The 72,089-nt window shown below is 38.6% G+C and overlaps 2 pseudogenes; both read right to left on the bottom strand.

Moving 5' to 3' along the window:
- Window positions 1-23,565: 23,565 nt before the first annotated feature.
- Window positions 23,566-23,751, bottom strand: LOC129246662 (U2 spliceosomal RNA; annotated as a pseudogene).
- Window positions 23,752-23,990: 239 nt separating this feature from the next.
- On the bottom strand, window positions 23,991-24,174 carry LOC129246588 (U2 spliceosomal RNA; annotated as a pseudogene).
- Between the last annotated feature and the right edge of the window lie 47,915 nt (window positions 24,175-72,089).

The following is a 72,089-nucleotide window of genomic DNA, read 5'->3' as shown; positions in this document are numbered from 1 at the left end:
GAAAATTGTCCGCCGTCTCATCTTCTTCTCCACATACTGGAAAGATTGCCCTGTCTGAGATGCCTACCTTTTGCATGTGCTTCGCCCACAGAAAGTGACCCGTCATAAGTTCAACCAGCTGCTTGCAGTCCCTTCTGCTTAATGAAGGAGGATTTGCGACAGTTCGTCGGACATGACAGGTAACAGCAGTTCAGCCCATCTGCAGCCACGCTCAGCCTGCCAAGCTCGCTTGTGGGTTGTAGTACCCATTTGCTAACCATGGCTTTGATGGCTGTAGAAGGGGTTGGCAGAACGGGCTCCGGGCCAAAGAAGTTGGCCACAGAGCTCATTCTAGCCAAGAAGTCAGAGGTCTCGTTACCCACTATACCCACGTGTTCCGGCACCCATGTTAGTATCAGGATATTATGTCTACCAACATAGTTCAGTCTCAGATTTGTCTCTCCATCTGTTTTCCACAACAAAGTTCATCGCTTCTTCACATATGCACGCATTCCAAGAGCAAAGTGCAGTTTTGGCTTACTGGATTCCACGTAGACCTCAGAGCCGGAGCCGTACTTGGTCCTGGAGCCATCCGTGAAAATGCGAAAACAGTGTTTGTCGGGCTCATTTGCCAGGTGTAACCTAAATAGGGTGCTTATTGAAAATACACATTCTTATGAAGTGCCTTTTCGCCTCGGCGACTATTTGAAGAAGCCAAACTGCTGCATTTAGGAATCAAAAAATTGGCACGTAATCGTCGAGCAGCCAACACATCTTCAGAGAGTGACAGTTTGGTACAGAGTGAAAACTTGTGCTCTACAGGGGCATAATACATGACTTTTTGTGCCCGCAAATTGAAGACATGGAATTCGACGTCCATGCTACAATCGATAGTTTGCGCGCTAAGTTTGGTAACGGTGTTATCAGCCGTCTCGGTGATGTTAACTGGGCACCTCGGATGCATGGATGTCGCAAGACTTTTTTATAAGGTGCCATGAAGGATCGATGTTATGCCAACAATCCGTTAACGATTCAAGCCTTTAAGGCGAATATCGAACAAATCATTCGTGGGAGGGAGCCACACACGGACATCAAAGTCTTGGAAATTAAGTTAACAGGTTTCGCTACTGCGAAGTTAGCCAAATCGTGTTTCATAAACAATCGGAATGTTTTTGCTCTTTCGAATAAACTAATAATATAATTTGAATTTTTAAAATATAATTTTTTTTAAAGAAACCACTGTTTGGACCACCCTGTATACACATTTTCTAACAGAAAATACTTTCATAAAAACACGCATGTACATATTTTTCCTCAAATTGTTTTCTAATTCCAATCAAACGGAATAGTTATTCCTATTTCAAATACCCTCCTTTATTTAAGCTCTGTGCGACTCCACAAAGGAGTTAGTCCAAGTGAACAACCAAATTCTTTCGAAATGCGAAAAGTGTCACTTACGAAATGATGTTTTCCAGCAATCTTTGACACTTTCCCTCGCATACCCTGCTTCTCACAATATCTTCTTCGAACGCTGTCTTGATGCAAAGTTCAATCGCCACTACCGAATGAAGTTGACCAATTGCCAAAAAACAAAAAACATACCTATATGTATCAAGGGGAACGTGAAAGCATCCCTTGATCCGGGCAATTTTCAATTCACCACTCATACACAGACTCACAAACGGTCTGATTGACTTTTTGACTGTTGAGTATGCTTTTCACTGACTTTTTCTGCCTGATGTATGTGGATGAATAGAGGAGTAACTATGACCAGGGCTACTTTGAATTCAAACGCAAATTGATTTTGGTGCTTTGCGCGCCTCAGCACAGGCGTCTCATACTCATTCACTTCTTAATGGCAGTGGCACAGTACGTGCCACTTCCGGCTGGACTTCGATGCGACTAATGGTCCCTATCTGGCCAGTTTTGTGAGTTTCTTTTAAATGTATTTATTGGTTTATGTGTATAATGAACGCCCGATCCCACTGCTTGCTACACCCCGTTTGTCTGCGCTGTTTGTGTATTTTGGTATTGGGGCTCACTGTGTCCATCTGCCGTTTCACTTAGTTTACTTTAGATTTGGGCACTTTGTGTGTTTATATTTTGCGTATTTTGCATCCAGAATGACACGAAGTGATGATGCTAAGTTAGAGAAATGTATAGTTCGGTCCAGAGGCGTTTGATAAAAGTTGCATTACAGGGAACATTCGCAAGGGGACTATGAATTATGAGTTGAGTTTACCGAGCTTCTTCTACAATTTGTAGTGCGTCTCATCATGATTTCTACCAATGGAGGGACCCACAGTTTTGAGGGAACTCCGAACGGTAGATGATTTTTTATGAGAAGCTTTTTCATGACGGAAATACACTCGGAGGTTTGTCATTAACTGTTGAGGAGCGTCCGCTATTAAAACAAACTCTTTGTATCATTTAGTGTTTCATGCCCGGAGTTTCTAATCTGTGCACTGCCGAGCTCGATAATTAGAAATATGAGTAGAATAAAAGTCTTTTGTCCAACCCCAGTTATCTCAGTAAACCTAGTACGGAGCTGAGTTAGGCTGAAAGTATGCGAAATGTCTGCTTTTTCTATATCTATAATATTGTATTCGAGAACCAAGTATAATGGTGTTTCCGGGTATAAGTCGCAGAAATTACGGAAGTCGTTGGTGCATATACCGAGACTATGCAGATCGCTTTGCAAGTTGCAGTAAACTGTGAGAATGCCAGTGAGCATTCCTTGTTTGTCCTTAGGAGGTTTATATCTATTGTTAGCCTGGTTACCCAAATGCTGGGTTGTAGCAATACCTGGTCTCGAACAACAACTTAAAGGTATTCGCATTTCGCCAGGTTCAAGGAAACTCGGTTTCATGTTCAAAATGATATATTTCATACATATCGTTCAGTATTTTCCAATGATGTTTAGCTCATTAGAAAGAAGAAACATTCAGGTTGTTTGTGGAGTGTAACTGCAAATGAATATCTACCACGACTGACTCTCTGTACCTCATCTTGTGAACTCAAGTTTCCAAAACAATTTGGGATGGTTTCGGACCCCAACTCAAAAAATAATTTTGCCGATACTCCTCCTTAAGGTCTAGATCATCTCTGGAGTATGCACACAATATCGATCTTTAAGGGTATCCATAAGGAAAGTTAGATTTTTTCTAAGTGAGAAGTCGGTACCTGGGTATGGGTTAATTTTCTTAGTGATTGCTTCTGAGAGAATTTCACACTGCACTGTTTTTGACTTTTGAGTTAAATAAAAGGAGTATCACACGAATTTTTAGTAATCTGCTGTACTCCCATCTTCGCTTCAGAAAAGACTTCGATAGTTGCTCTACCATATATGTTGACATGTTGAAAGAATTAATTTATCGACTCCAGGTTTGAAAACATTGTGATCTCAGATCGAATGAAGATTATTATTAGGATCATACTCATATCCTCTTTTTGACTGGCACCATAACTGCTTATGCATTCTTATATGCTTGCTATAAATTTCGCCCATCTCTAGGATATCCTTCGTGGGCTACGTGCTTTTAGAAGGTTTGTGATAACATTTTTCTTTTGACTCCAGTTAAGAAAAGTGCTCCTAAATTTTCAGAACGTCTTCTAGAGATCTCTCCTAGCCAGTTTCAACTGCATGCTCGTATATTCTGATATGACAGGGATACGCTTCGTGCAGACGCCGCTTCTCTCTAGCAAAGTTATGATGGTTATATTTTACGTTATAATAACTCTGACTCGGTGCTGAACTCGGGCCTTACGGATCCGTGGATATAGTTAAGCTTCGTCTGCTTCCGATCAGGTCGCTCTACTTTTTTTAAACTACTTCATGAGTCTTAGACTTGGTTTTTAGTCAGATGCTTTTAAGAGCAAATTACACCTGCAGTGCGCGTTTTATTCCATGAAACTCTATAAGCCATTAGAACTTACATCCAAAGCTGCTGCGATTCTTCCATTTTGAGTTTACCGAAAAGTTGTCGAAAGTATGCACCCCCCACTTAACAGGTTTCTCTAACCTCCACTGCTCGGTGATGTTGGCACTGTTCGTGCAAGTTGAGTTATTGTGGCAATACACATTTTTTCCATTGCTATTTTCGCACTTTTGCTGCAAAGTGACGTCCAGGACGTCGCCAACCAGCCAGTAGACGCCAAAGTGATTGTCAAAAAAAAAGCAAAAAACAAAAACAAACATGCTAAAACCAAGTTAAAAATTGCTCCCAAAGAGGGTTCATGCAAATCAAACGGCACTGACAGCCGTAGCAGCTAGTCAGAACGCTGGAAGCTTGCAGCTTGCATTCAAAACAATATTCCGAATTCGAAGTGCAATAAAGATTGGGCTGCCAACACGCTTAGCCAAGTCCCGAGGCCAAAGTGATACGAGGCAGCAGGGGAACGAACGAACGCAGAGAAGTGGATATAAGTGGAGGAAGGAGTGAAAGTGGAGCACTGCTTGCAAACGTACTTTGTGTTGAAAGCACAAACAGTAGCGCTTTTTGTACCGAAAATAAACATGCCATCATACAGCTGGTATAGCAGAGCAAAGCAAAACACTAAAGGGTAGTGAAAGAAGTCCGTAGAAAATGATCAAAAAAAAAAAGGAGTTGGTGAAAAAATAGCAAAAGGTATCTACTCCCATTTGGCAGCGCGCATTGCCGAGGGTCACTTTGCGCGTACGCAAATAGATTTCTGTAACTTTGTGCTGGACGGAAGGAGAGTGGACAATAGACCTTAGATAGTGACACACCACGCCAATGACCAGTAGAAATGGATTTTATGTAGCAACATGCCAAGTGCAATGAGATTCGGAAAATTGATTGCCTGCACTTTGGAGGGATACTGTGTGTGCGTGCGGCAACGGAAATGGAGTTGGCAATTTACTCGAGCGGCCATTGAATTGGATCGGTTAGTAGGAGGGGGTGAGGAAGGATTTGACTGCTAAAAGATTCGTCATCATCAAACATGGGCATGTTGCTGCGAAAGCCTGATTATAAACTGAAGTACTAAAGCCTTTAAAGTTAAAGGAAAAATCTTAAAGCAGTTTGAGATTTGTGGAAATGAATGTAAGCTCAGATGAGTCGTGCTTACATGACTCTAAAACCACATATACCTTTAGTAGAGTAGATTATTTAAGCTTAGCAGGCAAATGTGGATGAGTGGCTCAAATTGACAGCATGACTTGTGCGATGCTGTGCATGTCTATGCGCATTTTATTTCTGTATTATATGTGTGCGTTCCATGCGTCTAATATAACATAGACCCAGGCTTCCACTTATAAAGGGTTTTTCAATAAGGGCGGGTAGATGTTGAAATCGTCAATCGTGGCGTTTGCTGTGTGGCACGTAGCGCCGTCCTGCTGGAACCACATGTCGTCTAGGTCCATATGGTTCAATATGGGCCAGAAGAAATTGGTTATCATTGTTGTGTAGCGCTCGCTGTTGACGGTGACCGCCTCACCAATGTCGTTTTTAAAAAAGTACGAACCAATGACGCCGCCGGCCCAAAATCCACACCAAACGGTAACTTTTTGAGGATGCATTATCACCTGGTGAACCTCGTGTGGATTGGTGTCGTCCCATATACGGCAATTTTGTTTGTTAACACAGCCATTCATCCAAAAATGCGAATCGTCACTAAAGATGATTTTTCGCCCAAAACTGGGGTTCTCTTCCAAACGATTCGAAGCCCAGTCAGCGAACAAACGGCGTTGTCTATGGTCATCAACTTTGAGCTCCTGGGTCAGTTGGATCTTGTGCGGCTGTAGGCCCAAGTCCCGACACAAAATTCGCCAAGTTGAAGTCTGCGAAAGGCCAAGTTCTTGCGCACGGCTAGGAATAGACTGCCTCGGGTTCTGCTGTACACTTTCACGGACCCCGGCAATGTTCTCGGATGATCTTGCGTTCCTTAAACGTACGGGTGTTGCCTGATTATTTACTGACCCGGTCGTCGCAAATTTGGCCACCACACGTTGAAGAGTCGACTTTGAAGGGACACCACGTCTACCGAAAAATGGGCGCAATGCGCGCAACGTTTGCGTTAATGAACACTCATTTTGATAATAAAGTTTTATCATTTGAACGTGCTGTTCAATCGTGTAACTTGCCATGATGATTTGGCATAAACAACTGAATAATAAACCAAAGATTTGACAGATGTCACCAAAACAAAATGGCTGCCACAGGGCGCCAATATCGACCCGCGCCAATTGAAAAACTCTTTAGAATAATATAACTCATTGCTTCACTGGGTCCGGCGCATGGTTAGGTTAGGTTAGGTTGAAGCGGTTGTCCATTTTGGACACACTCAGGCTCGTAGCCCATTGTGATGCCGCAAGGGGAAACTGGCCCTTATCCCTCCTGAAACCACAGTGTACTATTCAAAAATTTTGCTAGATCCTTAATTTCGACAGAGCCGAGATCTTCTAATTCATTAAAGAAATGTTTGCCCAAATTGGCGAGTCTACGTCTGGATAGAGCAGGACAATGGCACAGAAGGTGCGGAATCGTCTCTTCCTCTTCCTCGTCTAGACAACTTCTGCAGAAGTCATGTGTTTGCACACCCATTCTCTGGGCGTGCCTACCAATTAGGCAGTGCCCCGTTATGACTGAAGTCAGTATGTTGAGACTATGTTTGTCTCTCCTTAGTAGAAGTTCTGTGCGTTTAGCATTGAGAGTCGGCCACATCTGTCGGGCTATTTTGCAAGTGGCTTCGTTTCGCCATCTTTCATTCGCTATTCTTACAATTTCCTCGTGGATATGTAGTCTACATGTTTGCAAGGGTATACCTATATCAGTGTCTATGTGCTCATCAGTCAGTTTGGTGCCGATTTTCGCAAGTTCATCAGCTCTGCAGTTTCCCTCTATGTCGCAATGGCCAGGAACCCATGCTATCGTTAGGTGAAATGACTCAGCCATCTCGTTAAGAGATGTGCGGCATTTCATGGCTACCTTAGAGGTTGTCGACTGTTTAGTGAGGGATTTTATCGCCGCCTGGCTATCAGTGAAAATGTAGATATCATCACCAGATATCGCATCACACCGGACCAGTGTCACGGCTTTCATTATTGCCATCAGTTCAGCCTGAAAGACACTACAGTAGTTGGGGAGCCGAAAACTGAAGGAAATCCCCAGATGCTCGGAATACACACCCCCGCCCACCCTGCCATCGAGCTTTGAGCCATTTGTGTATACATGGATGGACTCGCCCTGTCTTACCACGTCACGCTCCCACTCTTCCCTCGTGGGTAGGAGGGTCACGAACGCTGTAGTGGCAAGTGTAGGCGGAATTGTGTAGTCCACCTGTCTGGGAAGTCCCAACGTGCCATCCAGGATTTTGCCGTGGCCATAAATTGTGTTTGACCACTTACTTAAAGTGCTCAGCCTTATTGCTGCACTGCGCGCCATGTACTTTGCCTGCAGGTCTACCGGAAGGAAGTTTAGTATCACATTTAGTGCTTTCGATGGTGTGGTTGACATTGCACCGGTGATAAGAACAGATGCAAGTCTTTGGACCCTGTCAACCCTTTTGATGTTCACGCCCTTCTCCAGGGCATTCCACCATATTGCAATACCGTAGTAGAGAATTGGCCTAATTACTGCTGTGTACAGCCAGTGTATCATACTGGGCTTCAAACCCCATTTTTGCCCAACGAGCCTTCCACAGGAGTATAGCGCCGTCGTAGCTTTGCGTACTCTGTCTGCGACTGTGAGTCCCCAATTTAGCTTCCTATCTAGTACAAGTCCTAGGTATTTAGCGTTTTCTGTTACTTTAAGGGGTTTTCCCCCCAAAAGAATTTGTTGAAGAGCAGGTGTTTTGTGTTTCCTGCTAAACAGTATCAGTTCCGTTTTTCCCGGATTTACTTCTAGTCCTCGACTCTTGCACCATAGTGATAGTCTGTTGAGAGCTCTTTGTTGAAGATCACACATAGTTGGAAGGTGTTTGCCAGAGATTGCTATTACAATATCATCTGCGTATGAGATTACCTTACCTCCCATTTTTTCTAGCTCCTGAAGGAGATTATTGACGGTCAGGTTCCATAGAAGTGGAGAGATTACCCCACCCTGCGGTGTGCCCCTGATCGGAAATTTCTTGATGGATGTTTCACCCAAATCTGCGCGAATCGTCCGCCCGACTAGCATTCGCTCTATGAGCGAGACGAGCGCTTTGTTAACTCCCATTTCTGTTAGCGATTTGGTAATTGCTTCCGGGAGTATGTTATTGAAAGCACCCTCGATGTCTAGAAAGACAGCAAGGGTGTATTCCTTGTAGTGAAGTGATTTCTCAATCGTGTCGACCAGCGAGTGAAGCGCCGTCTCTACTGATTTGCCTTTGCTGTATGCATGTTGGGAAGGTGATAGCTTGTTGCCAATCTTCCCCTTGATGTGCCCATCTAGCAATCGCTCTAAAGTTTTTAACAGGAAGGATGATAGGCTGATCGGCCTGTAGTCCTTCGGTCTCGTATGTGTGGTTTTTCCTGCTTTGGGAATGAAGACCACTTTTACTTCCGCCCATTTCTTGGGGATATAACTGAGTCGTACTACTGCCTCAAAAATTGAGACGAGTCTAGGTGCAATCATACTAATTGTGTGTTGCAGGTCGGCGGGGATGATTCCATCTGGTCCCGGCGATTTATGAGGTTTGAAACTGCCAATGGCAGATTTTATATTGTCCTCCGTAATAAAATCTATTGGAGGACCCCCATTGAGAACTGTAGGATGAGTTCTACCATCTTCATTGCATAGACAACCTGGGAAGTGTGTCTGCAATAGTAATTCTAGTGTTTCTTCACTATTAGTTGTCCAATTGCCGTCCTCTTTGATGAGGTAACTAGGGTTGCTGTGGCTCATTGATATAACTTTCCTGAGTCTACTTGTCTCAGAGGTACTATCTATCTTTTGACAGAAATCTCTCCAAGACGCCGTTTTAGCTGCCCTAATGGCATACTTAAATCTGCGTTGACAGTCTTTGTATCCATCCCACGAGTTAGTTCTTCTCGCTTCGTTATACTTGGTTCTGCATTCTCTTCTTAGGTCTGCTATGTCTGTGGACCACCATAGAGGTTTCGGTTTGCCTCTTTTCGTCCTCGGAGGGCAGGCTGCTTTCGCAGCCTGTTGAAATGCTGATGTTAGTTCATCAACAGTAGAGTCGAGTTGTAGCTCGGAGTTAATTTGGTGTGCCATGCCCGTAAGGTTGTTGGCTACAATGTTTTCGAACATACCCCAGTTTGTGCGTTTGCGGTTCACGACCGGTTTACACAGTTTAATTGGTAATTCAATGCTATACGTTAAGTACCTGTGGTCTGAGAAGGAGTTGTCTTTAGACACTCTCCAGTCTCTTATAATTTGTGACCCCCGTTCATTGACACACGTAATGTCCAGAACTTCCCTTCTAGTAGCTGTTACGAAGGTAGGGGAGTCGCCTATATTGCTAATATGAAGATAGTTACACATGATGAATTCAAAAATGTACTCACCGCGTTCGTTAGTGTCTGTACTACCCCAGACATGATGGTGAGCATTTGCATCTGCGCCCAGGATTAGTGGTATGCCACGTCTCGCGGCTTCCTCTGTTGCACCTCTTAGGAGTGGAGATGGTGGTGGTTGTACCGCGTCATGTGCCATATAGGACGAGGCAAGCCATATTGTCCTTCCGCAGGACTCCACTGATATTACTGCGTTGTCCGCATCGCTAAATTGCATCAATAAGAATACATTAATATGTTTTTTCACTAGTATACACGACCTGGGTTTACCTTTGTCGGTGACATAGACCAGTTTAAAATCTTTGTTACTCAACCCGCAAACCCGATCTTTTATGACCCATGGTTCTTGGATGAGAGCGATTTCCTCTTCTCTTTCAGCGAGACGGAGGATTAGTGCGGCTGAGGCCGCCTTACTGTGGTGGAGGTTGATCTGTACAACCCCCACCATCGTTGGTGTGCGTTGTTAGATGACAGCCAACCACGGTTTGGTCAGCGATCTCCTCGTCAGAGGAAGTGGGAATATATTCCTCGTCCTCCAGAGCGTCTGAGAGATCGGAATATTCCCCCATATCCTCTAGGGTAACCCTTCGGAAGAGTTCGCCTACCATACCGGAATTGGATGCCACCTCGTCGTCCGTTAGGTTGTCTAACGCAACCGTCGTCTCCTCCGCGGATGACGTCAAGTTATCTGCGGAGCTGCCTTTACTGGCTACATCCTGTCTGTAGACATGGAGTGTCAGTGATTGGAAGCCGTAGTTCACCTTCCATTTCAGGTTAGCGAGTGGATCCAGTGATTCCTCATTTAGGATGATCACCGCTAGTCTCCTCTTGCCATCCACTTCGCCAATCTTTGCTACTTTCCAATCGCTGGTAGGTAGCTCGGGGTTGCCTAGTTTGAGCAGTTCCAACACTTCCTCTGGGTCGGTGTGGAACTCTGGTATCCAGGCTCTTGATCTTGGCCGATTGGGGATGTCTTCACGGAGGACCACGTCGAGGCGGGCCCCTGGCCAAGGCTCCCCTATGCGTTTGATTGCCAGAGTGTACAGATCGACCGATCGTTGATCAGCGCACCTGGTTAATTTGACGCGTGATTGGAACCAACCCGCGTCTGAGCAGCTGGGTGGGGGTCCTGGATTTTCTTGCAGGATGTCCCTGTAGACTTTCCACAGACTCCTGCTTATCAGATCCCAGTTTGCTTGCGTGATCGCACCGTCATGGGAACTGCGATCAATCACCGCCCTTATATGACTTCCTTTCGCTACTTCCGCGAAAGATTTTTTGTGAACATTGGTTGTTTGAGTGGCGGACACCTTGGATCTTTTGGCTTCTGCCGATGTCCCCTCACTCGACCTTTTGCGCTTACCTTGCGCAGAGTCCATTTTAGCCTTCTCCCGGTGTTCGGCTATGAAGGCTTCAGCCCACGCTTTGGAGTCTGACTGCTCCTCCGTCAGATCCTCTAGTTTAGTGTCCTTCAGTCTCTCCAGGATCCTGAAGGCTGAACGCTTGGTACGGTAGTACCTTTCTGAACCACTAATTTGCTTCCGGGGGTGGGTACTACCCGGGGCAGTGATTGTGTCAGAAGGGCGAGCTCCAGAAACCATTGGCTGAGCCATGTGGTCTGGTGCCACCGACGTTGATTTGGGTGTTGCTCCTTCTGGAGTTCCCGTGTCGCCTGGAGTGACGGAGACAGCAAGCTCGGCTTGTCTTGGGACAGGGCCGTCCTTGCTTCCCGAAGGTTTTGTTGCGAGGGGGGGTCTACTCCTGGCCCCAGATGTAGATGGGATGTCATCACCAACTTGTCTTGAGACAGGGTTGGGATGGCTGCCAGTAATAGGCCTCGCTGCCGTGGAGGCGATCCCTGAAGGGACGGAGTGAGAGCCAAGCCCTGGCTTGGCCACAGGCTTGGCACCGCTCGTATGCGTGGTCTTTCCTGACGAAAGACCTGACCTTCCTGTAGGGTTGGGTCTAGTTTTGTGTGTGCCTTTATCCGAGGCTACGGTTTTTTTGTGCATGTTCCATATTCATAATCGTCCGCGCTGCTCGACGTGGCAAGCGTGGCGGACTAAGCTTTTTAGGGGGGAAAGGGGAAACGTCGACCATGGCAGTCCCCGCTGCCATGGCAAGGTCATTCTACCTCCTGAGGTGACCCGGTATCAGGAGGGCGCCGTTAGAATACAGCCGGATACCCCTGGCTGCAAACCATCCAGTGGGCACGGTAACGCATAACACCCTGGATTAGGGGGGAGTAGGGAAAGGATAAGATGGGATACCAGGGTTAGGGACGATGGGAACGTCGGTGCGGTGATCTCCTCATAGGGATTGGCTAGCCATTCAGTGCCGAACTGGCAATCCAATCCCCATATGGAGCTTCCCTCTTAGTTCGTGGTGAGTTAGCCTTCATGATATGAGGGTTAAATCACCACTTAAGCCTCATCCCCGCGGCAAGGAGACCAACATGATGAGGGGGTCCGGCGCATACAGTAAAAAAAATTCTTTTGAGGTATGTGGAGTTTTGTGGTCACTAAGATACCTTCTCTCGAAACAGGAATAGCGGGAAACTGCGACTCGTACAATTATAAGCCCCCTTGCTATGAATTTAAATATGTACATACATTGAAAATTTAAATTTCTGGAAAGTAAAAGGGTAAATAGTCAAGGAGCAAAGGCAAGAAGTAACAGAAAGAATGAGATAGGATAGAAAAGAGATATAGAGGTAGCCAGACCTGTGAGAATTTTCTAGATTCTTTGGCAAATGTGAAAATATCCCCCAGTTTGAGACAACGAATATTACACATTCTCATGTAATAGGAACCCAGAACTCGTAGCCTTACTCTAGCAAAAACAGGACACTCACAGATAAAATACTCAGTGCTATCCGCCTCCTCCAAGCAGGACAGGCAAGGGTTCCAATGGGAGTTATATGATGATCCCATGGATTGTGTACTTTAATAACACCAACCACCAACCGACTGTCATTTCTTCCAAGTTTTAGAAGAAAGTTCGACAGTTTTCTATTCGGGCTTGTCACAAAACATCTTTGCAGTTCTGCAGCGTTCTAGATTGGATCATCGCTCTTTACGTAAATTGCATATATTATATAATCGCTGATCCACTTCATAATTCCTGCAGAACTGTTTTCGATTATTGGCTATGGTCCCTGTGGGGTAACCGTTGATCCACAGTAGGCAATTTCATTCTTTTGAACAGAACTTTCAGAATAGAAAAAAATTTCCTTTGGAAAAATGTTGTCATTTCTCCAATAGCGTAATGATACTTATTACTATCGTTTACGTACCATCCGACCTCAGAACCAATTTCATTCTTAGACCCATAGGTAAAGAAAATATCCGTCAAACTTCTTTGAATGCACTCTGGATTACTTCATTCCTCACGCAAAAGAAATTTCACATCAAATTTCCTTCCAAATGAAACTGTGGCTATAAGGTCGTCCATAGGTGCTAAAAACACTGGATACTGCGCAGATAGCATCGTAAAGATTTCTCTGTGCCCCGAAGTTCCGACTTCGTGCACTTATGGAGTCTACGCATTTATGGCTTCCTGTTGTATCTTACGATCCAAAGGGGGAAAATCAAGCATAGCATTTAGGGCATCGCCGGAGGTTGTGCTCATGACACCAGTAATGCATGAAAATACACTTCTTTGCAGCCTGTATAACTCCGAAACTGTGGACTTAACCATAGTCCGTCGCCACCAAACCACAGAGGCATAAGTAATGATTGGTCTGAGAAGTGCTGTGTATCTCCACAGTATCACAGCAGGCTTAGGCAAAAATATTAGCTTTCTCGACTTGATTTAATTCGAAAGCCGCTGGGGATTAATTGTGACAAAGATTATTCACAGCGGCAGTTCTTCTATTCACATATAATTTTTTTGGTTCATAATTAGTTTTCCACAGTTGGACAATTTGTTGTCCGTAATATATCATTAAAATTATGATCTGGCAAAAATGTTTCGCTCACTGCTCTCAGTTTGAGTAGATCGGGTCGATTTAAGAAGGTGGTAAAATACTCCCAATGAATGTCTTCTAATATCTGTCTGTAAAATGTATTATCCAGTTAGATACTGTACTTCGGGGTTTTAGTCGTGTTTGTTGCTGGATCGCGTCAGTAGGAAGCTCAGCCTCTAGCAAGTGGTTGCGGAGGTGAACCCGGGGACAGCAGCACAACACTAATTACTTGCAGAGCATCTTACTGTGGTACTTAGCATGGAAGTATCGTTTTGCCCGTGGCTGTCCTGATGGCAGCAGTTTGATAGGACTGAAGCTTTATCCAGACTTCCATGCAACGAGACTGAAGCTTTGTCCAGTCCTATCACACTGCTGCCATCAGGACAGCGAATCAAGACGGCTCAATTGCTTTGTCATAAGCAACATTTCTTTGTCTTTGCTCCAAGTACTATCGGCTAGCGATCTGAAGACTTTGTTGCGGTTTTGGACCTTAGTAGCAATTGCGCTTGGGTGGCGCACACACTATTTTCCCTAGTGCAAAGTGGGAAAAATATTAAGTTAAGTCACTGACTAATTCCGAACACATTTCCGTTTCTAAATTTCTATAATTTACAGAATGGTTTTCATACAACATTTTTTCTTTATTGGTGCGAAGTGGGAAGCTGTGATTTGTACTAAAACGTACCAAAAATAAAGTATTTTGAACTATCTCGTTCCGAGCGCCATCTAGAAAACCAATTTTTAGAAGTATATCGGTGCTAGCACCACCTGGAGTAACATTATTAGGATAAAGATTGGTACTGAGCAGAATCGATACTTAAAGTAGTCAGTGCTCGGAAATAAGCAAAATTGTCATATTTGGACAGAAAAGCAACCCGAACCCATTCAAATACAGCCATTGCATCCATCGAAAACAGGCCGTTTGATGGGGCCTATGGGCTGAAGGGATCATCGGCCAATATTGCTCTAAAGACGAGGCTGTCACAATATAACAGTAAATGGCAAACGCTATCGCTTCGATTTTTGGATGGCGGAAATGCAAGCCCGTAATCTCGTATGGGAAGTCTAAATGCTTTATGGATAAACTAGCCTCGATTGAGTTATTGGAAGCCAACATTACTAAAGTTATATTCGAGATACCGACCGAAGTCTTCCAACGAGTTACTCAGTGTTTACGGATGACCGGATAGAGGAATAGCCGCAACCCGACAACATTTGAAAGGGATTATCTTTCAAAAATAAATGCCATGAATGGTTCTACACAAAAATAATAAAGATTGCACAATCAATTTGAATTTTCATTGTTTTATTTCAATTTAAAATCCGATACATCTAAATTGTTCACCCTTTATATATTTAAATATTTATACATAGCACTCAGTGTCAAGTCCCGAATACGCATTAGTCCTCAAGCCTTCAGTGCTGATTTACTGTACTCAAAGAAAGTTAGTACTCACAGTGCATGAGTGTTAAAGTGGGATGAGTATATTTAGACGGAAATGCGCGGTAAAGTTCAATTTATTACTTTCCGATTTTTTTCTATTATTAGCTTAGGATTAGCTCTTTTCAAAAAATGAAGTACTACCAGATAGACAGTTAAGTACTAGTACTTTTAAGAATACCCGTTACTTATGAATACCGGGTTTTCTAAAGAATCGACACCGAAGCACACGATTTTCAAAAGTACCCGATACTTCTCATCCCTAATAAAAACTAGGCTATAATCTGCTCAAAAAAATAAATTATTTTACCGTTCAGTTAAAATTCTGACATATTTGGATACCTCATTCCGGAGACAAGGATTTTTCTTAATCTTTGCATCCTCTCAAATCATTATTTGAAAGTTTTGTTATAAAATTAATGTGGCTTAATTCGCAATCCATTTTCTTTTCCTGCCGTTCTGGATACATAACCTTTGTGTTTACCATTCAAAAGTTTATTTATTGAACTTGAAAATTAACTTTAATGCATTTCGTTATGTATTGAAAGATTGCAAGACTTTGATAATTTAATTCCCTCAAGTTATGCGGACTAGACTTTGTTGAAGTTTTCAACTCAAATTAAGTCGACAAGCCGGCGATGAAGCACAGACTAGAAAATCAAACTAAGAAAATAGGCGTAAACAAAATGTGCAGTTGAGTTATTTAAAATTTCGATTCATAGCCGGTGTCTGATGGAGTGGAGAGAAACGCGAAAGCTACGCATTAATTCAATATCAAGTTGAAGCATCGAAAGTGGCAGCGGCGGGAAGGCAAGAAAAGTAGCTGCATAGTTGCATCAAACTGTCAGCCAAAGCACTTAACATAAAAAACACAAATGCAAAGACAAAATGAAAAAAAGAAAAATAAACAAAAAAACACTATCGAACTATCAACAAAATGGCAAATAGCAACTATCCATACGACGACTAGAATGCAACAGATTTTAAGTAGGAAGCGAGCGAGGGAGCGAGTAGGTGGTGGTAAACCGTACTTGCAGCGTTGTTGTAAAGTGTTTTCCAGCAGATGATGTGGAAATATCAAACAAGTTGTTTTCGTATGCAAAAAGGATTTCGATGTTTTGCTAACCAGCACAAGGGAACAGAAGGGCAACGGCAGAAAACAGATGAGCAATGCGTTGAAATGTTGAAATGTTAGCACTGTACGCTAGTTAGGGATGGAGGGATGGAGAGATGGAGGGATGGAGGGATAGATATTGGTGTAGTAAAATCGCTGGTGAAATGTAGCGATTGTTGTTGGCTAGTGACTCTGTTTTGAAGAAAGAAATTGCAGCAATGCAAAGGCGACGAAAGCGTCGACATCAACGCGAGGCAACTCAATGGCTGGCTGGCTGGAGGCTGGCAAGATAAGGCCACAGATAAGCAGACACAGAGTAGGCGAGAGGTAAGAGACAGCAGACCGGATGTATAGCATGCAGATACTGGTAACTGGAAGTATAAAGGAGTAGCAGGGTTAGACAGCAAGCGGATGCATTTGCGTAAAACTGCATCAAAATGGCGGGAACTCAATTTTGCTTGACGTTCATAGTTATTTAGATCCTGCTGCTGAGATAGAAAATCAATTTAAAAAACGCGGATAAGCAAAAGGCATCAGCAGTAGGGTGCAATGTGCAGTGGGGGTCAACGAAAATCGTACAGTAAAAAATACATGTTTGTAATAACTACTTTTTTGTTAAATTGTTATAAAAAAACAAGTTTCTAATTAAAAATTTTATGTGTATTAAAGTAGTCTCAAACATATTTAATTAAATTATTCCTTTTTCTATCTATCCATCTATTTAGATGGCAAGCCTCTACTAAAATGATAAAAAACATTTTAATAAATTAGTTAATTACTATATTCAATATTATTTCTTATACCTGGGAACCCTATTTGAAAATTTTCCTCGAGTAAAGTGTTTTGACGTAACTTTTGCTTGATGCGCACATTTTGAAATTTTGATTAACTTACAAATTTTGCAAATTTTCAAATAGGTGGTGGCATTACTCGATTTAAAAATTCAAGCTTTCGCTTTACATTAATTGTACCTACAAAATTATTTAATTGCTCAAATTATTTACTAAGATTGTTTTATATAAATAGGTGGCAACTCTATGTAAAAACATTTTTTGTGTAAAGCATTCCTCAATACCTTTCGTTTCATATCCACTTTATAGTAAATATTTAATTCATTTTAATTTTTTAAATAGATGGCAACCCTATTCAAAAAAATGTCTATGTTAAAGTCTTCCCAAACTCTCTTCATATGATGCGAATTTTTAATATCTTTTTTTACTTTGTCCAGGCGAATCTATTAAAAGTGGTATCGGCAAATCAGCTGATTTGTTTTTTTTTCTTTCGCCATATACATGAGGCTGTCAGCACGTAATGAAACAGGGCGAATTCATGCTTTGTTTTCTACTTTGCCAAGACAATCAAATGTACAAAACATTGTTGTTGATCTAGTGCTACAATCTTTAATGAATGCTCCTTGATTTTACTGAATAAACGAAAACTCATGAACTCTTTGTCAAAATTTTAAGCCATTGTTAAAATACAAATTATATTTTATTAAAACAAAACCCAAAAAACCCGAGCATTGCAAAACGCTTTTGTATGTTTTTTGTGACACTAACTGTATGTGATTTGAATGCAAAAGGAGAAATCCGAGGCGAAATAATGTGATGCAGTTGAGCAGTGATAACGATGGCTGCACAGCTATCAGTAGTGAGGCAAAGAAAAAAGAGAAGAATGCAAAAAAGGCAATGAAGGTGGCGAGGGACAATAGTAAGGCTACAGGAATAATAAAGAAAACAAGTATATACCTATAAGTTCCAGTTAAAGCGGAAGTAAACCCTGGGCCAAAAAAGTACTGACGAGGCCTTATAAGTAATTGAGTACAGAGCTTGGTTCATTACATTCCCTGCGGTGTTTTTCCAGAATATGTTCTTCCATGCTCGATCTGCGTGATGCGTCAAACAGCCATGTAAAACCTACGGATGTAGGATGTTTTTTGATGGCAGTTAGATGGATGTCCTAACATTTAAATATCTTATTTATTATTCTTATCTTTATTACTTCTGTCAGTCCCAAAAGTAGGTTGGAGTGCAAAACACCTTGCTACACGAAAATTTAATGCATTGGAGGAAGAAACTGAACATTTCGTTATCCTTTCGATCTAACACAAATCCTGGCATGCCAGTTATCTGTATGGGAAGGCAGTCCACGTTCAGTGGGTGTTCACTCAACTCAAGAGGCATACAACCATCATCAATCCCATGCAATTCAAGTTTGCTTCTCATGATATTCCATCGTCCCGAAGAGTATCTGCGATGTCATACGAGGTGGATTGTTCCTTTATGACAACGGCTAACAGCTTCAATAGTTTGGTCAACAGCTACTACGGTGGCCAAAAAAATGTCTTCCCAAATCTGATCCACATAAATCAATATCAGCTTCCAGATACTCATTATGATGCCTTCAGAACACTATGAGTGATTGGCCAGAAGGTTTTCAGCAGCGAAGTATAGGTCTGTGCAGGCATTTTTTGTTGGAATGACACATAAAATACAATTTCGTTGCAGTGCTGAGATTGTTAAGTCCTTCAACAGGGAGATTAAATCAGCACTCGTTTAAAAGCACTAAACCCATTAATGAAACTGAAAAGTTCTATCTGAACCCAAATTGAAAACCCATTGGATCGTGAGATCGTGAACGGATATGTCTCGTTGATGTTGAAATGAGCGAACTGCCGTTTTATCCGAGTCCAATATGAAAATCTAATTAACCACGAGATCGGTTATCTAAAACCCATTGAGTCGTGAGACCTGACGTTGATGTTGAAAGTACCGATCGCTCATTTTGACGCGTCCATCATGAAAATCTAATTAACCGTCTTCCCATTGCTGTTGGAAGAAAAAATCTGCTGCGAGCCGGAAATTTTACTAAACTCCAACTTTGATTCTGAGCTAAGAAAGAGCAAGACTAATTTCTGACAAATTTTCAAGTAAGTATCTTCCCAAGAGGCGAAACTTATTTAGCTAACTTTGTGCACCTTCGCTTGTCCAACTTTTCTTATCCTTCTGGCAACTAAATCGCATTGGACGTACCGAGAAGGCCCAAGAGCTTTGTTGGACTTGGAGGGATGCTCTAGTAGCTTACTTTAAAGAAAACTGCTGCTACAGCAACAATAACAAGAACTATTTAATAGTAAATTGTGTTTCTCTGCGCTTCATATATTTCTACTTTTTATGCGATTGGCTTTTAGTCACCTGGGATTTGGTCTAAAGTAGCTGATAAAATCTTCAGCTTGAATGCCACGCAAAAATTCAAAATACAAAGACAGGTTTCGTATGTAGCGAAAACAACAACTTTAAATTGGGATAGGCAAATTTCCCTCAAGCTCCATCCAAAGTCGTCTAAACATAGTGCAGAGGGCACGAAAGGTGAAGTTTCGAACAGAAAAATAGTTGCGCCAACAGGTGTTCCTATCTTCAACTATACATTCTCAATCTATTTATATAAGTAAATAGTAAAATTTCTATGAAGTCGCATACCGTCAGCCAAATCTAGCAGATTTGAGTGACTCAACATAGTAAATGCAGCAGTGTTGCCACATTTCACACATTATATTGCTATAACTTTGTATGCATGTATGTATGTATGTAAGACAAATATGTAGGCTATACGCTCCATGTGCGCCCTATGTCACATGCATTCTATGTAATCAAATTTAGACCAATTTTATGCTGGTGAGATTGAATGAAAAGCGCAAAGTTACAACAAAAGCAACAATAATTTTCAAATGGCAAACTTTGTGCTTTCACCTTTTTTTACTGTAAATTAACAAAGCAAATTAAAGAATAAAAGTTTTCCCATGTATTGTACATGAACAGACACACTCATACATATATGTACACCTTGCCACGATTCATTCGTTCACACAATTTGCACATGGCAAATTGATTCAATAAAGCATTTCAACTTGATGGCAGAAAGTGCATAGTGTAGTTAGTATAGACAGCACAGCGTTAGGGGAGATGCGTTGAAGCGGTTGGTAGAGCAGCAACGGAAATAGGCAGTAGGAAGTCAGCCGACAGATAGTAGTCAGAGGTGAAGTGAGCAATCGGTTGCTTTCAGGCGTAGCGCTCATAGCTGTGAATACAAAAAGGTTTATGCTGCAACTAAGCTACTACTACTCACGGCGCATAGATTGTGTTGTTGCGTCCAGATTGTACGTGCTTAGTACTGCTGCTGCTCAATCTGGCCCTTTTTTAACACACTGCTGCTAGTAAAACTATCTGCTGCTCAATGGATTTCGCCTAGCTTTGTGCCCTTCTTTGTGTTCCCTGTATCTCTGGCCTCCACCTCCTTATGTGTGTATGCATGTATTGCGGCCTCTGAGGTGTCAACGGAAATTCCGCTAACGTATTCCAGTTGGCAGCACGTTGTCTTTGTCGTCGTCGTCGTCGTTTGTGCTGCTCAGTGGCCCTCTTTGTCACGCTATTTTAACTTTTATTTGCATGTAATAGTAGTGTGTTTGAATACCCATCATGTGGAAGTGTGGAGGGAAGTGTCTATTCGTATGTATTTATGGGTGAGAGAACTAAAGTAGCTAACTACGGCTTTAACTTAAATCTTCAGCTAAATATTTGTAGAAACTATTTAAATTATAAAATCGTTCACCTCGACTACAAGCGGGATACTTTTTGAACCTGCATTTCAACATTGAAACTGAAGTAAATGTCTTACAGCTGCGAAAAAATTTCTAGAGCAGGCTTAGGATGGGAAGCACGGACTGTGCTTTTCTTAGAATATGCGATGGGGGACCTAACCAACGGAGGTAAAAAGCACAAACAAAGTAGACTCAGAAAGACAGATAAAGACATCCAAAACGAAACAATCTTGAATCCTTCCGCACTTGAAGTATTCGCTACAGTCCTTCAGATATGAAATGATCGAGACCAAACTGCTGGTATTAACGAAGAAATTAAATTTTCTGTGAGTTTAGATGCCTAAAAATATTCTTAGGTAAGTTTGTTTTTCATAATGCTTCAATGTATTTTGATTACGAATGAATTATTGGGTTGACAACTAAGTAATTGCGGATTTTTTTTAGAAAATCAAAGACAATTTTTTCATGGAACTAAACAACTTGATTCTGTAATGTATTGCCGATTTTGATCAATGACCTTTTGCTATCTTTCAGGCAGCATCATAATCCCACGTTCATAAAACTTCTGATTTTTAATATATTAGCAAAAAACTGAGTCAGGTACGATTTGACATCGTCATCATTATTGAAATTTTTACCATTCAAGGAGTTTTGTAAAGATCGAAACAAATAGTAATAAGATGGTGCAAGATCAGTACTATATGGTGGATGTGGCAAAACACCCCAATAAAGTTCCGATAATTTTTTCCGAGTGGCCAAAGATGTGTGCGGCCTTGCATTGTCATGATGGAATACAATACCTTTTCGATTTGTAAATTCGGGCCGCTTTTCTTCAACTGCATTGTTTCATTTCGTTTTTTGTTCAATGGAGACATCAGAATAGATCGTTCGGTTTAGTGGTAAGAGTTCAAAGTAGACAATTCCTTTGTAATCCCACCAAACTGATAAAAAACCTTCTTTTGATGAATATCAGATTTTGATATGGTTTGAGTTGGTTCACCTGGCCTGCTCCAAGATCTTTTCCGCTTGATATTGTTGTAAACAACCCATTTTTCATCGCCAGTTATCATTTGTTTTGAAAATGGATCATTTTCATTACGTTTCTTTAGCAAATCGCAGCTGTTAATGCGTTACGTTAAATGCCTTTCTTTCAGTTCGTGAGGAGCCCATGTATCGAGTTTTTGAACATAGCCAAGTTGTTTCATGTGATTTTCAGTGCATGTATGTGATACATGAAGCTTCTCTGCAATTTCACGTGTTGTACTGTGACGATCCGAATCGATTATTGCTTTGATTAAGGCGTCATCAACTTTAACTGGACGACCAAAGCGTGTTTCATCTTTGAGTGAAGAATCACCAGAACGAAATTTGGCAAACCCATTTTGACACTGTCGTTCTTTTATGGCTTCGTCACCATAAACAGCACATAACTTTTTATGAGCTTGCGATGCAGTTTTCCTTTTGCGGAAATTAAAAAACAAAATATGACGAAAATGATCCTTTTGATTTTCCATTTTTCAACGAACGCCAAACGAAAACTACGCAACCGATCAAAAAACTTGTTTTTACTGATTGACAGCTAATTGCCAACTATCAAATAACAAAATGTGTTTTACTTTTGTACTACGTCTGCAAACCTAAAAACTAAACTGAAGCCATCTATGAGTGAAATTCGCAATTACTTAGTTGCCAACCCAACATATTATATTATATTTGGCGAAGATGTGGAATAATTTCTAACTGTTCTCAGATAAAAAAGTTAATTGTGTTGTATTGAAGCAATGGAAAAAATATTAAGTTTTCTAATTAAAAATTATTCGTTAAAATTTGTGGATATTTACCTTTTTCCATTTAATAACTGTTCCGATTTAATAACTAATCCCATTTAATAACTGTTCCCATTTGTTTTTTTTTTATTTCATCACCTAACCCAGTTATACATTATTTATATTATTATTTATATTTTATTCTTACTTTGCCCCTGTTTTCATATAGAAAATTGAAAAACTATTCCCATTCAATAGCTGCTCCATTTGCTTTTTTATTTCTTAATATAACCCAGTTATACACAACTTATATTTTATTCTTATTTTGCTACTGTTCCCAGATAAAAAAATACCAGTCTAACGGTTAGACTTGATAGAAGTGAAACCTTCCGTAAAACAAACTGAGAGAGAATAAGACGAAAGCAGCATTAGGAGCGGGATAATTATAGGTTCATTATAATATTGATATAAAGTTCATATTTTATTTTCTTCATTTTATTATTATTCATCCTCAATGTTTTCAATTTCAACAAATGATACGAGTGGCTTATGATATAATAGATAAAATATGATACAAATGCTTTGGTTTCGATGTTGTCAAAAAAAATACCCAAACGGACCGAAGAAACAGACTTACAAATTTCTTCCATTTTCGTCTACTTGTATTCATATAAAAATTTATGTCTCTTCCCACCAAAGCTAAATGTATTAGTATATTTTTTCTTGTATTTATTCAAGGCTGAAATCCAAAAAACTGTTTTCAATATATAATCAGAAATGTCCTACAATGCAAATTTCAAAAAAAAAAAAATTTTATTTCTTGTGATTCGAACCAAGAATTTTGGATCGGAAGCTCACATTGCTAGCCGCTCTGCAATCGCGCCAGACTGTCGGTGTTGGCCTAAAAGTTATTTAGTTCGTCGCTACGTTTATATGTAATTCGTTTCACTTTTTCCCAAATCACTCCCAACGATTCTAAAGAAGTTTTCACTTCAAAAATTAATGTACGAAATATTTATACCGATTCACTTAAACTGACTTTCAGTATCTAAGCCAAAAATAGAAAAGCCAAAAAACTGTTTTCAATAAATAATCAGAAATGTCCTACAATGCAAATTTCAAAAAAAAAAAATTCCATTTTCGTCTACATGTATTCATATAAAAATTTATGGCTCTTCCCACCAAAGCTAAATGTATTAGTATATTTTTTCTTGTATTTATTCAAGGCTGAAATCCCGGCGGTACTGCAATACCGGGTCAACCCGTGGCAGAGGCGGAGCAAGCCCATAAAACACTCCGCGCATTTCCAAAAATTAGTTTAACATTTGTTGTCCTCCGATGGAGGATCTATCAGATGTTAAGCTGATAGGAACAGATACCACACTACCTACTTCAATAGATTTTCTAATAAACCTTTTGAGAATTTACACGCTCACAAAAATTAATGTACGAAATATTTATACCGATTCACTTAAACTGACTTTCAGTATCTAAACCAAAAAACTGTTCAATAAATAATCAGAAATGTCCTACAATGCAAATTTCAAAAAAAAAAAATTCCATTTTCGTCTACATGTATTCATATAAAAATTTATGGCTCTTCCCACCAAAGCTAAATGTATTAGTATATTTTTTCTTGTATTTATTCAAAGCCGAAATCCCGGCGGTACTGCAATACCGGGTCAACCCGTGGCAGAGAAGGAGCAAGCCTATAAAAGACTTCGCCCATTTCCAAAAATCAGTTTAACATTTATTGTCCTCCGATGGAGGATCTATCAGATGTTAAGCTGATAACCACACTACCTAGTCAATACATTTTAAATAATAAACCTAATAAAAACTTTTGAGAATTACACGCTCACAAAAATTATTTATATCAACATATAATATAACGCTTCGTAACTAAATAACTTTTAGGCCAGCGACGACAGTATGGCGCGGTAGCCGAGCGACTAGCAATGTGAGCTTCCGATCCAAAATCCTGGGTTCAAATCACAAGAAAAAATAAAAGTTATTTTTATTTAGTTCGTCGCTACTTTTATATCAACATATAATATAACGCTTCGTAGCCAAGTTGGTCGCTTTTTTCGTTTCACTTTTCCTCAAATCACTCCCAACGATTCTAAAGAAGTTTTCACTTCAAAAATTTAATTTAACTATTCCCATTTAATGACTGTTCCCATATTTTTATTTCTTAATTTAACCCAGTTATTCACTATTTATTTTTGATTTTTTTTGCTACCGTTCTCAGATAAAAAATTTAATAACTATTTCCATTTGGTGTTTTAATTCTTAAAATAACTCAGTTATTTATTAGCTATGATATTGTATTATTTCTGTTTGAGTATTATTTTTCCACGGCTCCTAGATAAAAAAATTTATATATGGGTACGTTTGAATTTTTAAGTAATTATAATCTGCTCGACATCATAACAGATCCAGAAAAAAAACTGTTCCAAGACAACAAAAAAATGCAGCTATGCAAAGCGTACATGTTAAAGTAGAAAATGTATTAATTTGTTAGTTAAAAAATTACATTCCAACTGTCTTCCCTTATTTACTTCTTCTGTTTATTGACTTAGTATTAGGTTGATTTAATTTATTTTATTTAACTTGTATTGTAGAATACTACGAAACGTAAAGATTCAGTGAAAAGAAATATTCATATTTTGTAACTGTTCTCAGAAAAAAAGTTATTGCAAGTTTGACGTTGTGGCTCATAAACTTTTTCTAATTTTCGAAAAATAACAAGATTTTTAATATATTATAGTTCTGCAAAGCACAGGGTAGAATTGAAATTTCAAACTGTTTCCAGGTTAACCCTAGAACACACACCTAGAACACACACCCAGAAAATACCACGTAAACACACACCCGGGATACGTTTGTACCCGGGACCTTATTTTGCGGTTTTTTTAATGCTTATTCAACCGATTTCTATGATTTTTTTTTGAAATGTATATTTTAATATATAACAAGTATTTTGTCTTTTGTTTCATTCGAATATTCCTACTGGTTCCAGCGATATGGGCAAATAAAGTCAGGACATGCAACAGTGGATTTTTGTTTTTGTTGTTGTCCTGATAAATGCAAAACAAAATAATATAATTTGTAATAATATACTTGTAGAGTAACAACGAATACACATTTTGGTTTTTATTTCATTGAAATATTCTACCTGGTTCAAAAGATATGTGCAAAAAGGTCGCGCAAGGTATGGGTATATAGGTAGCAAATACACTGGTATAACTGGTTTTTGTATTTTATATGCAGCTGCAAGGGTTGTTTTCACACGAAGTGTTGTTATAAATGCTGCCTTTTGATATTTTCATTATTGTTTTGGTGCTCAAAAGTGTAAGAAGTGAAAATATAAGTGAAAATAAATATAACTGAAACTATAAATAACTGGATACGAAATGACTTCAAGAAGAAACGAATATTTATCAAGTGCAGCATATAGAAGATAAAAATGTAAAATAAGCAACAATGTAAATATATACTAATTTTTTTTATTATGCAGGCTAACTGAGGAACAGCGAGAATCATATATACAATCTTTATTTGATGAAATTTGTGACGATGACGCTCCCTATGACTTTGACTCAGAAGATGAAGAAGAAATTCAATTCAATGACATTGAAATTGCTGATGACGATGCTGAAGTTTCGCAAAGTGCCGCAGAAGTAATAGGACTATGAATAAGTTCGTGCGGTTTTACAACAGATGGCGTAACTTGATTATTATTCCATCGATCCACATTTCCAAACATTCATTGGAGAGCTACTGTCGTAAGGCACAAACGTCAGTATAAGTTTTTTATTTGAAGCGTAAACAACAATATTTTTACCACACTTGAAAATGTCGAATTTCGTGCCAAATAATGTGTTTTTGCGGGGAATTTTTTAATATGAAGAAAAAAGCAGCCGAAAGTCATCGTATCTTGGTGGAAGTTTATGGTGAGCATGCTCTAGCTGAGCGAACGTGCCAGAAGTGGTTTGCACGCTTTAAAAGTGGTGATTTTGGCTTGGAAGATGAAGAACGCGAGGGTGCGCCGCCAAAGTTCATGGATACCGAATTGGAGGAATTGCTCGGTTGCAAAAACTTTGGGAGTTGATCAATCAACCATTTCCAAACGTTTAAAAGCCATGGGAATGATCCGAAAGGTAGGCCATTGGGTGCCGTATGAATTGAAGCCAAGAGACGTTGAACGCCGTTTTATGGCATGCGAACAACTGCTTCAACGGCACAAAAGAAAGGGTTTTTTGCATCGAATTGTGACTGGCGATGAAAAGTGGGTCCATTACGACAATCCAAAACGTCGGGCAACGTATGGATACCCTGGCCATGCTTCAACATCGACGTCGGCGCAGAATATTCATGGCCTGAAGGTTATGCTGTGTATCTGGTGGGACCAGCTGGGTGTTGTGTATTATGAGCTACTGAAACCGAATGAAACGATTACGGGGGATGTCTACCGACGACAATTGATGCGTTTGAGCCGAGCACTGCGAGAAAAACGGCCGCAATACGCCGATAGACACGACAAAGTTATTTTGCAACATGACAATGCTCGGCCACATGTTGCACAAGTGGTCAAAACATACTTAGAAACGCTCAAATGGGATGTCCTACCCCACCCGCCGTATAGTCCAGACCTTGCGCCATCCGATTACTATCTCTTCCGATCGATGCAACATGGCCTGGCTGACCAGCACTTCCGTAATTACGATGAAGTCAAAAAATGGATCGATTCGTGGATTGCGGCAAAACCGACCGAATTTTTCACAAAGGGAGTCCGTGAATTGCCAGAAAGATGGGAAAAAGTAATAGTAAGCGATGGACAATACTTTGAATATTAAATTTGTAACCATTTTACGTCAATAAAGTTTCAAATTTCGAAAAAAACCGCACGAACTTATTCATAGTCCTATTATTACCTGATTATGCGGACTATGAGGATGATGAAGAAGACGATGAAGAAGAAGAAGTAGAAGAAAATAATGAATTACCTGCTAGTGGCGAAAAATTTGTTGCACGAGATGGTACTGAGTGGATGAAAGAACGAAATGTAAGTCGTCAGGCACTCAGACAAAATATTATAAGAGAACGTTCTGGACCAGCTAGATGCACTGAAATGTTGTCAATAGAGCAAACATTCAAATGTTTCATGAACATTTAAATGGCTGATATAATTATGCGCCACACAAATAAGTTAGCAAAAGAAACTTATAATGCTTACAACAATGCGCATCCAAACACAACTCCTGGTCATGGACGCCTGTGTCAATAACAGAGCTGTATGCATTTTGTGGAATATTTATTATGACTGGTGCGAACCATAGCAATGGAGAACATGTTCGAGATTTATGGAGCGTCAAAAACTATCCTTTATATCGCGCCACAATGGGAGTCAACCGTTTCTGTTCGATATTGCGGTTCGTAAGATTTGACGATAAAAGCACTCGTGCAACACGCTTACTAACTGATAAAGCAGCACCGATCAGTGAGTTGTGGACGATGATGAACAATAATCTTGCTGCACATTACAAGCCCAGGTCATGCTTGACGATTGATGAACAATTATTTCCTTACCGTGGACGCACACGGTTTACGCAGTACATACCGTCAAAACCTGCTAAATATGGTGTCAAGGTTTGGTGGATTTGCGATGCCACAAATGCATATCCACTGCATGGACAAATATATACTGGCCAAGCAGAAACTGGTAGGTAAACGAACCAAGGCGAACGAGTGGTGAAGGATTTGTCTGCCAAATACCAAGGAAGTGGCCGAAACATTACAATGGACAATTTTTTTACGACCTTGCCAGTTGCAGAACTGCTTCTCACCTGGAAACTCACGATCGTTGGAACTTTGCGGAAAAACAAATCATATATTCCTCAAGCAATGAAGCAGAACAAAACCAGGACAATTGGTTCAACGACATTTGGCTTCAAAAATAATGTGACAATGTGCTCTTATCTTCCCAAAAAAAATAAAGCAGTAATTTTGCTTTCGACCATGCATAATGATGCTGAAATAGCTGACAGTGGGAAACCTGAAATAATTGAATATTATAATCGTACCAAAGGTGGTGTTGATTGAATGGACGAAATGTTTGCGGAATATCCAACACAAAGACAAACAAAACGATGACCACTAGCGATGTTCTTCAATATGTTGGACATTACAGCTCTTGCAGCCTACATTGTCTACGATTTGAATAACCCTATGTTGCCTTGGAGAACAAACAACAAGCGTAAGCAGATCCTGCGCAGCTTGGCTGAAGCATTGTGTATGCCCATTATTGAAGCCAGAACCATAAATCGTCAAGTGACGCGAAATTTTTCGACTAAAATTGCTATTGAAGCATATTTGAACCGACCGCTGGAATCATTGGTGTCAAAAGCAGCATCAACATCTGCCGCAGCGCGCACGCCAAAACCTGTGTCCGGATCTTGCTATTTATGTTACGCACGAGAGGAAAAACGCCGTAGAAAAACCAGAAAGCTGTGCGCCAAATGTAAGAAGCCAATGTGTCTTGAACATTCGGTCACATCAACAAATTGCTCTATTTGCCATGATTTTCCTTAGATATAAGATGCATTTTTATAATTTTTATAATAAAATGTGTGAAATGAATATTTTTAATTTTTGAAATAAAAAAATAATATTATATAAAAAATGTTTTTTTTGATTATTATGAGGATTTTTACTATTGGGGTACAAACGTATCCCGGGTGTGTGTTTACGTATATAATGTGTTTGGAAGGCTATAGCTCCTGAACCAATGGTCCGATCTGGTTCAAATTTTGAATTTGAACTCAAAACTAAATAATCTTCCTAGATCCGAAGTTAGCGGTATAGAGGTATAGCGATTCAAAAGTTACAACACTTCAAAGTTGAAGTGGATACATTTGTACCCGGGTGTGTGTTCTAGGGTTAAAAAAGCTTATTTTCTTTTCCTGGCGTATTATTTCAAGCCAGAGATATGGTTCCTGTTGTAGTTCATAAAGTTGCGCTCATTTCAAAACTGTTTCCAGTTGAAAATAATTCGTTTTCAACATTTTATGCAAAATTTAATTACGCAATTTGGAAGCAAGTAATATTTTAAGATATTTATTTCTGCAATTAGTCCAGTCAAAAGAGGATTTAACTCCGTAATTTTAGGAGTATGCGAGTTTATGGTTTTATTATGTAAAGCCTATCACTGTGAACTTAAGTTTGAGTTTTCGGGGTCGGGGGTTGTGTCCCGCGGCCGCCATCTTGGAAATAAGGGTGCAACTGGTTTTTTGCGATTATCTCGTGAATTTCGAAAGTTACGAAAATTTTGTAGAATACTTTTTTTGTAGATAATAATATTATCTATAACTTTCATTCAAAACGTTTTATTGTAAAATTAATAATAAAAAAGTTATAAACAAAATTACGCGAAAAATTAAGGGATGCATTGTTTTAAAGCGTAATAACTTTTTTTTTATTGATTTTATGGAAAATATACATCAGAGCTTTTTTATAGAGCATTCTTTTGTGAACATTTTTGTCTAAAAGTTTTTTCCGCTATCTTTATTTAGTCGTATGATTTTGAGCTGCTAAGCGGAGCAACCAATACATTAGCGAAGCGCGTACATGATTACACAGGCCGACAAAATTTAACCAACATTCAGACCCAGAAATCAGACTATATATTTCCAAAGGTTTATGATGCGCTAAATCCAAATCTGGCCTCAGAATTGCTCTATCAGCTCTGGTTTTCGAGATATCCTAACCTAAAAGTGCAAAAAACACCATTTTTGCCCATATTTGAGGTTATGTAGCCTTGCAGATGTTTTCTTTCACCAAAATTAAAGGATCTTTAAATACAATCCTTCTTTTTTCAAATGGCATTTTGTTTGCTCAAATATCATTTTTTTCGCAGAGATATCGCATTTTGAAATTTTCATGTTTCCTACACCTGAAAATCGATTAAGATAACATAGACATGCTATATGCGATTACTAATTTTCTTGGGTTTGAGGGTCAAAATCATACGACTAAATAAAGATAGCGGAAAAAACTTTTAGACAAAAATGTTCACAAAAGAATGCTCTATAAAAAAGCTCTGATGTATATTTTCCATAAAATCAATAAAAAAAAAGTTATTACGCTTTAAAACAATGCATCCCTTAATTTTTCGCGTAATTTTGTTTATAACTTTTTTATTATTAATTTTAATATGTCTACGGATAAGTTCGTGCGGTTTTACAACAGATGGCGTAACTTGATTATTATTCCATCGATCCACATTTCCAAACATTCATTGGAGAGCTACTGTCGTAAGGCACAAACGTCAGTATAAGTTTTTTATTTGAAGCGTAAACAACAATATTTTTACCACACTTGAAAATGTCGAATTTCGTGCCAAATAATGTGTTTTTGCGGGGAATTCTTTAATATGAAGAAAAAAGCAGCCGAAAGTCATCGTATCTTGGTGGAAGTTTATGGTGAGCATGCTCTAGCTGAGCGAACGTGCCAGAAGTGGTTTGCACGCTTTAAAAGTGGTGATTTTGGCCGCGCCGCCAAAGTTCATGGATACCGAATTGGAGGAATTGCTCGATCAAGATCCGGCTCAAACGCAAGAAGAGGTTGCAAAAACTTTGGGAGTTGATCAATCAACCATTTCCAAACGTTTAAAAGCCATGGGAATGATCCGAAATTCAAATTTCGAAAAAAAACCGCACGAACTTATTCATAGTCCTATTACAATAAAACGTTTTGAATGAAAGTTGTAGATAATATTATTATCTACAAAAAAAGTATTCTACAAAATTTTCGTAACTTTCGAAATTCACGAGATAATCGCAAAAAACCAGTTGCACCCTTATTTCCAAGATGGCGGCCGCGGGACACAACCCCCGACCCCGAAAACTCAAACTTAAGTTCACAGTGATGGGTTTTACATAATAAAACCATAAACTCGCATACTCCTAAAATTACGAAGTTGGTCATTTTTTTCGTCTCTTTTGACTGGACTAAATGACTTGCAGTACAACAACTGTTCAACAGTTCATTGAATTTATTAATTAATTAATAATAGTACAGCAGATTTTTAATATTTTACAGTTCTGCAAAGCGCAGTTTAGATGTCCAATAATCGGAAAGTTTCAAAATCAAACTGTTCCCAGGTAAAAAAAAAATTATTTTCTCTTTGTGGCGTATTATTTCAAGCCAGAAATATGTTTCATGTTGTGGTTTATAAAGTTGCGCTAATTTCACAACTGATCCCAGCTGTAAATAACTAGTTTTCAACATTTTATGCACTACCTGCCAACAGTTATTCGTATGTACTAATTAATTAATAATAGTACAGCAGATTTTTAATATTTTACAGTTCTGCAAAGTGCAGTATACTTATAGATATCTAATAATACAAAAATTTCAAATTTCAAACTGTTCCCAGGCAAAAAAGAGATTGCTTTCTTTTTCTGGTGTATTATTTCCAGCCAAAAATATTTTCATGTTGCAGACTATGAAGTTGCGCTCAGTTTTAAAACTGTTCCCAGTAGAACATTTTTTATTGTAGCGATTGCGGACTTTAATTTCATAAGTTATTATGCATGCAGTATTAAAATATTAAATTACGCTGCTAATTAGTATACAACAACTACTTTAGAACACAAGGTAACTGTTCCCAGTTTTTAGATACGATAAGATAATAATGCGTTAAGCTAAATCAATAATATTTTGCTCAAATTTTAAAGCATGGCTTGATTTACCAAGTCGATTTAATATGCACTGAACCATTCGCACATAAAAACGTATGTATATTTGTTTGTGTGCGTGCTTTTATTTAAGCCATTTAATGTTTCATAGTGGGTCTAACTTTTATATGCTTTTCGAACTAAAACACAACTCAACTTGTTGTTATAAAAATACCACTCACCTTGTACAAAGGTTTTTCATTCATTCAATTCACTGAGTCAATGCGTTTATGCCGCATCACTGCTGTATGAACAGTTTTCCACAACAACACTTACATTTTCCTTCTATAATTTTACCTTACATGTAGGTGCATATGAACACACATACATATATATCGCATGAACATGTGTATGTGTTTAAGTAAGCTTGTTTTCATTTGCGCTTGGAGTAGTTTCTTGCATTTGTAGGTGTGCAAATGGTATGGGACTATCTCCGAGTGTGTGTGCATGTGTTCTTTTTTTACAGAGTATGTATGTGTCTGTATTTGTTAGTGACAAAATCCAATTGCGTCACAGTCAATTGAATCTAAAGTTGCAATGCGTCAGCTGCAGCTGCAGCAAGAAAAGCGGCAAAGGCAGCCATCACTGATCACTGAGTGCTACAGACACCTATGCACAAACACATACATCCATATATACATATATGGTACATGCAAGCACATTGGCGCTCAGCCAGTGTATACATCATACACTTCTTTACGACTGCTTGCTCGTCTACAACTCTTCCCCCGCCACCCGCACGCCATTTGCCACTACATGCTTCGTTGGGCTTCATTGCATCAGCTTGTGTGCTTATAACTATTTTTAGTTTATAAGTATTTTATAGTTTTCCACTACATAGAACTGCTTATATTTATTTAGTTGGCGCTACAAAGCATCAAACTAATACTGCGTCCACCCTCGTGTCTTTGCCGCAGCTCAGGCGGTGGGATTCATTGCTTTATCGGAGGAGGCAGCCTATGTTAGTGTGTGTATGTGTGCGAGTGTTACATTTTTATAGCATCATATTAGTTTGCATCACTTTTAGTGCATTTGAGAATGTAGTGGTTGCCTGCGTTGTTGTTGTAGCTCTTTGAAGGTGTTGCCCTCAAATAGTTCGTAACATTGCTTCGTGTTGAATTTTTAACGATTTGAAACACATAAAGATGCCTCAGTGGCAACAACGGCAACAGTAGCAGAAGCATGTCAGAGTAGGAGCAGTGTAGCTAAGTGTAACCCGCAACCTGCAACATGCAATCAGCAACATACCCTGTCCATACGATTCGCTAATAGTGACAGTGAAGAGTAGCAACAACTACAATGAAAGTTTCCAAAGTAGTTGGAAGTAGCAACAGAAATACAACAAGAGTTGGTTAAGTATTTGCTGCTGTTGTCGCTACCGCTGTTAGCTTTTCGTTTTAGTCTTTTGCCAATAAATCGTATTTGCTGGTGATATGCACGCATTTTGAGAAACATAGTTCTATTCACATCGGATTAAAGCTTCAAAATAGAGATAATGCCTTAGTGGGAAATAGAAATATTTAAAATATATAAGAAAGTATGGTCCCTAGTGAAATATGTGTGTATGTATGTGCAGATTAAGTTATTTGAAATTTAATATCTGATAAGAATTAAATACTCCGCACCTGTTTGAAAAAACGACTGCAGCAAATTCTTGAAGACGCCCAAAAACTGCTTAGCTCATTAAAAGACTATTTAAGACAAACAAAGAAAAACAAAGAAAAACAAAGGTTTTCCAAGCACTTGAATACAAATTTTTAATAATTGCAATTTCGTGACATTTCAAAGGCGTCACAATATTCATTGAAGGTAAAATATGTATGTCAATGTGTTACCTTAAAATATAGATAAAGATTAATTACATTTAAGGCCGTTACATTTACAGTAAGACCGTTATAATTACTAAAAAATTCGTAATTTTTGTCAGAGTAATTTTAAGATTTTTTCGCAATTGTTAAATGTGGAGTAATACACAACTATTCCCACACAAAAAACTGTTCCCACATAAGGCATTCTCATCAAAGTAAATAAAAACAACATAAATTAACAAATATGAAAATAAATCACTACCTGTTCCCACCTAAAAAGTGTTCCCACTGAAACTGTTCCCAAATGAAGTTTTTCATTAAAAAGCAAATACAAGCCGAACTAATTAGCAGGGATAAAAATATTGTATATGAATAACTATTTACTAAGAACCATATAAAAAACTATTCCCACCCAAAGAAGTTTTCTCTAAAAAGTAAGTAAAATAAGTAATAAAGTATACGCAGAAGTAGAAGGAGGAAGAAAAAATGCGGTAAAAACAAAGAACGTGTAAAACTGAATGAAGTGTTCTCATTCAAAATTTTGCTCCAAATTTAGTAAAATAAGTGAGCACAAATATCAATAACACGGTTATAATTTACTTACAACATGCCATTTTTTTCAAAGAATTCAAATATTTATTTAGCATTAAGAGCTGACTTTCATCTTTTCGAAAAAGTCAAATTTGGAGTAACAGAGAATTACTTCCACACAAAAAACTGTTCTCACATAAGGCGCTTTATCAAAGTAAATAAGAACAACATAAATTGATCAATTTAAAAATAAATAGCTAACTGTTCCCACCTAAAAAGTGTTGCCATTCTTTTTTAACAACAAAAGCAGTAATACAATTTGCTAGTCCTCAAAATCTAGCCAAGAAACAACGACATCAAACCACTTTTTTCAATTTCATATATAAAATAAATATACGCGTACGTTTGCATGTTTGTATGGCGTTGTTCTTGCTGTCATGCATCCATTTAGCTACGAAATTGATTAAATATAGTAGACAAAATCCTCTTAACTTAAATGGCTTTGAGAGTATTATGAAGTTCCACAAAATAATTTGAAAATCTGCCATTTACAGAATTTTGTGGAATCCATAAAAGTTGCAGTTTTTAATGACAATTCCAATGAAATGCCATTCCAAATTACTCTAAAATGATGACTAAAAAATTTGTTTGCAGAATAATATCTACGGATATGCACGCACATATGCACTTGCATGAGCACTCCCCAATTCGCATTGCATAAAATAATCCTCTGAGTGCCATTGTGCCAACTGTCATTCACTGTCACTTCACTACGCTTGGCGCATGAGTGCAGACAACGAGTGCATAGTTAGAAATAATGTTGCATATTAAAAATTGCAAAAAACAGCGTATCTGAAAAACCTAATAAAATTGCAAAAAACCAAAAAAAAAAAAAAAAACGAAAGAACAACAAATTGAGGGGTTGAATGAAATGCTGTACGCAATCCAAAGTCAAATATATGTATACATATATGCATTGTCGCTCTGCCACACAATGCAGCAGTGCGCGCTTCAATGTCAGTTGGAGTCAAAAACGCAAAACCAAATCCCTAAACGCATGAGGCGTGCATTAGTGTGACACAGACACACATACCCACGTGTATGTTCCCATCACAAGATGCTCTCCGAGCCTATGATTCGGAAAAATGCTATGAGGGGGACCAAAATATGCAGTTGACAGACAAAGATGAGCTCCTGATGATCACTAAACGGATCAAAAACAATAAAGCTCCTGGCCCAGACGGAGTCCCCAACGAGGCACTAAAAGTGGCAATTCGAAGCCATACCGACATTTTCGTAGATCTCTACAATGCATGTCTAAAAGAAGGCACATTTCCAACACAGTGGAAGTTACAGAAACTGGTGCTGATTCCAAAAGGATCTAAACCAGCGGAAGATCCTACAGGCTACCGCCCCCTTTGCATGCTCGACACCGCAGGTAAAATTCTAGAACGGTTGATCGCTAATCGTCTGGAGGCTGCCATTGATGACGCAGGCGGTCTATCATCCTCGCAATTCGGATTCCGCAAGGCTCGCTCAACCACAGATGCTGTAGTTGCGGTTAAAAGCATTGCGCAGAAGGCAATCGAAGGAACTCGGTGGTTATACGGTAGCAAGGAATACTGCCTAATGGCAACGCTAGACGTAAAGAATGCCTTCAATACCGCGAACTGGAACCAGATTCTGATGGCGCTTGATTGCTTCCAGGTTCCAAGGTATATACGAAAGATTATACTCAGTTATTTCACTGACAGAACCCTTCGCTATAATACCGATGCGGGTGTTAGGGAATATAAAATAACTGGCGGAGTTCCACAAGGCTCAGTCCTAGGCCCCTTGCTGTGGAATATTATGTATGACGGAGTCTTACGTCTCAGTTTACCTCCAGGGTCCAAAATTATAGGGTTTGCTGACGATATCGCTGTTGTGGTCGTAGCTAAAGTACTACAGCAAGCAGAAGCAACCTGCAACCAGGCTGTCGGCGTGGTAAAAGAATGGCTGCGCAAGAATGGTTTAACTCTCGCAGATCATAAGACGGAAGCAGTGCTCATTAGCAGCAGGAAGAAGGTAGAGTCGGCAAATATAATGGTGGGCGAAAATACCATAGGATCGAAACCGTTCATTAAATACCTGGGCGTATTAATCGACCATAGGCTGAACTTCAGAGATCACCTATCATACGCAAGCAGCAAAGCGGCAGAGGCAGTAACAGCACTGACGCGCATAATGATGAACACTAGAGGCCCTAGGCAAAACCGTAGGAGACTACTTAATACCGTGGTCTCATCGATTTTGCTGTATGCAGCTCCAGCATGGGCGGAAGCAACTAATTGCAGCTCATATGTGAGTTGTATGAAATCAGTGTATCGACTGAGTGCCCTCAGAGTGTGCTGCGCGTTTCGAACGGTATCAGAAGACACCATTATGGTTATTGCAGGACTACTCCCAATAAATTTAATGGCAAAAGAGTACGCTGAAGTTTACCAAAACAAAGCTACTTCAGAACGACAGACAATACGCAAGGAAGCAAGGGAGCGTAGCATGCGTTCATGGCAGGGAAGTTGGAGTTCGTCCCTGAACGGACGCTGGACGTACCGTCTGATTCCCTTAATAGCCAAATGGGTTAGCCGTAAGCATGGACAGTTAGACTATCATCTGACCCAAATACTGACGGGACATGGGTGTTTTAAATCCTATCTATATAGGTTTAAGCACGAAGACGACCCGTACTGTTCTCACTGTGCACCAGCTGTAGAAGACGCAGAACATGTTTTGTTTGTCTGTCCGCGATTTGTGTTAGAAAGGGAGGAACTAAGCACTAGGGTGGGGAAGCCAATCACGGCTGATAACCTAGTCGATATTATGTTAGAGTCCGAAGAATATTGGTCCGCTGTATGTAATATGGCAAAAATAATAATCTCCAAACTGCGTCGCGCTGAACAACAGCGCAGATCTTCATGAAGAGGCAATAGGCCGCTCCCCCTTCCGTGAAGTACTACTTAACGGTTGTCCCGCGGGAGGGAAACGGAGCTGGGGTGGGTTTTTAGTGGGTGAGCCGAAAGGCAAGTCTCACACTTTTCGGCTTTCAATGCTTTGTGCCACCTCCATAAAAAAAAAAAAAAAAAAAAAAAAAAAAAAAAAAACGTGTATGCTTATGTAAATGCATACTATGCATATTATGCATATATTACTGTGCATACTGGCGTATAGAATCACTGCATATGTATGTGTGGTGTGTAGATATGTAGATATATTCATGAAATGCTGCATGTGGCTGTGTGCGCCTGAATATGCGCAAGGAAATTGCAAAACTTTTCCACTTTCGGACATTCCAACTGTGCTGTACACGCGCGTGTGTGCCTGTGTGTGCGGGGCAAAATGATACGTGAAATGAGTGCCGAATATAGTTGCGTCTGACCAGTTATGGTTGGCTTCATGGTAAAACCAACTAAGCGCGAAAAAATGTGGAAAAAATATTGAAAAAAGAAACGAGAAAAAAGGAGTTTCGAACAGTAGCACGCAATTTAGTTTGTTGAAGTATGCAAAATGCAAAGCAGCGGTTGAGTTTACGTTAACCAGTAAATGGAAAATAGTTGGGAGAAATCCAGTGCTATTGTTAAAAAAAGTATTATTTCTACAAAAATGAGTGAAAGAAATTCTAATAATAAAAAAATTATTTCACAACTAGAAATACTGTTACTCATGCTAAAAAATACTGTGAATCTGCTAAGTGATAATAAATGCTATACTACTATGCTACTAGTTGATAGGACTTATGGTAGGTAGGACTTATGTATACCATTAAATATTATTTTTACATTTACTTTAGAAAATTTTAACAAAAATAGTAAGAAAAAAAAATGAAAAAAAACCTTTCTGCAGTTTTTGCTTTGAAGTACTACCCTTGCAGAGCAGCTTTACCGATAAAAATAAAGATTATTAAAAAAAAATTTTAAATCGTAATTTTTGCCCGAGTAATTTTTAGATTTCTTCGAAATTGTTAACTTTTGAGTTACATACAACTATTCTCACACAAAAAACTGTTCCCACATGAGGCGTTCTCAGGAAATGAGAAATACGAACACAAGTTACCTAATATAAAAACAACAATCTGTTCCCATCTAAAAAGTGTTCCCACTGAAACTGTTCCCATCAAAAGTTTTTTATTAAAAAGCAAATACAAACAATACAATTAGCAGGGATAAAAAGATATGGATAACTACATACGAAAAAGCATATAAAAACTATTCCCACTCAAAAACGTTTCCTCTAGAAAATCATTATCAGCCTAGATCTGCTAAATAAATAAATAAATAATTATCACCCTGATTGCTAACAAATAAGCATCAAATCATGCGAAAAAATATAAGGGGGGAATAAAAAAATTCGGTAAAAAAGAGAAATTCTAAACCTGAAGTCTGTGCATCCACAACGAGTCACTGTTTGGTGCGGTTTTTGGTCTGGCGGCATCATCGGGCCATTTTTTTCGAAAATGAGCGACGAGCCGCGGTTACAGTAAATGGCGAGCGTTACCGTGACATGATCAACGCGTTGTTTCCAAAAATTGAAATGGATGACAAGGACGACATTTGGTTTCAACAAGACGGTGCAACTTGTCACACTGCCAAAGTTGCACTCGAACTTTTGGCTACCGTTTTTGACAACCGAATAATCAGCCGAAATTCCGATATCAATTAGCCGCCTCGGAGCTGTGATTTAAGCCCGTAGGACTAATTTTTGTGGAGAGCCGTTAAGGACAAATGCTATGCGAACCATCCAGAGACGATTGATGCTATAAAACACGAAATCGAAGTTCATGAAATTGGAGCTCAAACAATCGAAAATGTGCTTAAAAATTGGGTTGATCGAATGGCCTACTATAAAGCCAGTCGTGGCAGTCATTTGAACGATATTATTTTTCATTCATAAATGTTCAATCTTCAAAATAAAAAAAAAATAAAAAATATTGATTAGTTTTTTTTTTATAGCCGATTCAAAAAGCAAATTTTACATGGCCCACCCTATAAATTACTTACAATACGTAATTTTATTAATTAATTAAGAGATGACTTTGATATTTGCGAAATTGTTAAATTTGCAGTAACAGAGAACCACTCCCACGCCGTAGCCGAATGGGTTGGTGCGTGACTACCATTCGGAATTTAGAGAAATCGTAGATTTGAATCTCGGTGAAACACCCAGATGAAGAAAAACATTTTTCTAATAGCTGTCGCCCCTCGGCAGGCAATTATATATATATGTATATATATATCCTTAATGATCTTCAACATATGTTTCCATTTCACGCCCCTTTTTCCGGATAATATCCCCATCTATTACTACTATTATTAAAAAGTAGTTTGCTGCAAATTAAAAAAAAAATATGTTTTTCTATAATAAATATTAATGAACTCCGCAGTGATACTAAATACACTATTATTAAAAATAGTAAATGTTTTACTACTTTCTTAAAAATTTTGGTACTTTTTCAGCCAATTATATGAAAACGATATATTCATACTTTTTAAAGCAAATAAAGTAATTAGGCAAAGGAAATTAATTGGCAAATGTAGAAGTAGTACTTTTTCTTCAAATTTTTCTTTCAAAAACTTTCTTCAAACCCTTTTTTTTTAACTTTAAAAATTTAAATTTTAGTCAAAGCCTCACAATATTGCCACATTTCCGTCGCTCGTTTATAACTGCTGCTTCAAACAGCTACTAGCGCCATTTGACTCTTCCTCTCGCCAAGGGTCAATCCATTTACTGCTCTCTGTATTGATTTTTGATTTTTGATGCGCTCATACCGATTGCCATTTTTAGCTAACCATTTGCACAAAACCAATGTTATTGTTGCAGTTACTCGATATTTTTAGCGCTTGTTGTTGTACTTGCACAGATATATATCAACAATGTTGTTACTGTAATCGTATATGCAGCCCAGCCTCAACTGTCTAAAAATAATTGCATTTGCCTTCGTTGCCTCGTTTGGCGCGGCACTTAGCTCCAGCATTGCATATGTATGCGTGTATGTGTGTGGTTAGTATCGGGAAGAGTGGTGTGAGCGGCTCAGTTGTGTGTTTGTTATTTTTTCCCCTGTATGTAAACTCGTTTGCAAAAGGGGTCATTATCAACAGCACATTTGGTCACACATACATACATAAATGTATGTAGATGGTTCACGTTTCATGTGGTATGTATGTATGCCTGTGTATATATGTATTTATGCAAAATAAAAAAAAAATTAGATACACGCGCAAGTGCATTATTACCACCTCTATATAGCTCACCTGCATATATCCCACTTCCGATTGCTCTATTTCACATTCACATCTCTCGCCTACCACCGTTTTGCTGGTATTTGGTTAATTAATTTAGATTCCTCGTTGATTTCAAGTCGGTCATTGGGTCAGTGTTGACTTTTTTTGTTGCAATGCAAATTTTGCCGCAGTTACAGTGTTGCAGCTGGAGCTTATTTGTTCTGTATATTTAAGTTTTTGCTGTCTTCGCTGAATAATTTTGCATTTAATTTCTTGTTCTGGTGCCCGAAAAGAATTTAAAAATGAAAAAAATGAGAAAACTACTCATGGAAAAACTTGAAATAAGGCAAGTCTGGAAAACTGATAACTAAGTTCCTACTTGATTGGCACTTACACTTTTTGTTGGGTGTTTGGCTGAGCTCTTCCTCTCTTTGTGATGTGCGTCTTGCTGCTTTGCCACAAGGGGAGAGACCTACAACTTTATGCCACCTCTGAATGGCAGATGGTCTTTAATGAGGAGTTTTTTTATAATACAAATATATTCGGAGATTTGCCATTGCCTACTGAAGGGCGACCACTATTATAAACACCTTTTTTTACCCTTTGGTGTTCCATGCCCACTCAGATTTTCAAGAACTCTCCTTAAAGGTTATTCTGAATTTAGATAAAAATGTTAGGCAAGTATTGCCAGTATTTCGATCTCAGCCTCTTCACACGTACTGCTGTACATACTATAAGAAGTGACATTATCAAACGCCCCCTCTATATCTAAAAAGATGTCCAGAACGTAGTCCTTCCTGTCGATGGCCAGCCCTACCCTAGCAACAAGGTTTTGCAGTGCCGACTCCCAGGATTTTCCACTTCGATAGGCATGCTGAAATGGAGACAGAGAGTGAGCCTTCAGCGACTTCTGACGCATGCGGAATTTCACCAGTCGTTCGAAACATTCCAAAAACATGAGAGAAGTCATGCTGATGGGTCTAAGCTTTGGGGGCTGGTGTAATCATCTTTTTCAATCTTAGGGTTCCTCATCATCTCTGTCTCACCATCTTCCAAGAGCGTGGTATATAGACCAGTGCCAGGCATGCGGTGAAGATTTTCTTCAAGGCTGCAGTCACGGACTCTGCGCCTTCCTTCAGCATGACAGGATAAGCGCCATCTGGTCCGGGCGACTTGTAGCCACTAAACGATTTGACGGCAAATTGAATGGCGGCCTCATTCACCACAGATCTGGCAGCGTACTAGTCATGCCGAGAACGTGTAGCAGGTCTGACAACAGGCTCTTTCCATAAGGGTTGTTCTGGCCGACATATATCTGATTACTTGGAAAGTGAGATTCCATCAGCAAGCTGAGTGTCACTTTGCCTCTCCGTGAAGGAGCCATCAGATTTCCTAAGGGACCTCAGTTTTGCAGTTGGGCCCTTTTCAGGATCCTAACCAATTTCGCCGTGTCATTCAGGGATTCCGCTGCAGAATTCCTTATAAGAAGCTCTTTTCGATTCTCGAATAAGCCTCTTGTAGTTTTTCTGAACATCATGGTATCGCTCTCAGTCCTCAGCAGAGTTAGTCTTGAGGGCCTGGTTTAGAAGTTTTCTCGACTATTGATTCCAACAAAGAACGGGAGTACGGTCAAGGAGAAGTCGAATTAGACAGGCTTAAAAGTTACTCGAATTCAGATAAAAATGTTAATACGTATGCGCTTCTTGTGAAGCTGTTTCTTTCCACATAAGTAGCACGCAATATATCCGGAAAATCATGCAATAGCCCTAGTAGTTAGCGCTATAACTAAACTGTCAAATTTTATAATTTATTATAAATTTAGTTCAATAATTTAATAAGTAAATAATATCCAGCAAATGGTACGAATCGTACCACAAATGCCTTTTTTATAAATATCAACACTTCAACACACCTAGCGCATAATCAAATTATCTTACACCAGGAAAGTAAAATATATTTAGAATATCACCCAAATCTACGTATTTTGGGTTATAATGGATGTACGGGTCCGGTCTATATCGTCTATGAAGATATTAGAAATAAATACTGGCACCCTTTTCTGAGGCCCAATGCAGCCCTGATTAATCATTGTGGGAAAGATTCTCGAAGGCCTCATATGTGACCGGTTACAGAAGTTTAAAAGAGTTCTTGTCTTAGATAATCTACTAAATCTGAAAACTAGAAAATTCAGTTTGTATTCTGCAAAACCAATTCAATTAACAATACCACGAGAAGTGGAAATAATCATATCCAGAGCATAGCCAACTATTTTCAATGAAATGGACCCTGGAGACAGTAAAATCGTAAACTGTAAAGAAATGCCAAAGCCGCACGAAGTGACTAATGAACAAAAAAAAAAAAATAAAGAATGACTGTGAAGTTTCAAGTTTGCTCTGATCAAAGCTAGATAAGGAGCTGGGGTAAGAGTTCGTACCGGAGGTTTTGTCGCGAGCTATTCTGCTAGATCAATGCCCTAAGATTGGATTATATTATATGGAAATTTTTCCAGCAGAAGCTCCCAATTTGAAGAGGTGCTGAAGTTGTTCTATCGTTATATCAAACTGCAGTCGAATTAACTTAACAAATAGAGTTTGGAGGTAGGAGGCTCAAAAGAAAAATACCGGTAATTTCCAAGATCAGAAGATCATTGATTTGTTTGAGATAAAGTCGAACTTACCGCTACGTGAAGCTGAAGCAGTTTTAAGGAAAATTGGTGTTAATATATCCAAAGACACGTTTCGAGGAGGCTATTATGTAGAAGACCTCAAATTCTGGAGAACATTGAACTGCTACCGGAGCACAAAAAACAATTGCTCTCATTATTACACATGGAAAAAAAGCTTGTATGGGCTACAGCAAATTCAGAACGGAATTGAACAAATAATATTCACGAATGAGTCTTTCTTGTGTACTGCTGATAATCGACACCTTTAACGAACTGTTAACCATCCAGTTAAGGTTCATGCTTGGGCTGCTTCTCCTAAAAAAGTATTTGTATTGGGTATGGGAATAAGTTTTCGTCCTTACTTAGCTAAAGTTATGAATTATTGAAACAATTAAATAATACATGGTATTATGTGAAGTATGTGCCATTGGAAACTACAATTTTACTCCATCTTACAGGCAGCAATCGAATTCCTCAGATGAGAAATTGGAGTTCTTTTGACTTGATCTACTCATTGAGCCAGTTTGCGATGCTCTCGTAAGAAGTGAACCGCTCTCCAATAAGGGCTGACTGCATTGATCGAAACATGTGGTAATCTGAAACTGCAATGTCTGGGCGGAAACTTATTCCCATACCCAATATTTACCGTCAATTTGAATGCAGTTTTGATGAATACAATTTATCAAAAAGCATTATTACTGCCAGCTACGAAGATATTTGGAAGAACTATCATTTTATAAGAAAACAGCGAACCAAAGCATCGAAGCCGAAGCTGCTCATAGTGGAAACAACAAAATGGGATTGAAAAGTTGGATTGACCTTTACAGTCGTCTGAAACCAACTCTATTGAAAATTTTTGGGTAAGAATTAAGAAAGGAAAACAAATATGGACGGTAAAACAGTTATCAAGGCAAATTCAACAGATTTGGAGCCGTTTATCTCCACCGCTCGCGCAGAAACTAACGCAAAGTATAACTCGAAGCCGTTATAGCTAAGGATGTGGCTAGCTAAATATGTGGCTAATGATGTGAAGCCTAATGATGTGGCTAGAGATACATCGAAAATTATTAAACATTATTTTTCGGGCAGTTTTGTTTTATTATAGATTTGCCCATCAGCAGGCATAAGCAAGTTTCTGAGTGAAAAGATTCCAAAAAAGTCCTACTTATAAAAGTCATCTGCATTAAAAGATTTGTGAAACTTTAGAATCAGGTAGAAAATAACCACGACGCATTCCACAAATTCAAGGAGCAGCTCCACGTAATACTTTCAAGGCTAAATGCGCTTTCACGCTCAACTGCTGCTTGATCCTTGGAGCGTAATACCTTAAGTCTAGAAAGGCATGATACTATTGGCCGATAGAAGTAGATGATAAATTAAAATAGTCGTAAGCGCCTCGTCATATATACGCAATCGGCAAATATTTTTAACCCAATACAATTTTGGAGGATTCTTATGACTTGAAAACCATTTTTTTAGTATCTAATATATTAATTTAAAAAAAATTAACCTAGTTGTACGAAAGCAGTTTTTTTATACTTCTCGTACAACCTTAGAATTGGCACGGAATTGGCCACGTAGCGACACTTTGAACGAGGAAAATCACAAAACAAATGAAACGAATGACTTCCCATAAAATCGAAACAGGCCCAGGAAACTTCCCACTTCCAATACGACGGAAGCGACGTGACAGCACAAAGGTGGTGGTGAGGCGAAGGGGGAGCGATTAGTTTAAGCAATTCATATCTAAATATATTATATTACGTATACGCCTACCCCAACCAACAATCAAGTAAAACATTTACGAGTACTCAGAAAATTGTGAAGAACAACAAAAAAATGTGTATAAAACATTTACGAACGAACGGAATAAGGCGTTTCCGGTTGGGCGGCTATATGCTTGGTTGCAGCTATAAAAGCAATGAATTGAAATGAATAAATAAAGTTATCATTTGTGTGTGTGTGTATGTGTGTGTTAGAGAGGTGGTGTGTTCGTGTTTGTGGACATAGACATGCTGCGACACTTGCTGCGAAGACAAACTACCGCTGAAGGCTGAACTTGGTGCCGTGCCAAGTTGCCAGGGTGTTGATATTGCATTAAGATGAGTGAACTTAAGCGATTTTATCATTCGGACGCAGGGGCAAAATCAATAAGAGTTTACTTGTGCTTTTATTAGACATTAGAAAATTGCTATAGCTTCGTGTAGTAGTGGCTTCGACTGGGATGATAATAGAATTATTTTCAAAGCAGGAAGCAAACTGTAACCCGAAGATTGGATTGCAGATATACGAGTACATTTGGTACATATTTTAGAATAAGAAAAATTTTTTAAAATGCTGAGATAATTGAGAAACTTTTGCCTTTCAAATAGTGCGGAACTGCAGTGATTGAAAATTTCAAATACAACTTTGATTGGCTTTGTGGTATAAAATTTATATTAAAAAAATGTTCGACACAGAAGTGGCATCCCTGATTGAAATACTAAAATAATATTTAAAAAATACAATAATTTAATATATAATTAAATAATAATAATAAATATTTATTAAAAGTAATTGTAAAACTATTTGTTCAATAATGTTTTTAATTAATTTTATTTAATACCTTTCAATAAATTTTAAATTCAAATTCCTCTGGATGGATTTAGTTTTAAATTTTGTAGAAAGTTTGTTTTTTAATAAGTAATAATTTTACATTGAAAGTCATCAGAATTAAATTTAACATTTTTAATAGTTTTGGATATTTAAAAAGTAATTAAATTATTTTAAAAATGTATAGAATTTGTTTTTAAATTTTGTAGAAATTTTTTGTATATCTGAAAAGAAGTTATTTTAAGTTGAAAACTTAAGAATTAATTTAAAATTTTTCGTATTTTAAAAATTATTTATGTCATCTTGATATATTTTGAAATTTTTAAAAATTTGTTAAGTATGTTTAATAAATAATTATTTTGTATTGAAAATGTGTGACATATATTTTTTTAATTTTGTAAAAATCACTAATTATTTGGTATTGAAAATATGTAAAATTAATTCTTAAATTTTAGAATAATTTTGTACATTCAAAAAATTATTTATTTCATATTGATTTTTTTTTTAATTTTGGGGAAATTGGGTATTTTAATAGTAATTATTTTAAATTATACTTAAATTATTATAAACTTATTAATATAGAATTAGCTTTTTACATTTGCAATATTTTCATATATAAAAAATAATTAAAAAATTTGGTATATTTAATAAATAATTATTTTTTTTATTGAAAATTTATGAAATTCCTTTTTAAATTTTGTAAAAAATGTCGTAACCTTAATTAAACAAATCCACTTTTGAATGTCTTACAGCTTCTACTGGCTAATTATTTTGGTCTACTTTGGAGGTTTAAGTTTTAATTAAACGATTATAGACCTTTGAAAAATTTGAAAATGAGATATATTGATTTTTGTTTTTTAGTATTTGTGTTTAAAAAATAATTATTGAGAACTTAATGTGCCAACTCCATTAAATAAAAAAATCGAAAATCTCATCGAAAACGATGTGGAACCCTCAGTCTCAGTGAAAATAGTTTTAAATTGGTTAATAGGAATAATACTAGAAAAAATATATACGAGGTGTGTTTAAAAAGTATCGCGATTTTTGAATTTTCGCAGATTACGTATGTTTGTGGCGATATGTTGGTACTCATGTCTCTCACTCATGCCGATGATTTCGGCCATTTTGAATGTTCATTTAGTTGTTGACAGCTTCGATGTTTACCTATCAAAGCAACGCTTATCGGTGGTACAAAATGTTCTCAGAAGGCCGAGATGATGTGAAGGACGAAAAGCGTGTCGGACGCCTGAGACTTCAACAACAGACGAAAAAATTGATGAAGTGAAGAAAATGGTATTGGCCAATCGTCGAATCACCGTTAGAGAAGTTGCTAAGGACCTAGACATATCGATTGGCTCGTACCATTCGTTTTTTTCAATGATTTGGGCATGAGACGGGTCGCTGCAAAATTCGTACCAAAACTGCTCAATTTCGACCAAAAGCAGCATCGCATGAACATTGTTAACGAGATGTTGGACTCTGTCCGCGATGACCCGAATTTGCTCCAGAGGGCCATAACTGGTGACGAATCGTGGGTTTATGGTTATGACGTGGAAGACAAAGCTCAATCATCGCAATGGAAGCTGCCGCACGAACCAAGACCGAAAAAAGCGCGCCAAGTTCGGTCGAATGTAAAAGTTTTGTTTACCGTTTTCTTCGACTGCAGGGGCGTTGTACATCATGAGTTCTTGCCACAGGGTAAAACGTTCAATAAGGAATATTACTTGCAAGTTATGCCCAATTTATGCGAAGTAATCCGCCAGAAACGCCCGGATTTGTGGAAGAACATCACGATAACGCCCCTGCTCACACATCCTTGCTTGTGCGCGACTTTTTGACCAAAAACAACACTCTAAGGATGCCACAGCCACCGTATTCCCCAGATCTGGCCTCCTGTGACTTTTTCTTGTTCCCAGAACTTAAGAGGCCCATGAAAGGACGACGCTACGCTACGTTTGACGAGATAAAGACGGCATCGAAGGAGGAGCTGAACAAGACAGAAAAAATGATTTTTTGAAGTGCTTCGAAGATTGGAATAAACTTTGGCACAAGTGCATAATATCTCATTTGAATTACTTCGAAGGGGACAAAATAGATATTAATGAACAAATAAATGATTTTTGAAAAATCACAAAATTCGCGATACTTTTTGATCGGATATAAAAAATTGGGGCGTACACTTCTGCTAGGTGCGCCTCCTCCTTTGTGGTGCGCGTCTTCATGTTTTTCCATAAATGAAGTGACCTACAGTTTAAGCCGAAGTTTTGACACACTGTAAATTTTGGCAATCTTTTTCTTCAACGTAATGGGCAGTAAAGCTGTATACCAAGAACTTTTGTTTTAAATTCTATCTGAAAAGTTTGGAAGTTTTTGTGTAATTTTGATGAAAATTTGTTGGACTTTTAAAATTTTTTAAAACGTGCACAAATTTGAATAAATACGATTTTTGTTGCACTACAATCTGTATACTTATATAAAATAAATAAAAAAAAAATAAATGCGGCCCTAAATTAATTATCCAATTTTGTTTTTGAATATCAAGTATAATTGACACACGACACCATTTGCAAAAGTTATGAACTTTCTGTTGGGGTGATTAATTTTGCGCCACCCTTTAAATGCTTAAGATTTTGCATAACGCTGGTGTGCTATTACTACGAGTACCTCTGTATATGTGTTTGAAGAAAATATTCACTCCCTCTCATTTATAGGTTCACTGGCTCAATCTCTCAAGGGAGACCATCTCGAAGGTCGTGGCTTGTGTAACCAATCATTGGCCTTAAGTAGGCACTCCGCTAGGCTAGGAGTATATTCTTATGAATACTGTAGAAGTCGTAGAGACGTGAAAGAAACAGTAGACTACTTCCGCTGTAATTGCCCAGCCTTAGCTAGGAGTAGAGCAAAGTTGATGGGAAATATTATTCCATTTTGATTCTCTAACGGTACTATCCAGTGTTGGGATAAAACCTATCCTGCGCATCATAAGCGCGTCTAAATGGTTCCATGATAAATAAATACTGAGGTTGCCGTGTTACACAGTGACACCTCAACGCACTTACATGGCCTAAGTGAGTTGGCGATTCTAAACTGACTGCCACAAAAACCTAACCCAATCTATGGGTTCACTTTTCGGTACTGTAAAAAATGGTTAATATGGAAGTTCGGTGTTTAAAAAGGTTTTTTTCTTATTATTTTTTAAGTGGGCTCACAATTTTCTCAACCACCAGATACAAAGGAAATTCTTGTTTTTATGGCCATCCATGGGGAGATCCAAAAATGATAGAATAAGAGATTGCACCTTCCGAATTCACTCCGTCGTCAGAAACCAAGGATATCCAGGAAAAAGGAAGGAGAATTACTTGTTTGTGAAGAGCAAGAGGAAGCTAAAGAAATAGAAACTACCAAACACAAAAAATTATACACACACACATACCTTTTTCCCAGGGCCTAATCTGCATTAAAACGCAGAAAGACTGCATTTGGAGACTTTAGGTCAAGAGCTCATTTGTGGTTTCACAATTTAACAGGCGGCACTTTTCTTTGTTTAGTTTAACTCTCACGAATCACAATATTGCCAAGCCATTCACTGAATATTCTCAAATATTTAATTTCTCCTCCTTTTGTTTGTTTTGTATTGAAAAGGGAGCTGACGCCTTGCTAGGGATCAACAATATGTAAGAAAAGGACAAATATAGCTAACTGTTAAAACCTAAAAGTTTTGCCAGACTTAGGTAGGTAGGTTAGATGGCAAGAGTACTCCAGGTACACCTCAAGTAGCACTTACGTGCTGATATGATACCATAATGTGGACTACTGTCTGCGAAAAAAATTTTAGGGAAGAGAAAACCATCTACAGCCATCCAGTGCTGTTGTTGCAGTGGAGGAGAGAAAAGCTGGAGCTAGGCTGGAGAATTTCCTCAAAGGGAACGCTAAGGAATCTCAAGCGCCCAGCCGCCAGCGCCAGACATTTATAGAGAAAGTGCTCAACATTCTCTTTCTCTGGGGGATCACCACAGCTTCTGCAATAGGGGTTGTACGGAATTCCAAGCTTGCCCGCAAGAGTATTGATCACCCAGTGACCAGTGAACACCGCAATGAGTTTGGGAATTGAATGGCGTGGAATTCCCATCATCTTAAGCGTTCTGTTTCTATCGTATTGAGGCCATAGTGTTTTTGAAATAGCACACGATGTCTTGCGCTTTTTTAAGAAAGAAATTGTGCAGTTTCCTGAGACTAAAATATTGGCTGATTTAGAGAAAATCCCCGCTCCCACTTCAGATTCCATCTTGAATCCGTCAGTGAAAACAGAAATACCTATATACGTGCCGACTCTCCCCTCTTTCCAATCTTGCCTGCCCGGAAAGATAGCCCTAGCACAACCCTCAAAACCCAATTTGCGGATGGAGAAAATGCTTGAAGATGCTACTATGTCTTACAGGAAGTTGCCTCCAGAGGCCAATCTTCTTCAACCTAATAGCGCTCTGAGCAGCAAAGGATTTAACTTGAAGATCCACGGGAAGTAAGTGTAGAATGACGTAGAGGGCAGCAGTGGGACATGCTCTACATGCCCCAGTGGTGCCCACCCATGCAGTTCTTTGCACTCTCTCTAGTTTAGTGGTGTTGTAGTCCTTCCGAAGAGCTACCCACCAAACTGGGCAACCATATGGCAAAATTGGAAGAACTAATAAGTTGTACATCCAGAGTTCGACACATGAATTGAGACCCAATTTTTTGCAGAACATAGATTTACAGGCGTAGAAAGCTATACTGGCCTTCTAAACTCGATTTTCTATGTGCTGCTTCCAGTGAAGCTTGGGGTCAAGTATTACACCAATATATTTGGCTTCCAATGAGAGTTTAAGACACTGGTGGTTTAGTCTTGGAAGCTTAAAATGTGGACTCTTATATTTTTGACATCCAGACTTAACTTGACATTTAATGTTTTATACACTAACAAGGTGTTTAAACATAGTAATTCTACTAGCGATGTAAAGATATGTAAATTTATAATAAAACCGCTGCATTTATATAATATTTTTAAACAATAACTATTAATATAGCATAGTTTGAACATTTCTGAAGGCAAATATCGTTTTCCTGTTGAAAAATAATAATGTTTCGAAATTTTATCACATTTTCGAGAAAACGTCTTTTTCGCTTATACGCAAAATGCATGGCAAACTTCACTTCACTTTAAAATGAAAAAAATCGCACTTTCTTTTTCAATGCAGAATAAGTCTGTCAGGCGTTATAATAAATGTTCAGTACTACGACCTTTTTTAGATTTATTTAACTGATATCTGATATAAATACTTGCGTTACTTGATTTCGTGCACACACAGATATGTATGAATCTTTTTCCCGGTACCTGTCACTTGCCGTGCTGCAGTTGAGCGGACACTGGCCCATTTATATACTTATAACTACATTTATACACACACATATTCATATTAGTGAAATTGGAGAGGCGATTTCCTTCCGCCAAGTGCCAAATCCATTCCTCTTTATTCTTCCTTTTTTCATACATTTGATACGTTTTGCGTTGAGCAATCATTATTATGTGCATTATTTGATACTCACACATTCGCAGGCACATACACACATATATATGCACATGAAAAATATGCATACATGCATGTGAGCGTGCCTGTGTGATTGCTCCTCAGTGTATTTTCATATTCCATCCGCATTGTAATGTCTTGATTTTCTCAATTTCTTTTCATACATTTATTGCAATTGCAACCGGCGGAAAATCAAAAAGACATTTGAGCTACTTACTTTCCTTTTGTTCCTTTTCAACTTTCTCTTTGCGTATGTGTGTGTGTGTGCTTGAATTCTTATTCTTTTGGTTTCTCAATTTTGTGTAAATTTTTTTCGCTATTTTTGTCATTTTTTTTGGTTCCCATATGAAAATAAATGGTTTATGCATGCGTTGCCACTCACTCGTTATACCATTGAGATTTTGCGGATTATAGATTCGTTTGAGGTTGATTTTGATCGCATTATGCTGCTGTCCTTTCCGCCACAATTTCTTTCACTTCTTTCTTCAGCTCTCCTTGTTTCCTCTGCATCTTCATCAGTCTCAGAAAATGGATGTGTATGCCTTTAGTTGCGCTTTATTGTGCAATTGATCTGAAGATATGTGAAGCTTGAAATTGATAGTTTGAGTGTAATAAAAAATAAGATTGAGGGAAAGTGACGGAAGAAGTTTTTTTTATTTTATTTTCGCGCAAATCACAGCCATTAGAGAGATAAGAGCGCAGTGTGCAGAGAAAGTGAGCAGGAGAAGAAGAAGCGGAATAGGGCGGAACTGCGTTGACCACAGCGCAATGGTGTCTTTCACACTCGCTGGTTGTGCTTTGGTAGGTGAGAAGGCTTGTGCCAGCTAAAAGGTGGCGAATAAGAAATCAACCAATTTGGTTTTTGAATATTTTTTTTACTAAATAAAATTATTTTGAGTGATAAAAGTCGAGAGAAGTCCATAGCTTTTTCGTTTGTATACCGCGGCTGTCTTACTTCCCAAGCGTCAAATATGATTGACGTATGACCCCATTGGGAAAAATTATAAGATTTCCGTTAGGATGATTAATTTTGCGCCACCTTATATTTCAGTCGATAAATTATACTCCATCACTAGTTAAGGCAAAGCGTCGTATGGCCGAAAGGTTGCATGAACTGTCAAACACTAGCGCGTAACTTGCTTTTATTAGAGGGGAAGTTCAGGTGCTTATTGACAACCCACTTCTTGGCGCAACTGGAATAAAGAACCTTTTTGATACCAAAAAATCGTCAATCGCCAGTCTAATTCTCTTTAAATTGTGGATAAAAGGTCGCGTAGTGGCGCTATTGAAACCTTAGAAACACGTCCACCAAGGGGAGATGTACACTGCGTTAAATAGCTGTAGGACTAGAACTTATTCAGAAGTTTTGAATATTTTTTATTTCTCATTTATTTCTAATAATTGTGTATGCAAATATACAGGGTGCATACATTAGTAGTTGAGGATATACATGTATGTGGTTATAACTTCCCACAGCCATTATTTTTCGTTTTGCCCTTTTACCACATAAGCCTTGGAGGACCACAACTTAACTCAAGAAATGAAGAGATGTGCAGTAATCCTTGCGACATGAGCAAATCACACCGATTTCGAATCCCTAATTTTCTTAAGTTCCCCCGTTCATTCGTTCCTAAGATGCGCCCTGAATTGGAAGAATCAGGCGGCGATGCAGAATCTGTTGCAAAACGCAAAACACACTAGGAACGTTCTGATTTTGTTTGGTCTGCAGAATTTATTCAACAAGTGCAAGCGATCATTGACGATGACCTTTCAAAATCAATAATGGCCCTTGCGATTGAGCTCAATATTTCTGAGGATCTTATCCGTTGAGTTGTGCATGAAGATCTCCGCTATAAGTCCCACATTAAACGCAGAAGACATTTTATGCCGGAGCATAGACGAGAACAGCGGGTTAACCTATCGAAACGCCTTTTAAACAAAATTAAATGCCCCTTTTCTGACGAAAAAAATTTTGACCAAGATTAAAAGATAATTCGCAAAAATGACCGAATGTAAGATGAATATGTTCCAATCCTACACTGATTCATTTGTTCAGGCACACGGAGCTTCCAGCAACAGTTACGGTTTTACCCGTTTTGAGCAACAAAGGACATGTAATGCCACCAAACTTCTTTATTCTAAGTTTTTGGGCGAATTCTGCTGCATACACTAAGATTCTAGAGACAGTAGTGAAACCCTGAAGTGACCGTGTACGGGGACAGCCCATATATCTATCAGCAAGACTATGCTCTTTCACACAAAGCCTTGGCGATACAAGATTGGATGGCTGAAAATTTTCATCATCACAGAACACCGAACTTATAGCCTACTGGATTTCTACGTATGGAACGTAGCTGAGCGTGAAGCCAATAAGTATCGTCATAACACCAATTTTTTAAATTCCCATAAAAGTTTCGCACTTTTTAATCGGATTGTTTTTGAAAAATTTTCGCGTATGCAGTTCTACAGCCCACTAAATTTTGGTATAACAAAGTGCGAGTTAGAAGTGGCTCATAAACTACGTTGATTTTTTACAATTTTTGTTGTTGGCGGTAGTGGATGTTTTCTTCCATATAAAAAAATCTTAACAGTTTGTTGGGCTATAAAACTGTATACCTAACATTTTTATAAAAAATTCGGCGAAAAAAGTAGGAAATTTTGATAAAAATTTTACTGGTCAGGCGAAAACAAAAATTTTTGGGTCCATGCAATCTAAGTGGATTGAAGGTCTGAAGGATAATGGTGCTCACACTCACCAACATAAACGTACGCCCGCATCAGCTGACACGATGAAACAACGATCTACGATACTACGGAACGGAGTGGTGGTGAGAACTCATTTATATGGGGATCTCATTAGTTTCATCGTGTCAGCTGATGCGGGTGTACGTTTACGTTGGTGAGTGTGAGCACCATAAGAAGAGTTGATGTTAAATGGGGTAAGGAATTTGGATTTGCGCGGTATCACAAATGGTTCAATATGGGTTTATTTGTGGATCCGGAAAAGCCATCGTAACCTAAGTTAAATCTACTTCGCGCCGTCACTGCTTACTGAGCTTATTATCACTCATTGACCGACATTGTTGTCTCTTTTCAATTTCTTAGAGCTCTACTTAGAAAACATAGAAAGCTGTTTTAAGTTTTAGATTTATTTAGGTTTATACCTACGTAAAGTGGGAACCGTGGAGGAATCTTGCTGGCATCTCAGTTTTTACCTATTTTGTATAAAATTCATTCTAATCTGCTATACAAAATTGAATTTTCGTACAAGTGTAAAACATCTGGAAACACGAGGCAAAGGCAAAGAAAACAGAAAAAAATTTTGTAAACAATGATGAAATGAATGATGAAAAATATAGCTGGCGCATTCGTGATGAGACTCTATGCTCCAATGGAAGCTAAAGGAAACGATGATTCGTGATGACGTGCTGAGTAACAGCCTCTCAGTTTCTATAAAAACTAAGTTAAGTTAAGTTAAGTCTAAGTGTTGGCTAATGGAGCTCTTTGTTCTATTTGATTTTCATGACTGTTACAATTTATTTACATGCATTCATACCGCCATACTCAGCTTCATTCAACTCAACGCATTGAGCCTCTCATAAAACTCACACAACTTACAATTCACGCATAAATGAATAATGACAAGTATTTTTAAAAACATATTTTATTGGAATATTAAGCAATATTTATTTATAATTTTTTTCCACCACTATAATTTTATAGTATATTTTTTCGCACATCAACAAAACGTCACTCACAATTTGCAACATTCATCGAAATATTTCGCTTCAATAAAGTGACACCATCAACTGACTGACACGACTGGCAAACGAAATGAGTATTTAAATGATTGATTTGCCATTTGTTGTCAGAGTTGGCACACTGAGTTGTGGTGTGGGTATGTGGCATAGTTAGTAGCATGTGGCAAGCATGCATTTGACTCGCACTGCTACTTCCACTGCTACTAAATACAAAAAATGTGGTTGATGGTGTATTTGTGTATGCAAATTCATACATTTTATTTATTTTTTTTTATATATTTTTTAAATAAAATTATGCTTGCCTCACTCTCGCACTCCACTTATTGTCAGTGACAGTAAATGCATCATTGCGACTTCGAGTTTCCATTTGTATTCAATCGTGGCACATTGCAGACTAAAGGATGCACTCAAATAAGGCTCAGCGGCTTAAACATAATGAATTTGTTGTGGAGAAAAGCATTTATATGTGTATGTGTATATTGTATATATATGTGTGTATGTATGTATGTAATGCATTATTATATAATAAAAATTCTTAATCGCAGACATTCTCACTACTTTGGTTCTTAGGTAGTATAAAAAATGTTCGCTGGTGCGGAATATGACTACGAGAAAATTTCTATGAGTGTTGTGGAGATTATGAAGCTGATGTACTTATTTCAGACTAATCAAACGTAGTTAACAAAATAATTATAGGTTTCTAGTCTAAATTTAAGCTTAATTAAGAGTAATTTAAGATATTACAACAACGGTTAGATATGGGATGGCGAATAGCAAGAAAAGAGAGGGATATTGAGATGAGGAAACCTAGGAGCGATTTCATGTCAAGTGATTCAATTATTTTGGATATTGTCGAACATTTTTCTGAAAATTGCTTTATTTGTACAATAAGCAGTTAACTGAATCCATTTTGAAACAAATTTAATAATTTGTATGTATGTTGTATTTCAACGTAAATAATTTTAATATAAAGATTTTTTCGGGTAAAATATAAAATTTTCATGTCATTTTATTTTATTTGATTAAAAAAAAATATTTTTAATAAATAATATATGTTTTAAATTTTTCCGAAATTTGTTTAGCTCAAGAGCAGCATTAGCATGCGCACTTGTATACTTACCATAGTAAGCAAACCTATAAATTATTTAAGTTCTGTTTTATCTGTTTTTTTTTTGTTGACGATTTTGAAGAAAACATTTTTTTTATTTTTTTCTTAATACTTTTGAATTTTTTTTTCTAAAAATTTTGAACCAAAATATTTGGAACCCAAAAAACTTTTCAATAATAAAACTTAATTGAACTTAAAAAAAAAAATATTTAACCCCTTTTTATCTGATTTTTTTCATTAAAAATTTTTAATTTTGAACCAAAAAAGCTTTTTTCAATAAAAAATTTGAACCTAAAAAAAATTTTTAACTCATCTTTTATCTGATTTTTTTCATTACAAACTTTCAATTTTGAACCAAAAAAACTTTTTTTAATAATAAATTTGAACCTAAAAAAATATATTTAGCCCATCTTTTATCTGATTATTTCCATTTAAAATTTTTAATTTTTATATAAGGTATTTATTATTTGATTTTGTTTTTAATTTTGAATTTTTTTTTCTAAAAATTTTGAACCAAAAAACTTTTTTCAATAATATATTTTAATTAAAAATTAACTGAACTAAAAAATTAATTAAGCTTTCTTATATTTGTGTTTTTCTTAAAACAAAAAATGTTTTTTAAATAATATTTTTTATCTTAAAAAATTATTAACCTATCTTCTATTTGCTTTCTTTCTAAAAAATTTTGATATTTTTCTAAAAATTATGAATCAAACATTTTTTGTAAGTACATAATATATTTCATCCTAGAAACATTAATTAAGCATTTTTTTCCTTAAACCAACAATCTATTTTAAATAATGTATTTTATCTTAAAAATTGAATTAGGCCCTCTTTTATTTGTTTTTTTCCTACAAATTTTGTTTCCTTTTTTTAAATAATATATTTTGTATTTTTTTCTTTTTTGAACAAAAAATCGTTTTCCTAAAAATCTGGAACCAAAAGAATTTTTTAAAATTATCATAAAAAATTAATTAAGATTTCTTTTATCTGCGTTGAGAAAATTCTTTTCCACACTGGACTTGGACCTATTCTAGTCCATTCGAATGATAGATTCTCGTTAGTTCAATTGAGATTAAGTCGAAGTCGAAAAAATGTGTAGTTACAATAGTAAAATATGTTTTATGATTTACAGTATCAAAGGCTTTAAATTTAAAATGAGTAACTTGTTTTTAGAACCGTGGCGATTGTCTTCTGTGTGGAATTTATATAATACTAGTTTCTATTGCAGCAGGTCGCGCTGCTATTATGGCGAATACAGGCAAACGCACTACTGCGCTCGGGTACAAATACTTATCACTTTCTATACGGGAGCAGTGGCGAACAAATCACAGTCAGGGCCAAGCAAGGATGTCCCCAAGAGGGTGTTCTTTCTCCGCTGCTGTGGTGCTTCGTCGTAGACTCTCCATCAGTGGAGATGCAGGAACTCGGTTTTCACGTCGAAGCATATGTGTACGACGTCTGTGCGCTAACATCGGATAAATCCTTAAGGAGGCTTTGCACGAAAGTGCAGAGGATTCTTGACAAAATCGATAACTGGTGCATGAGACAAGGTCTTTCCGTTAATCCGAACAAAAGAACCATAGTCTTGTTTACGAGAAAACAGAAATTGAATGGACTCAGTCTTCCAACACTGAAAGGTGTGACACTTGGTCTTTCCAACGAAGTTAAATATCTAGGAGTAATCTTGGATAAGAAGCTGACTTGGGAGACACACGTTTCACTGAAGATGAATCGTGCATTGAAGATTTTTTTAACAATGCCGTAGAGCCTTTGGCAAAACCTGGGGGTCTGAAACCTGCTGTGGTCCTATGGATATACACAGCACTTATCAGACCAATCATCACTTACGTGGTTTTCTGTGGTCTGGTGGTGACGGAGCATGGTTAAATCCACAATCCGGGAACTATACAGGCTGCAAAGAAGTGTATGTTTATGCATCACGGGTGCCATGAGTACGACCTCTGGTGATGCTCTAAATGCTATGCTTGATTTGCTCCCCCTGGATCTTAAGATACAACAGGAAGCAATAAAAACAATGTGTAGACTCCATAAATATGGTTTCTGGCACAAAGATGGAACTTCGGGACACAGAGAAATCTTTAAGTTGCTGTCGGAGCAGTATCCACTGTTTTTGGCACCTAAAGATGACCTGATACCCACAGTTTCATTTGGAAGGAAATTTGATGTCAGATTGCGTGAGCAATGGAGCAATCCAAAATGCATGCAGGGAGGTTTGACGGATATTTTCCACTATTCTATATTTTCCAGTATCACTATGTTATGCTATAGGGGGAATGACAACTGTTTTCCAAACAGAACCTGGAGAACGCGAAGCAAACCTCAAAGATTGTTCAAGGATGTAAGAAGAAGCTTAATTCTGTCGCAAGACAAAACAGGCTTGTACTGATATGGGTTCCGGGACACTCCGGTGTTCAAGGAAACGAAATTGCCGACGAATTGGCCAACCGTGGATCAGCGGTGCCCCCACAGGGGCCAGAGCCAATAATCGGAATCAGTTCCGCAGGAATCAAGAATTGGATCAGCGATTATGTAGGCAATCTACATAAAGAGCGACGGTCCGGTCTAGAACGCTGCAGAACTGCAAAGTGTTTTGTGACAAGACCGAACAGAAAACTGTCAAACTTTCTACTAAAATTTACAAGGAAAGACATTCGGTTGATGGTCGGCATCATTACAGGACACAACCCATGGGGCAGGTATATGACCACCATTGGAATCATCGAGGACCCAGTATGCCTGTCATGCTTGGAGGAGGCGGATAGCACTGAGCACTTTCTCTGTGAGTGTCCTGCCTTTGCTAGAGCAAGGCTACGAGTATTGAGTTCCGACGTCATGAGAATGAGTAATATTCGTTATCTAAAACTGGAGGATATTTACAGATTTGCCAACGAATCTGGAAAATTCTCACAGGACTAACTACCTTGATCTCTGTATCTATTCTTTCCTATCTCTTTCTCTGATGCTTTTCTCCTTCCCTCCTTGACTATCTACCCCCTTTCCAGAGCTTTAAATACAATGGGCTCTTTAGCCTGAGTGTTTTAGGAGCCACCAAATCTCCTGGTGCTCCTTGGCTCGACCTTTTCAAATTCAAATTAATAGGCATAGTGACCCTCGTATATGTAAGCCGTCACATTTATATTTTAAACTTATATTAAAATACTGTATTTCTTCATATGCTTTTTATGATGTGCACATAAAAAAATACGTCAAATATACGCATTCCAAATGGCAAATGATACGGAAAGTTTTTTTACAAACCGAATTCGTTATGATGGATGGGAATTGTAATTGAAATCTAAATGCCTGTGCGTCGCTGAAATAAGTTGTTTGTCTGTTTGTTTCACTCATGCTGCAGCACAAGTGATATACGGAGTAATAGAGCCAGATAAATAGTAGAGTCCAAAGTGGCAGCAATGGCGGAAGGATGCGGCAGCAGCTATGCAAAAAAATCAGAGTAAATTTAAATTCTGCGGTAAATTAAATTGCAATACGTTTTTTGCTTTTAAATATTATTTAGTACTTTTTGCCATTTAAATAGTAATATAGTTTGTGTAGTAAATTCGACAAAAACAAATGCCTCCATAAAAAGTAAAGTCGAAGTGAAAAAATTAAGAGGTGAAAAAAATCGTTGGTGAAAAATTAAAAAAAGTATTAAGATAATGGCAATGAAAGCAAAAGTGAATGGAATATATTAAAGGTAAAAATATGTGTTTATAAAAAACTTAAGTAAATAGTAAATTCCGAAACTTATTAAAACTTCGTTTGGATATTAGGGAGCAGCATGGCAAGTTTGTAATTAAGTTTGCTTAATATCGAATATTTTTTTCTCAAAGTAAATTAGGTTAGGCTACACTGGTTAGATAAGCAGCCCCATTGCGATACCACTCATTTGAGTTTTAGGTTCCCTCTCTAATTTCCCATGTGATTAAGCCACTTCGCCTCTCTCGTAAACGCTGAAATATTGTCGATGGCTGCCAATTCTAGGACTGTCAAACGTTGCCAAAGAAGTAAGAGTATGGACAGCGATATCGCTTCTTGGCAAGAACGGCACAGTGGCAGAGAAATTGTTCAATATTCTATACTTCCTGCTCACTCTAGCAGCTGCGACAGAAGTAATGTTAAAGTAAGTTCTGCACTAATTAAGGGTTGGTTGAGGTAAATGCTGGGCCGCGATCTGTTTCCATCCATTCTAAGTGTTTTTTATTGTCAGTTGAATTTCGTGCGCTTTGTAACGCACTGCACAAATAATCATGCATTTTGTATAAAAAGTATCAGAAATAATCATTACAAAAAGACCGTGTAAAGGGAAAGAAAAAAGTCATGCGCTATATCGATAAGTGCAGAAATTATACGAATCCAAGCGCTTGATATTTATAGCAAAAGAAGAACAAATTTTTATCATTGAAAATAAGTGAATTCGAAAACACTGTTGCCAAATTTCACATGGTGATTATTAGAACTTCTCTTCTTTCTTCTTAATTGGCGCGATAACCGCTTACGCGATTTTGGCCGAGCTTAACAAAGCGCGCCAGTCGTTTCTTTCTCGTGCTAACCGGCGCCAATTGGACACACCAAGTGAAGCCAAGTCCTTCTCCACCTGATCTTTCCAACGCAGAGGAGGCCTTCTTCTTCCTCTGCTACCACCAGCTAGTACCGCATCGAATACTTTCAGAGCCGGAGCGTTTATATCCATTCGAACGACATGACACAGCCAACGAAGCCGCTGGATCTTTATTCGCTGCGCTATGTCTATGTCGTCGTAGGGCTCATACAGCTCATCGTTCCATCGTCTGCGATATTCGACGTTACCAACGTGCAAAGGTCGAAAAATCTTACGCAGAATCTTTCTCTCGAACACTCCAAGTGTCGCTTCATCGGATGTTGTCATCGTCCAAGCTTCTGCGCCATACGTTAGGACGGGCATGATGAGAGTCTTGTAGAGTGTTAGTTTTGTTCGTCGAGAGAGGACTTTACTACTCAGGTGCCTACTTAGTCCAAAGTAGCACTTGCTGGTTCCTAAATAAACGAAGTCTTTTACAACCTCGAAATTATAACTGTCTACAGTGACGTGGGTGCCGATACACGAGTGCGCCGACTGTTTGTTTGAAGACAGGAGGTACTTCGTTTTGTCCTCGTTCACCACCAAACGCATTCGCTTTGCCTCTTTATCCAGTTTGGAGAAGGCCGAACTAACAGCGCGGTTGTTAAGGCCGATGATATCGATATCATCGGCATACGCCAACAATTGTACGTTCTTATAAAATATTGTGCCTGAGCGATTAAGTTCTGCGGCTCGTACGATGCTCTCCAACATCAGGTTAAAGAAGTCACACGACAGCGAGTCACCCTGTCTGAAACCTCGTTTGGTATCAAACGGCTCGGAGAGGTCCTTCCCAATTCTGACGGCGCTGCTGGTGTTGAGCAACGTCATCTTACATAGCCGTATTAGTTTTGCGGGGATACCAAATTCAGACATAGCGGCATACAGGTAACTCCTTTTCGTACTGTCGAATGCAGCTTTGAAATCGACGAAAAGATGGTGTGTGTCGATTCTCCTTTCATGGGTCTTTTCCAAGATTTGGCGTATTGTGAATATTTGGTCGATGGTAAACTTTCCAGGTCTGAAGCCACACTGATAAGGTCCAATCAGTTGGTTGACGGTGGGCGTCAGCCTTTCACATAATACGCTCGCTAGAACCTTATAGGCGATATTTAGAAGACTAATCCCGCGGTAATTGGCACAAATTGCAGGATCGCCCTTCTTATGGATTGGGCAGAGCACACTTAAATTCCAATCGGCAGGCATGCTTTCATCCGACCATATTTTGCATAGAAGCTGATGCATGCACCTTACCACCTCCTTGCCGCCATGTTTCAATAGCTCAGCCGGCAGTCCGTCGGCACCCGCGGCTTTGTTGTTCTTTAGCTGCGTTATGGCTATTCTCACCTCGTCATGGTCGGGTAGCGGAACGACAATTCCGTCGTCAACGATTGGGGTATCGGGATCTTCACATTCTCTATGACATGCGCAGCTGTCACCGTTTAACAGGTTCGAGAAGTGTTCCCTCCATAATTTAAGATTGCTCTGTACGTCAGTCACCAGATCGCCGTCTTTGTTCTTACAGGAAAACGCCCCGGTCTTAAAACCTTCTGTAAGCCGCCGAACTTTCTGATAGAATTTTCGGGCGTTGTTCTTATTGGCCAGCATCTCAAGCTCCTCGCACTCATGTATTTCGGCTTCTCGTTTCTTCTTGCGGATAATACATCTCTCTTCCTTTCTTAGCTCTCGGGTGCGATCCCACATGGCTCGCATTGCGCCCGATCGCAGCGTGACTCTATAGGCAGCATCTTTTCTTCCTGAGGCAGCATGACATTCCTCGTCGTACCAACTGTTTTTTCGGTCTGGCCAGAATCCGATTTTTTCTTCGGCGGCGGAACGTGGAGAACGAAAAATGTTGCTCCATTGCTCGTGCATGCCGGTTTGTTGGGCAGTACTCTGTGAGAGCAAGAGTGAGAGTCGAGTGGCGAATCTTCTAGCTGTCTGTTGTGATTGCAGCTTTTCGATGTCGAACATTCTTTGCGTAGGTAGATGTACGTTTTTTGCTGCACAGAGGTGGGTGCGCAGTTTAGCTGCAACAAGGTAATGATCCGAGTCGATGTTGGGTCCTCGGATCGTACGTACATCTAATACACTAGAAGCGTGTCTTCCATCTATCACAACATGATCGATCTGGTTTCGCGTTTTTCGATCAGGAGACAGCCAGGTAGCTTGGTGTATCTTTTTATGCTGGAATCTGGTGCTGCAGACTACCATGTTTCGGGCCCCGGTGAAGTCGATCAGCCTCTGTCCGTTACCGGATGTTTCGTTGTGCAGGCTGAATTTTCCGACTGTGGGACTAAAAATTCCCTCCTTGCCCACCCTGGCGTTGAAGTCGCCAAGCACGATTTTTATGTCGTGGCGGGGGCAGCGCTCATAGGAGCGTTCCAAGCGCTCATAGAAGGAATCTTTGGTCGCATCGTCCTTCTCTTCCGTCGGAGCGCAAATTAGCGAGATATTAAAAAATCGCGCTTTGATGCGGATTATTGCGAGACGCTCGTCCACCGGAGTGAACGACAGTACTTGGCGACGAAGTCTCTCTCCCACAACAAATCCGACACCGAATTTGCGCTCCTTTACATGGCAGCTGTAGTAGACGTCGCAAGGCCCTATGGTTTTCTTACCTTGCCCCGTCCCTCGCATCTCTTGGATGGCAGTGATGCCAGCCTTTACTCTCACGAGGACATCAACCAGCCGGGCAGAGGCACCTTCCCCATTAAGGGACCGGACATTCCAGGTGCATGCCCTCAAATCATATTCCTTATTTCGTTTGCAGGGGTCGTCATCAGTGTTGGAAGTTCTCATCCGAGGCTTTGCAATTCTTTTCATTGGGGGGGATTTTTAAGTGGCGGGTCCCACACCCAGCGCACAACCAGCTATGCTGGAATGCTTCGCCTTCTCACGTTAGCTCACTCCCGAACGGAGCTACCCAGAGGATGCGTGGGCTAATCCCGGAAGTTGTGAGCTGCTTGAACCATATGTAGAAGAATCGTCCTGGCCACTCCCAAGTGAATGACGATCAGTAACTTTCCCCACTTGCGTGGACTTCTACACATGGAACCATCCTCCAGAACTTAGCTAATACAATATAAACCATCAAATTGTGCCTAAAAGTTTGAAATTATTGATTTCGTATAACTTCAAAGAAATTTTCATAACTCGAAAACACTCTTGCAAGTTTCACATTTTCGATGTGTCGAAATCAGCGCTTCCAATGTAAGCATCAACTTATGAGTTAACAAATCGGTTAACATACATTTCTGAAAAAAAATAGACTAATTTTTGCTAAAATTTGCTATTTTAGTGCTATTGCACTTGAGGAGAAGAAAATTTCGTAGAAAACTTCAGTGATAAAAAGCCCTGGTGAAAGAATTTAGACATGCATGAAGCATTTTCAAAATGGACGAAATAGTTTATATAAATAAAAGTTAGATGTACCAAAAAATTTAATTAGTTATTAATTAAATAGATTAAAAAATCATATTCGCTGAAAAAAGTTGGTTCGATGTGTTTAATTGCCGTCTCCGAAGAAGTGAACCAGAACTTTGCTAAGATATAGCCGCTGAACTCAATTCACCGATTAGTTTCTGTGTTGAGATTTTTTGCTCTAGGACGCTACAAAGAAATATGGACACTGTGAGCTGACAGCCCAATTTTCGAAAAGTTTCAAGATTGAACTGAAGCTCTTCTGGCGAATACCTTGCACTGGTAACTGGATGACTCTAAACATCTGAAGGCATAGGCGCTGGTATATTTGGTATATTTCAAAAACAAGTTGTCCGTGCCGATGGACAGTTTTTCACGTATTTTCTAAGCGAAAGTTTTTGCCATTGGGCTATTTGTGGAGACAAATTTACAGAGGAACTTCCATCGAACACTTTTGCGTTAAAAAAAATGAACGGAATAGTGTAGGTAAATCAAAGTTCGATACACTAAAGGACATGATTAGCTCAAAAAAAGATGCAAAGGTGCTACCAGAACTTTACTAAGACAAAATTATCTTCAAGATTTAAAGAAAACCAACACTTACACTTATTTCTAGGTGTGACTAAATAAGCTTCATCAGATTATTGCACGAACGGCCACTGCGTATACGTAACATGACACCAGCAGGCTGAGTTGTCAAGCACTTCTTTTTTTTATATTACAAGTTTGTTTGTATTGTTTGTAAATACATGTGCACACATCTAGTTATTCAGCGCGCATCCTCTTCAAATCTAAATTTGAAGCCCTTAATCTTGGCAGCATTTGTAAAAATAAGTTAAATGAACGATTTACTTAAAGGCAAAAGAAATACGCAAACGTAGATTGAAGGCAGTATGACAGCTTGAAATATTCATAGAAGCATAAATACGTAGAGAAAAACTACTAGCAGCAGAATAAATAGAAAATGTTAAAATCCAGCGAATTGCGAAAATGTAAAACGCAGTCAAAAAGTTAGGAAGTTATTATAAATAAATATGACAGAAAAATATTTGCAATTTTCACGCCTGATATGTGAACAAATTTTTTCATTTCCACTGAGTTATTGTTTTGATTGTATTTCTGGTATTTGTTTTTTTTTCCTGTGTGGTTCCTGTTGTTATTGTTGTTAGCGTAAGGTCGGTGTTTTGATTTATGCTCAACAAATCCAAACCAGCATAAAACAATTTGTTGGCGCGGTCAAAAACATAGAAATCCTCTTTTTGTGAAGAAACTTCCATGCGCAAGGAGGGTAAGAGCTAAATATTTATGCTTGTTTTTGTATTTGTGCAAGTATGTATTAGTATATGTAAAGTGGGTTGCTAGAAAGTAGGCAAAAGCATGCAAGGATATTTTTGGAAGCTGGCACCTATGTGTGTGTGTGAATATGAAAATATATCGTATCCTTATCTTTTGTGGAATCCCACTTGCTTGTTTATTTGATTTCCCTTAAATCCCGTTGACTTACTTAGACAAATGTTGACAGTTATTTGGACCAACCTACGTTTTGCTTGAAATGCTTCGAATTTCGTTGTTTATATAACTTTTTTTCCCTACCATTTTTATACCTTTTGTGAGAATAAATGGTATACGAGTATTAACTGTACCATACATTTTATGCAGCATAAAAAGTATATCAAGGCATGAAGGCCATGACGGCAACGAACAGACGAATTACCTAGGAAAATTAAGTGATACATCAAAGTTCAGTGGTCCACATCCACTTTTGTAGGCTAGGCCAAGCCCATATACTTATATAGAAAGTTATCAACGACAGGGGAGAAAAGAAATTTATGTATGGCAACTTCAAGGTAGAGGCAGGCAAAGTAAATTACTCCTCCTTCCCGGAGTGTATGAAGTAGACTTCAAAACTTAGGCAGAGATGACTTACGAACTCTGAGTGGATATCATATGCAACATTGCAGTTTTCGTTATCATTTTGGGAAATTAGTATAAAATTTTTGAAGCTGAGTTATGAAGCAGCAAAGCTAATACTTCTGCTAATTCAACTAATGTCTTTTAAGAACAATTTTGCATCTGCCTCCAGGAGTGATGGAAATGTTTCCTTTGATATACAGCCATATATTGATTTTGGCAAGCTATAGTAGTGTTGTCCACAGAAGATGTCTTCAGCGGCTTTACTCGTCTCAAACCTTCCTCACACATTGATTTTGATGGTTTGCTTGCGGTTCTGTTCAAGAATTGTGATTCTTTCGTATAGCTCCTATTTTTAATCCTTAACAAATCATTAACATCGTGTACTCTTGATTGATGCCTGGAAACTTCCATTCATTTCAGCCATTTTCAAGAGTGATAATAAATATGATATTGGCAACTTTCCGCCATGGCAAAGCTTTTTGAATGCATTATTTAGCACAAAGTACTTTCTGTAGTCCAGAACATGGTATATCCGGAGCAGCATGTCTTCTTTCCGGGCCTCTCAATAGTGTCTAATTTAGCTGTCTTTTGTATCACTGCTTTCCAATCTGGCTACCAGACTGACATCGTTTATGCCGACTATTCTAAGGCTTTTTATTGGGCTTCCCATGTAATATTAATTAAAAGATTTGCCTGCATTGGCTTCCCCTCAGCGTGTTTAAGTTGTATCTCATCTTACTTGCTCAATAGACATTGCATGGTTTTCGTCGATAACGTTAGGTCTCTTCCTTTCACACTTGGGTGTAATATTTGATTCGAAGCTTACTTTTGCTTGTCATATAAATTTTATCATTACCAAATCCTACGCCATGCTTGCTTTTGCTAGGCGTCATAGCTTCGCTCTCTCCGATCTTTATACGCAGAAGCTTTTGTATAAGGCAAGCTTTGGCATATATATTTCTTGTGGTCTCCGCAATATATATGCCATACTGCTAGAATTGAATGAATCCAGAAGTATTCCGACATTTTGTGTTATATAATTTACACTTTTCGAATTCTCTACGAAACGTGAAGCTTATTGATTAGGTTAAAAAGAATGCAAAACTGGAGAAAAATCGTATCTTTGTCTTTCATTTTCGATTTGATTCGTAGTACTGTTGACTGCCGCATGCTTTTTGAGAAGTTTTGCTTTAATATAATATTTCGGTCGGAGCTCTTCGTAGTCCGGAGTTTTTCAAAATTAGTCTCTCAAAATCTCTTTACGTACGAAATGCTGCAATAGCCAGAGTCCTAATTGAGTTTAATAAAATCTTGGAATTTATTGAGATATATTTTTCAAGTTCAAAAGATCGCCTATTGAATTCGTTGAATGTTTATTATAAATAGTTTATTTGAACTTTCTTTTTTTAATGCCTATTAACCTTAAAATACGTTTACTTAGTCTATAAGAATTTATAGTATTCATTGGCTTAATAAATAAATAAATAAATTCTACTAAAGCGCCAATCATTGGCCGAATATAAATGAGCACGGTTTGTTCCGGCAGCCTTTTCTTCTTATAGAGCCCTGTACTGAGCCTCGCCTACGCTTGGACTGTCTTTACCCTTTTTTAAGTTGCATCTGCCTCGTTTCCGTCTTGCATTGCCCCTTTCTTGGCTCTGTCTTTTCATGTTTCGTTTCGATCTTGCCCCAGACGTCATCTTCTGTCTTTTATCTTTTATATATCTACTTTGAATCTGGAAAACTTAAACAATGGGTACCGTATTTCCCTGTTCATGCTGTCTCGTGCCTATCTTTTATCTATTGTGTTTCTGCCGTGGCTCCATCTTTTCTATTGCTCTTTATCTGCCATGCCACAGTCGCAAATCTGTTGCAGTTTCTTCTTGCCTCTATCTTGCTTTACTTTCTGTTGTGCTGCCTCCATCTTTCTATCACGTATCGCTCTATTCTTTCTTCTGCTATCAACCATTTATCTCTTTTGTATGCAGTTGCCGTCCTTCTATCGTATATCTACTTTGCTTCTGCCTCGTCCTTTTCTTAACTTAATCTTGTGCTTGGCTTTTGACTGTGTTATCTAAGAGTTGTTATTGTTTTTCATCTGCCTTGACACAGTTACATATTTTGTGTATTATATTTCTCTTTTGCCTTTATCTTCTTTTACTCCTCTTTTTTCCTATTTTCTCTTTGTTGTTAATGTAGCAGCATAAACATTCCCCGTATATGGAGTGCCAATCCTTGGCCGGATATAAATTCGGGCCGTTCCGGTAAAATAGAACATCGTGAAAAAATACCTTCTTCCCTCAAACTTTTTTAAAATTTTTTTTGTGTGCTTCTAAATTTTTTCTGCCTTTTATCTGTCTTGCCTCTGCTTCGTACCTGCTGAAAATCTGTTTTGAGTCTCTACTGTGCCTCTGCAGTGGTCTCTGTCTTGTCTTTGCACAGTCTTGGTTTTATCTATGTCATGACTTGTATTGCCATTGTTATAGCCTTTGCCTTTCATATACTTCGTGTTTTTTATATATTTTCTTGTGTATTCTGTCCTGTATTTCTTTATTTCATCTTGAGGACCTGGACTTCGCCGTTGACATCTGCCACAACAACGCAAGGCAGATATTGGTTGACGGATGCCCGGTGAAATTCGTTGAAAGCTTCGGCTATCTCGGCTACATCATTACGGCAGATAGTGGAGCAGATGAAGATGTCAACTGAAGGCTAAACAAAGCAAGGGCGGCAAATCTCCAGGCGCACTAAACTACGAATATTCGGTTCATGTGTAAAGCCAGTGTTGTTGTACAGAAGCGAAACATGGCTGGTCTCTAACACCATCACACAGAGGCTACAATCCTTCATCAATAAATGCCTCCGAATCATCTGCAGAATATTCTGGCAAAACACCATGAGTAATGGTGCACTGTGGAGATTAACGAACGAGGAACCCATTCTTAAGCAAATCAAATGCAGGAAGTGGCGATGGATAGGTCACTCACTGAGAGAACCACCACATAGCATCACGAGGATGACACTCGACTGGAACCCGCAAGGGAGTAGAGGTCGCGGTCGATCAAAAAACACTTGTAGAAGGCCGATGCTGCGCGAACTAACAAATGCCGACATCTCATGGGACGGTGAAAAAATAACAGCACAGAACAGTGTAAGATGGAAGAGTCTTGTCGAGGCCCTATGCTCCCGAGAGGAGTGAACAAGGGGAAGAAAAACAAAAAAAACAATCTTCCTTCTCTCTATTCCATGTCACATTTCTATCTCAATTTTGGCTATGGCTTTTATCCATCTTGCCACTGTCGTATTTTTCTTGTGCTCTTGTCGCGTATCTGTCCTGCTTACCTATAGTCTTGGCTTTATCTTGAATCTGCAATGTCACTGGCTCCTCTCAGTCTCAGTTGTATCTTTATTGCATTTCGGTTTTGTGCTTTGCCTCTGCCGTGCTTTTCGCTTGCCCTGTTTATTTTTCGTTTGCCTAATCAGTCTCTGTGCCTCTCTGTTTCACCACCTCTGAGAAATTTTCATAACATGAACTTCCAAGCCCCCATCTGCGGCTTACAGAAATAACCTAACTCGAGTTCTACTAACTCTATGGTAGAAGCGCATAAGCCGCAATCAAAGCAGCACCCACGGTCGTCCTTACTAGAATGCTTTCGCCATTTGTTTGCATTTTAGTCAGCTTGCTCAAATAACCGCTGTGACATTTCAACAATTTCTCGCAGCTGTCAGAGCAAGCTGCCACGCTCGTTACCAGCGCTGCATACCCAAATACATGCATATATTTACACAATCATAAATTGTAGAGCAGCATTGCATATATCATTGGAATCATTGATTATCTTTTTTGCTGATTTCTGTTTCCTATTGTTTTTTTTTTTGAGATCGCCTTCGCTACTGATTTGCCATATCATTTCCTAGCTACCGGACTCGTACTATGACCAGTCTCACTCGCTTTGTCCTTTTGCGCTGCTGCCACAGACGGCATTAAGTTGTCAAATATTTGCAGAAGTATAAATTTCAAATATTTTTTTTTTGGTTTTGTTACATTGATCACTGTGGGTGGAGTGGGAGAAGAAAGTGAATATCAATCTATGTTTGAGTTGCTGTGATGTGAAGGGACAAAATGGGTAATCAGCCAATTTTGGTTGTTTGAGCGCTGCAATGCCATAACTTCTTTGATGAGATTTATGTGTATGATGAATGATTGGCTTGATTGATAAATAAATGTTCTTGCATTTATTCACAGATATATTCTACTGACCTTTAATGGCTCTAGCATCTTCCAAGCCCTTACCTGCAAAACTCAGCATCTCAACTTTTTCGGTATTCTTATAAATTTTTCGGCAGTGTCAGTATGCATGTAAACAAATGCTGCAGCGCTGAGAGTATTCGATTTAGTGCCTGCTTACCTGCTTGTAGTAGCAGATAAATAGGAAGGTCTGTTTTGCATTATTTTGGAACGTAGGATTTGGATTTGTGTCTGACTGGCATCAATTGGGAAGAAAGAACTCTGCCGCAATTGTTTAGGCAGTTAACGCGCCAGTGACGAAGAAGAAATAAGAAGAAGTTTAAGATAAGAATAATAAGAAGAAATAATAATAAGAAGAAGGAGAAGAAGAAAGAAAGAAGTTGCAGAAGAAGAGTGTGCCCTTTCACCTCGATTGCTTTTTGATTTCTTCGAAGTTTTTTGGTTCTCTCCAAACTCAGTTTCCACTGAACCTCTTTTGTTTTTCCTATAAATGATATATTATTGTACTTTTAATCTTGTCAGTCCTGTCAGATATAAAATACGTTAAAAATCATTTGAAATATCTTTTTCTTCGCCCTGATTGGCGTGATAACTGCTTATGCGATTTTGGTCGAGTTTAAAAAAGTACAGTCAGTTGAACACACCAAGTGGAGTCAAGTTATTTTTCACCTGAACTTTTTCCATCACAGAGGGTGCTTTCCTTTTCCTCTGCTACCACCAGCTGGTACCGCATCGAATACTTTCAGAGCCGGAGCATTTGTATCCATTCGATCATTCAACCAGATGACCAAACCAATGGAGCCGCTGGATCTTTATTCGCTGCACTGTAAAGCTCGTTCAGTTCATTTTCCATCGCCTACGGTACTCGTTGTCGCCGAAGGTGCAAGGGTCCAAAAATCGTTCGCAGAATCTTTATCTCTCTTTGAAATAGCTACAAATAGAAAATATCTTCTTCCCTGTGCGCTCTTTAACAAGTCTATACTTATCTGTATACCCTTCAGTGTGTTTGACCCCATCCAAGCTCTTATGCCACTCAACTTCGCAACTCTTTGTCTTTGCTGTGATCCCTTCAACATAACACTGACCAATTTAATCTCTCTTTCCAGTTTAATTTGCATCTTCTTCTCACAGCTTCAGCCTCTTCAGCCATAATTTTCTATGCTTTTTTATTACCTCTCACATCTGCGACTTTCTCTCAGCATATTTCATCTCTTCTCCCTGTCAGAAGTTCCCCAAGCTTCATAGCAATTTTTTTAGCAAGTATCTTATTTAACGTTAACAATCGGTATTCAGCTTTCTTGTCTCATTTTACTTTCCTTGCCACCCACTTACAATTTTTGTTAGCTCCTCCACTCGCTAATATGATACACGCTTGAGTTCGTCTTTCAATTGTTTGCCAGCTTAGTTTCTTTGAGTCTTTCTATTTGCGGCATTCGTTTATCTTCCACCTTTCCTTTCTCCTCTCGCTTCTTGCACACTTTCCTATACTCCCATTTCCGGTTTTAATC

The sequence above is a fragment of the Anastrepha obliqua genome, chromosome 4, assembly GCF_027943255.1.
Source record: "Anastrepha obliqua isolate idAnaObli1 chromosome 4, idAnaObli1_1.0, whole genome shotgun sequence".
NCBI classification, from domain to species: domain Eukaryota; kingdom Metazoa; phylum Arthropoda; class Insecta; order Diptera; family Tephritidae; genus Anastrepha; species Anastrepha obliqua.
The sequence above is the reverse complement of the archived record's forward strand: the minus strand, read 5'-3'. Positions and strand labels throughout refer to the sequence as shown.